This window comes from Epinephelus moara, chromosome 17, assembly GCF_006386435.1.
Source record: "Epinephelus moara isolate mb chromosome 17, YSFRI_EMoa_1.0, whole genome shotgun sequence".
NCBI classification, from domain to species: Eukaryota; Metazoa; Chordata; class Actinopteri; order Perciformes; family Serranidae; genus Epinephelus; species Epinephelus moara.
Window position 1 is genome coordinate 21,698,922 of NC_065522.1, and position 72,089 is coordinate 21,771,010.

General features: G+C 41.9%; 3 protein-coding genes across 6 annotated transcripts in view; all 3 read right to left on the reverse strand.

The window, feature by feature from the left end:
* actn3b (actinin alpha 3b) overlaps positions 1-23,198 on the reverse strand; it is a 51,532-nt gene extending 28,334 nt beyond the window's left edge. Inside the window, exon 1 of the mRNA XM_050067008.1 lies at positions 22,817-23,198. Within this exon, the coding sequence (XP_049922965.1) occupies positions 22,817-22,951 (135 nt within the window). The 5' untranslated portion in view covers positions 22,952-23,198. The remainder of the gene's footprint in view (positions 1-22,816) is intronic.
* Positions 23,199-29,948: 6,750 nt separating this feature from the next.
* Positions 29,949-39,602, reverse strand: rbm14b (RNA binding motif protein 14b). 4 transcript variants are annotated; one of them, XM_050066844.1, is made up of 4 exons: positions 39,449-39,602; positions 35,654-36,006; positions 34,249-35,290; positions 29,949-33,954 (listed from the first exon to the last, which is right to left on the reverse strand). In XM_050066844.1, the coding sequence occupies exons 2-4, from the start codon at positions 36,000-36,002 to the stop codon at positions 33,633-33,635; spliced, it is 1,713 nt and encodes a 570-aa protein (XP_049922801.1). In that variant the 5' UTR covers positions 36,003-36,006; positions 39,449-39,602; the 3' UTR covers positions 29,949-33,632. The 4 variants fall into 4 exon arrangements, with proteins under 4 accessions (XP_049922801.1, XP_049922798.1, XP_049922799.1 ...); XM_050066841.1 differs by having other exon boundaries at positions 34,249-35,311; XM_050066842.1 differs by having other exon boundaries at positions 34,249-35,311; positions 39,379-39,500.
* A 4,985-nt stretch (positions 39,603-44,587) lies between these two features.
* On the reverse strand, positions 44,588-59,000 carry LOC126403961 (copper chaperone for superoxide dismutase-like). The gene is made up of 8 exons (XM_050066851.1): positions 58,836-59,000; positions 58,494-58,566; positions 54,586-54,723; positions 51,527-51,701; positions 48,838-48,898; positions 48,390-48,467; positions 48,141-48,244; positions 44,588-46,003 (listed from the first exon to the last, which is right to left on the reverse strand). The coding sequence occupies exons 1-8, from the start codon at positions 58,968-58,970 to the stop codon at positions 45,844-45,846; spliced, it is 924 nt and encodes a 307-aa protein (XP_049922808.1). The 5' UTR covers positions 58,971-59,000; the 3' UTR covers positions 44,588-45,843.
* Between the last annotated feature and the right edge of the window lie 13,089 nt (positions 59,001-72,089).

A 72,089-nucleotide genomic window follows, 5' to 3' on the forward strand; every position in this document is an offset into this window, starting at 1 on the left:
GCCCAGGCCCTGGTGTAATTTGATGTAAGGGTCTGGAGAGGAGAAGAGGCCGCCTGTCCAACCAGCCGGGGTCCCAGCAGGTGCTTGTCTCCTTTGCCATGCATGACCAAATTTAGACAGGCTCCTAATCCAGCACACACAGGCCACAAGGCCGAGCCAGAGAGGAGACGAGAAGGTGGAGGAAGGAGGTAGGGAGCCGAAGGAGCAGTGGGGAGGAGGGTGGGGGCTAAATTAGGTAGAAGAGGGGGGAGGAGAAAAGACTGAAAAGTGAAGGGGGGGTAGAGGCTATATCGGGTTGCTATGGGACACCACGGGACAGCTGAGAAGGCAGGATTCCTGAGGTGAACTGTAAGCGTCCAAGACGGAGCGAGAGAGGAGAAGGAGGAAAAGAAGGGGAGGAAGGAATGGATTGAAGAATATGATGAAGTACAAAATAATAACTTGAGAAAGTGTGGGTAAGATGAGAGGGGTGAGGTCTCGCCGACATCAAAGGAGAGCTGTTAGAAACTAAACTGGTGGTAATTGAAATCGAGGATTCACTTAACCTAACAAAGCTGGAGATACAAACATAATCCAGAATTCATTAAATCCAATATGCTTAACGCCGCTCTGCGGGATAAAAAAAAAAAACAATTATCGTCCATACCTTGGAAAGCTATTATTTCTTGTCCTCTGCATGTAATACTCTATTATCTCATCCCTTGGGTTTGTTTTAATGCCTGTGGTGGTCTACAGAGTCCACCAGCATGAGGTCACCCTCCATCCCGGCATCACTCCCCCTCCCTCCTCTCCTCTCCTCTGTCTGTCCACACCTGTCGGTCTGGCCCAGCTCAGCTCGGCCAGGGCCTTTTTACAGGTCCTTCTTGTAAAATGAGGTCACGGTGGCCAAGCAGAATGCCTGTCATAACTACGCCCCCCCCCAAGGGGAATCAGGGCTGCTGACCCTCAATACAGCTGACACGCACATGTTCCCACACACACACACACACACACACACAACCCTCTTCCCATCTGAACACACTCGGAGCTCTTAATAATGTCGGCTAGCTCTGCTGTCCATCAAAGAGCTGATGCAACCACGACACTGCCTGGAGTTACCGCTGCCAGCCTCAGAGGGGAAGCCATGAGCAAGATACATGTTCTGAACAGACCTGTTCAATATCTGCACCTCACATTTCATCTCAGCAAAGCCTTGATGTAGTCTGGTTAGAGTAGAAACTAATAATACCTTAAAGGTGGGAGGAAGCAATATTCGGCGCTGGGGATTTTCTTCCTGAGGGCAAATGTTGCCGTGTGATCTGATTTTAAGAAACTTTTAGCTGTTTTTAACTTTTAGAATAAAAGTAAAAGAACAAATTGCATAAATTAATTTCTTGTACTTCTGGGGAAAATTCCAAGAAATGTGATAGCTTAAAAGGATAATTATCTTAGGGCATTTTCATATGATTGAAGAGTACGACTGTCACGTGTCTCCACTCTCCCACCGCTCAGCTTTCACATAAGTAATATTGTTCTGTACCTGAAAACACTTGCGTCATCTTCAGTGACATGTTTGTTGTGCCACAGTGTGAAAAAGAGCACCGAAAATGGACCAGCATTCCGCCAGAGCTGCGACTGCAGATTGAAGGCAGCAGCGAAGCCAGATTTGGGTATGTCTATGGCTTGCTGTGCAGCTGTCTGATATACAGGCATCAGTATTAAATTGAGAATGTCAGTACGTTTACATGCAGCTTGAGAAAATCCAATTCTTGGCTTAGTCAGACTGAAACCGGACTTTTAAATGCATGTACACAGCTTACCGACTGAAATTGGACTATCCGTAGCTCAACTAACACACCTAGATAATCCGATTGAAAATGGAACTATTGCTGCATGTACCCACTCAGTCCGTCTGGAGTCGGATTCGGCGTTCTGCGCATGCACCACTTTTTCTTTCGCAGGCTTTCACCCGGACGAAGAAGGAGATGACGTAACAGCAGTGCAAAACAAACAAGCACCATGGCGACTGAGAAGTAGAAGACGCACTTCTGGGCGGACGAGGTCCCTGATGTGTAAGCCCCCTTGAAATTGATTAGTAAGTAGTGATGGCAAAGCACAAGTTCACAATTTATATATATAAAAAAATCAGTGATTGGGCAAATTTGACGGAGCAAGTAAAATAAAATAATGGGAAAGATTTTATCGGTAAATCGAGGTGTAATTACTAAAAATTAAGCTTTTCTATTTTACTCAGTTGTTGTTTTGGAATCACAATTATTTACATTAATTATCTGGGAAAATACAAGAGAAAAAGTACTGTTAGATGAACAAGTAGCCATAAAACATAAACTATGATCACTACTAGACACATTTATAGTATTTCTTTCTGAATATGAATTTGTCTTATTTGGTGTCAGCTCTCTAAATAAGATTATTTTGTGTAGACACAGTTTAAATAAAAAAAAAAAACCTTTCATTATGAAGCAAAGACTAGAAGGCTCCTGGGATTACACTGTGTGTACCTGTGACATAACTCTCACCACAGTGTGCACACACATTATGGCCTCCTGCAGTTGACCATCCTGTCTCGCTGCTATGTTGCAGGTTATGTGCCCCCCGCCCTCTGTGGTGCCGGTCCAACACATTACACACACACTCTGTCAACACACACACCTCAGCTGTGGCTGACCTGATGATTAGCCCGAGTGGCTGTTACACTCCCGCTATGTCAAGGTGCTCTTTACACTTACAGAGCTCAGTTTCTCTAAGACCATCCTTTGAAGCAGATATAAAGCACTGGACTTTACATTTCTGCTAATTAGGTGGATAATTACATAAACCTGCAAGACGGTCTTAATTTACAACTAACCCTCTTTGCAGTTTTCCCTCACTGGCGTCCAGTCTATCGCCATGGAGGAGTGTGGAGATTTAATTACATAAGTAGCTGATTTCCCTAATTAGCACCTTCAAATCAGAGACGGACGGTCTAATTAGGGAAATATGCTGGTGTAGTGTTTGTCTGGAATGAAACCTTGCATACTGATCGGGCTTACAGGGAACAGTGCCTGCATGTATCCATCGTGTCTCTCTATAGCTTTGTGCTCAAGATGTGGTGCATTTTCTACCTTTAACACATGGCTACTGCAGTGAACTGTGGTGTGCTGCTGTTGTGGAAAATGATGCAGAGGACAATCAGAAAGCAATCAAGCTTTTAAGAAGGCTCGTTCTGAAGCACGAGGCACAAATGCACTTTTAAAAAATCTATTGTCATTCGTTTTACCCGAGTTCAGCATCTTAGAGGATCATCTTGTGAGCTCATGATGGACTAAGACAGGACACTTTTATTGCAGCTTTGAACATTACGCCCATAACCTCCTTCTTTCAAGTCCAGTTAGTCTAAATAAAAGTCCTGACGTGGTGCTTAAGATGCACCGTTTTATTCTCTTCAAATTGTTTTTTCCTTTTGTCCCTTTTTGTTTGAGCCTATACACTTATTTTTTAAGCAAATAATTTATTCATTTTAATATTTATAAGTAACAACAACACACATATATCTACATATAATAAAAAATCTGCTCCTCATTTATATTGTATCACTATAAACGAGCTGTATCACAGTACTAAAAAAGGTTTATGTCAACATACAGCCGGTATATATTCGGTATATGTGCCTTATCTCAATATAACACAGATATTTACGTCTCACTGCTGGTGTAAAAATAGTCTGCCTGCAAGGCTGACATGGTTGACTCCATTCACACCTGTCTACTACAGCCACCTTTGTCACACACCTGTTCAGAAGTCATGTCCCAGACTCTCACACAAACACATCCATGCATGCCACATAAACAAATCACAGCCCACTCGCATGCACTGACAGTGCACACCACAATAATAGCAGCACATAAAAACACTGTGCTCTTTTGTTTATAAGGTCACTGTGCTTGTGATGCACGAGGACAAACGCCATTTAAAAGTCCAGTATGTAGAAAGGGGGATGTATTGGCAGAAATAGTATATAATAAGTATGTTTTCTTTGGTGTATAATCACCTGAAAACAGGAATCTTTGTGTTTTAATAACCTTAGAATGAGACGTTTATATCTACATAGGGAGCAGGTCCTTGTCCATGGAGTCCACCATGTTGCACAGCCATGTTTCTACAGTAGCCCAGAACCGACAAATCAAAGACTGGCTCTAGATACGGCCATTTGCATTTTTGTTTCAGCCACTGTAGTTAGCAGCCCCTCTGCAACGAGCCAGAGAGCATTAAAAAAACACTGATTTTAAATATGAAGCTGTTTTATTCAGTGTTTCTACCAGAAAAATCACCGGGTTTGTTGTTTTTGAGAGGAAGAGACCTCTGCAGATAATTCGGCTCTTGGTAAAATCCTCCTGAACAATCTAGAGTGAAGATCCTAACCAGGAGTTCACACTTGGCACATGAAAGAAGTTTCAACTGGTCACCGACAGATGCCACTAAATCCTACACACTGCCCCTTTAACTTGGACCAATAAGACACACTAACACAGAAAAATTATTTTAAAGAGAGATCTGAAACTTTAGATTCAGTCTCCTACTTACCACAGATCATAAATGTGTAGCTGGGATCTCAAATAGTACAAATATATGCACATATGAAACTACAACACAACACTATACACACGAATGTCCAAAACCTAAAGAGTCACAGCTTTAAGCCAAAACCTGAGGCCACACTGGTAATAATAGTTCTTCAGTTCTGGACCAAGGCCACTTCAGTCCACCTGTGTGTCTGACAGTAATAAGTGTGTGCACAGAGAAGGAAATGTGCACCCTTCACCCACAACGAAAAAGAAACTGCGGCTCCTAATGTCAATAAACCACAGATTGGTCAGGAGTTATTAAAAACACAGACACAGAGCACAAAGGGCTCCAGCTCCCCTGTACCAATATGCCTGCTCATCTCTGATATTGGATTTTTCCCAATTCATCAAGTCTTTAATAGAAGCTGACACTCTTTTACAGCTTTAATGTTTCATAATGTTATTAGGTCTCAACTTGTCACTTCAAAAAGTTCCACAAATAAAAGTTATTAGGACATACTGTAGGTATCTCTACATGTAATGCAAGGCTCAAGACAATCCTCTACGGTCACCGGAAGACAGACTTCAAGTGTGATTTTTCGTTTCAAAATTCATTAAAATGCTGCAAAGTCTCCCACTCCTTAAGTGTCATTTACATTGTTGGCTGACTTCCCAGGCACTGTCAATGGCCACTCAAAGTCTCAGTAGGACTCTATGAACTGAACAAAGCCACCAGACAGTGTAAGAAATGTAACCGACTCTGTTGATCTGTCAGCACATAACAGAGTGGAGGAAAAGAGCATAATTTGCTCATCTGTCAAGGCTGATGGAGTGAAACTGCTCCACTGCTGAGCTGCTCACATCAGTAAAAACTCAAACATGTAAAAAATATATATATCTAACATCGGTCTATCTCAGGCTTTCACTCAAAAAGGGTGTCAATGATATCTAAACGTAGATGCCGGTAACGATTCGCATTAGAAAGGAAACACCTTCCAAAAACTGCTGACATTTTTACAGATTTGCAAAACTGTGACAGCACTTACGTAAGTCCTCAGCCATCACGCTTGTGACAGATTTGAACGCTGTAAAAACACATCAGCTCTAAGTGGACAAACACCAGTGGACTCCCATCAACACTTGTCATCTCAGTGCTAGAGTGACGAAAAAAAAACTGCAGGAAAGTTTGCTGTGTGTCTGACTTTTTTGCATGATTACAGTCTCAACTTGTCATGCGGACGGATGTTTGCGACGCAAATCGGCAGTGAAGGACAATGTGAAAACACAGTGTGGTGCTGAATTTAATGCCGTTAGCCAGAAAGAGCTGCAATGATTAGTCGATTAACTGATTGGTTGAACAAACTATTGATCGTTTCAGTCATTTCTCAAGCAAAAATGTCAAACATTTGCTGGTTCTAGCTTCTTAAATGTGAGAATTTGGTGGTTTCCCTTGTTATTTATGATCGTAAATGAAGACGCTTTAGGTTTTGGACAGTTGGTTGGACAAAAAAAAAAACAATCTGAAGGCATTATTTTGGGCTCTGGATAACTGATGAACATTTTCCACAATTTTAATCTTAATCATGAAAATATCTGCCAGATTAATCGATAATGAAAATAATCATTAGTTGCAGCCCTATGGACCATAACTGGCTGTTTTCTATGCACCTCAACAGTACAAAAGTAATGGCACATTTGAAATAAAAATATATGTACATATTTTAAAAACACAACTTGGCCTGGGTACAATTAAAGTCTTTAAAATCAGAGGTCATTCTGTAAAACAATTTTTCTACTTTACGAAAAAAAGAAAACTATTAAATATCAAATGTCTGGAAACAAAATAGTCTGAAACTGGCAACATAAAAATTTTAAAATCAGAAACCATCTGACCCGACATTCGACGGCAGCTTTCAGTGCTTGTATCACTCACATATCATGTTTGTTTATCTGACTGACTTCATGTCTGACATCACTTCATTGCGTCAGGGCTCTCTTGTAAACAACAATCACCCTGAATTCCTCCACCCAGTTTCAACAGCCGATGAAGTGACAGGACCATCGTGAAAGGGGAGAGGAGTTACAACACACAACAGGTGCAGGAGACATTTAGGAGCCCCCAGCCACCCACACTCTCTCTCCCCTTACTCCTCTTCTTTCCCTTGTGGCCTTTAAATACCCTCACCCCTCAAACGGACCCAGAGCCCTGAACTTGGGTGCCACAGGAGGATTTGAGACAATGACACAAGAGCCAAGAGTTGACCCCACCTCTAACAGGCCAACCTAAACTCTCCTGCCCCACTGACTTACCTCTAATCCCTTGTTACATCTCAACAACTATTAGGAATTGCTGCATGTAACTTGTGACAACTTCCTCTTACTGTATTCTCTAGAAATAGATTTGGTGATGTCACATCTGTTGGTGCAGATAATTTTACTGCTCATCTTCATTTTCAAATGAATAAACAGGCTAAATCTGTGGGCGTATACACCCAAATTGCTGATACATTATCTTGAGATTGTTAACAGAAGTACATTGTGGTTTTCTATATAAAGTTATGAGTCAACTAAGGTCAGTGGGTTCCAAACACTTAATCTTGTGTGAGATGATTACCAAAATGGGAAAGGCAATGTTTTCTCTAAAATTAGTGTTTTTTAAATAGGAAGAATACTGGATATGGTTACCTTTGTACTCCTAAAAAATTATTTAGATTAAACACGTAATCGAAGAAGGGAATATCATTTTTTTGTTACGAGTACTCGCAACTTATACCTACATTGCATACATGCTAATCGGGCTTTCCCATTTACCGTTTTAGGGCTTAAAGTAGTAATCAATCAGATTCATATGCGCAAATCAACCCCCCGAACCCAGCCAGACTACCGCATATTTGTATGTGGGACCGTATGTGGGACCGATTATACGTCCGCCCCCTCGCTAGTCAGCACCAGAAATATTAGTCGGTTAAACCTATTTTATTCATTTATTATTCATGCAGCCGCCTGCCACTAGTGGGGGCTACAGAGCCATCAGACAGCAGTCCCCCTCCCTGCGGTAATGCTTGAGTAGACTGGAGTTTTAAAACAGCATGGCGGGAAATTGGAGAGATGTCCTCTCGCCAAACCAGCGTGATTTGGCAGAACTTTGATCTAGACTATGAATTCAGCGGCAATTTATTTATTTCAGATGTTATTTTAGTGGTTAACTTTTGACTGAGTTGCCGTCATGTTCACACTCATACCGCACGCCGCAAGGTGTCTCGTACTTCAGCGGCATTTAAAATCTGACATGGTTGTTGAAGATGATTAAAGGCTTCAAAGGGCTCTTAAGGCACACAATATTTTTTGGGACAATGTTTCAAATACTTAATTATGCTAAATCTTGACTGTTTTCTGAGTCTTTTCCCTTTTTTAGACTAGTCAACTAGTCTTAATTAAACTTTTCATTTAGTCGACAGGGAAATTAGTCGCCAGAAATATCTCTAGGTGTGACAGAGAGAGGGAAGCGAAGCGGAACTTCTGCACGCAATATTTCTGTAAGTTATTAATAACCTGGACCGCTGTGGGGGATTGATTGTGGTGGATGAAAGTGTAGAAAGATTTTGGTGCAAAAACAAGCAAAGCAAAGCATCAAACTTAACTGACTGAGCCACATGAATGTTTCTATTTGGGTCAACACAGGGCATTAAAAAGACAATTGTTTTTCCTCTTATATAAGGAGGAGGAACCTTAGTGAAGGTGGAAGTAATAAAAAAGGAAATCATCACTTCTCCTCACTGAATATCAACAGTCAGGTCGTTTAGATAATATAAAAAGAAGCTTTCTCATTTCTAAATCTTAGTGAATATTCTTTGAACATCAGTTTCAAGTTACATTTCCAGCAGGTTAAACTGTAAGCGAATAAATCCCCAACATCAATTTATCAGCCCTCCTCTTCCACCTCTTCTCTATGAAGGATTAACAGGCTAATATCCCAGAGACTGCGCTGACAACAGGGCCACTGCCGGCCTCAAATGCAAGGCCCGAGTCCAAACCCATGGATTTATGTCAGTGTTTAGAGGATAAAAGGCCTAGGACACCTCTCCTAGTCAAAGCATGTGTGCGTGTGTGCATCAACCCTGTGCCAGATGCCAGTGAGATATACTGTAGGCACAGGGGATTTCAGCTGGTTAGGGAACAGGTGGAGCAGGTGGTGAAACACAACAGTCCTCCACCCACAAACAGTGAGAACAATGCTAATGTTTTTAAAGATTTAAGGATGAGTTTTGTACAAACAGAATGCAGTATTAGGCTCCATTCTGAAACGTATACACACAAAGCTGTGCTGTGTTTACACATCCAATATCCCTGTGCTGAAGTCACCCACAGCATTTTAATGGGAACAACTCTACGAAACATCCGATTTTGATTCATGGCACACAAGCAAGTCAGACAAACACAGGAAGGAGTGTCACTGTGCTCTAGGAAATAAGGTTATGACAAAAACAAAATGACTGGTGCCGCATGGATACACAGGTACTGTGCCTGACAATCCTGCACCACATTATCTACAACCCAGGTACTGCATTTATTTTCTGTCCGCGGCTGTACAACTCACAGGAACGGATGGCTAACCTGGTTCAGTCAATCACTTGTTTTGACACAACCATCTGTCTGCGTCGTCATATTAATTGCTTCTGCTCGGTGCGAGGAAACATTGTGTCCTGCTCTGCCCCATTATGCCGCCTCACATCGTGTTCCGCACCGTTCCAGGTTGCTGTGCTACCAGATTGAAGATGCCAGGCAGAAATGCAAGCCAAAAAATGAACAATGTGTGCTCCTCCAGCACTGTCTCCATGTGTGTGTCTGTGCCCGTGTGCAGGTGTTCGCTTGTCAGAATTGCCAGAAATGCTGACAGCAATCGAAGAGCAGGAACACTGTGGCACAGCTTTCAAATTTTTCAATTTAACGATGCTAAGAAGTGAGGGCTTCGGCAATTATGCAGAGAAAACAGTTACCCATTTTTCTGGTATCACAATGGATGAAGTGACATTTTGTTTCCTTTATGTGATGCAATTTCAGTTCACCAAGGATGTTGTGGAGCCCAATTTAGGGGCTGATGATTTAAAATTGTTTGGTAGTGTAAAGTTCACAGGAATATTATGTGTTCACAGTGAAACTACGCCACCTGGCTGGAGTACGTAAGATACAGTCAGTCAGCGAGACAGACAAAACTGCGTGTGTAATCCTTGGTTAATAAGTCGATGTTTGTCTGTTGCATATCTACACAACAGAAAAGTTACATAGGTGAAAAGGTTATTATTAAGACAAGCGGATGAATATGGCTCAGCTAAGTAGGGTTTGGACACACACAGCAGCTATCAGGGGGCGATATAGCACTCAACGATAAAGCTGAGCTAAGCTAACAAAGACTAGCATGGATGGTAGTCAGCACAATGCAGCAAACATGGCAGTAAACAGTGCTTCCCTAGAACTTTCTGATACCTAAACAGAGCCCAGCTTTGTCGGACCTTGCCGGAAGAAAAGGGATGCAAAGGATTGAAAATTATTACCGGAGATGCTAGGCTAAAAGTGCTATCTTTGCACGTAGCAGGACAACAAGTGCATGATGCTTACAACACAACAGCAGCACGATATTAAATATGTAGATACAAAGCAGAAGTTATCTGGATACTTAGAACTGTCACGAGAAAAAACATCTTGTACCAAAAAAGAGAAAAGAGAAAATCTGGAAAGTTTTAACAGCACACAAAGGATGTTAGTGAAGAACTGTGAGTTTGCAAATGTTGAGGGAGGGATTACGACGCACAGCAAACAAAGCTGTGCATCATCCAAGCTACACAGAAAGTGCTGAGGGAGCCTGAACTAAGATGAGCTTCTTGACCCAGGAAGAACACTTGAACTGTCTGAAATGCAAATGACTGGCATAGGAAGAATCACAACAGCTACAGTCAACACATTGGATTACAAGACTGCGGAGAAGCATCCAAACAACAGCAGATGGTCAGAGAAGTGACGGCCTGACGTCTGCTGCGGGAACTGTGGAGGTAAATATTCTCATGATGGCGAATGTCCTGCTGGAAGCAAACATTGCACAGCCTGTGGTAAACTAAACCATTTTGCAAGACTATGCAGTTCCAAATCCAAAGACATTAACACAAAATGACAGCATGGAGCCCAGAACAGCAAGCTGCATTACAGACACTGAACAAGAGTCTAACCAGTGACACCATGATGTCATAGTTCTACCCACGTACAGAGATATAAGTCATTGTGAATGCTAGCCCTGTTGGAATCAAAATGATGAAAATGGGGTGAAGTACATACTAGTTGGTCTCTCAGCAATGTGGAAAGGAGACAGAAAATGAAGCGTGAATTATGGGGGGCTGTAAGCATTTTCACCTGTACATTGTCTGGGCCTGTACTCGACCAAAGGAGATCTTATTTCACCGAACTTCAGGTACAACACTGCGCTGAGCACCTTCAGTTTTTACCTAGCTTGCCAATCCCAGGGGCGGGACAAAAACCACTTGATCGGCCGTCACATTCTACGACAACAATGGAAGATAAACTAACACTGCTGGCCACGTAGACCAGTGGGCCATCCTCTCTCCCTACATGCTTCAGCCCTCCCTTCATACGGAGTAAGGGCCACAGCAACGACTCTACATTGTGCCGACATTTTTATATATATTGCATATCATAGCAACCAGACTCAATCAAAGCATCTCAGCTGGTGCATTCTCAAGTGCTCCCAGCTAGGCCATTTTGAGAAGCGCATTTCATTGCTTGGGTGGACACAGAGCCTTATGAATTGTGCGACCAATGAGAATCTTGTCGGACAAGACCTACTGACCAAGCGACCTGAAGGTGTCAACCCTACAATGCTCTTCCCCTAACTCTATTTATGATCACGACGCACTAGAAATCAAAACCACCTGCCAGGACTGAGAGATAGGCACTGAGGCTTCAGCCCGACAACTTCAAGGTGGAATACAGAAAGGGAGCGGACATCCCAGCGGACCACCTGTCTCGTAACCCCATTGCGTCTCAGACGGTTGACAGCACACGTGCAACAAAAGCAGCAGAGGAGTATGTTAACTTCAACACAAATCTTGCAACAGTTACAGCCATGACACTCACTGACAGCAAAGCAGAGACGCTTAGAGACTTCAAGAGGTCAGTGCTCACGTTAGATAGAATACATGGCACAAAACTTACAAGTCATGATACGCTGACATATTTAAGCAGGTTAGACACGTTCAGACACTTTACTAGAGGGCACTAGAGTAGGAATTCCACTGTCCTACAATATAATGTTACAGCTAGCCCATGAAGGACACCAGAACATTGTCAAAACTAGAGCACTACTCCGAACCAAAGTTTGGTCTCAAGACATTGATCATTAAGCAGAAGCAGCAGTACGCATTTGCTGTCATGTCGGGCTAACAGATCCGTTGCACACACTGAGCCACTAAAAATGTTGGTTTTGCCAGAATTGCCTTGGCATAGTGTTCGTACAAACTTCTAAGGACCACCTCAGTACTGACTGGTCATGATGAATGCACCCTTGCCAGTTGTCAAGAGTGTTAAGTCAATGTCAGCTAACAGTGACTCCAATCATGGACAAAGTCTTGTCTTGTGACAACGGATAATAGTCCCACTCAACAGCAACCAGTTCTCCCAGTTCACACACTATCTAGGATACCATCACACCACTTTGGCTTCAAGCCAATGCTTCGGCTGAAAGATTCATGTGCACTGTTGGAAGCCCTTTGTGTGACTAAAACACAAGGAATTCCCTGAAAACAACAACTGAACATCTTCTTGGCGAGTACCGATTCACACCTCATCTGCCAAACTGTTGTTTCAACGCAAGGTGAACACAAAATTTCCTTCATTGACTCAGACCACAATTAACAGTTCAGACTGTGAAGAGAGAGGAAGGGACAGTAAAGATAAAGCCCAGATGAAAGCTCATAAACACTCTCATCCTCATACTACACAACACATTTTCACTATAGGCAACAATGTGTGTTATCATATGGCTGCACAATTACAAACAGAATGATATTTAAATAACAGAGTGCTGCTTTCACTTCAATGTTGTGCTACATTCCTGCTAATATACAAATCTTGGCATCAAAATAAGACCTAAAATAAAGTTTTCCTTCACCTGAATTCAGTGCTTCTCCTCAAAGCAAAATTTAAATATTTTGAGAGGCGTTTTTGAGAGATGGATGGATGCGTATCCACCGCTGTATTCTTTTTACAGCGGTCATGATAACGTGATGTGCGGTATCTTTTACAGTGGTCACAGCAGTGTGATTTGCTGTACAGCATTTTAGTCGTGGATGTCCGAGTCGACAAGAACGGGAATTTCGGGAGGTAATTCTTCTTGGCCTTCATGCATTCATCATACTGCAGATTGTGGTGTCTTTTTCGAGTGGTTTAACAAGTCTCATGCTTTCTTTACATATGATTCATTCTCTCCTAAATCCAGAATATTTCCAAAAAACAGATGAAGGTTAATAAAGGATGATTTTTGTATTGCCTGTCTGCAGTCGGAACATTAAGCAAAGTTTTTCACAGGCTGTCGCTGCAGGATGCACGACGTGCACTAAATGGCATGACAGCTCTTCTTGGGCGGAGCCTTACTGTTAGTTTAGGAAGCACTTGATTTAATATGCAGCAGAGTTTTCTATGAGTGCAGCATGCATTTTAAACGTCAATACAGTCTATCATGTTTATTTAATTGTGAAAAGACCAAATCATGATTGTGATTAATATTTGATTAATTGTGCTGCCCTACTTCATCATCAGCCCAAGCATAACAAGCTCACCACACGAAATAACAGATGGCCATACACTGTAATCAAAATCAAAGACTCCATGGTTACAGCAATCAGAAATGAGCACTTAAGTAGCTGCATGTCCATCAATAGGTTTGGAGCAAATAAACTAGGCTTGGCAAAGTAAGTATTTAGTCAGAAGTTGGCAGTATATGCTATGCTTTACATTCTACAGACATGCTAATAGCTCTGTACGGCTGAGCTACATGCTAACAGCAGCATGCTAGCATGCTCACAATGACAATGTTAACCTGCTGATGTTTAGCAGGTGAAATATTTACTGTGTTCAACACTTTAACATTTGACATTTGCTAGTTAGCAATAAACACTAAGTACAGTTAAGGATAATGAGAATGCCATTAGTTTTGCAGATATTTGGTCATAAACTAAAGTACTTAAGAAGTTTCACTTTTGACCTGATGGTGGTGCAAGATGAAAAGTCAAAGGTTATTAAAGTTATTACAATTTAACCTGAGGTGGGCAAGACTGTCTGTACCGGATTTCATGACAATGCATCCAACAGTTGTTGAGACATGTCACCATGTCACTCAAAACCATAAATAGCAAACTCATGGTGGCACCAGAGGATAAGTCAGGTTATTTATCCTCTGGGCCTGTACCAAATTTCATAGCAATCCCTTCAAAAGTTGCTGAGATTTTTCAGTCAAGACCAAAATGGTGGATCGACCAAAAGGCCGACAATCCAATCCCTAAAGCCACTCTGCTAGTATGGACAAAAATATGCCATCTTCAAGAAATAAAAACATGTATTGATGACAAAAAACATGAACATATTATTTTTGTAATTTCTAGTAAGCTGTTATGATGTCATGGAAAACTAACCAACAAGGTCAAAAGGAATCTGTCATGCCACTGTGACTTTCAATTTTCAGTGAGGTCGTATGTAATAACCCTGATTTTCTGCTTGCGCTGCACACACACAATCACACACAAAGCATTCTTATCTTTCATTGTTCACTCTAATACTGCCATCACCCTCTTTCTTGTTACACAAGTCAACGGATGAATTGACTGACTGCGTGATCGATGGCGGAGAATAAAGTTGAGTGTACAGGTTCACGGTTGACGGCAGCAGCATGCCGAGTCATTTAATGAGCTCTGGACTGCAGAGACTGACATGAGAGACATAAATTGGTGTAAGTGGTTGCGGAGGATTTATGACAGTGCGGCTGGCCTGAGGAGGAGGAGGAGGAGGAGGAGGAGGAGGAGGACGGGTCGGGGGGTAGCAGGGGGAGGAGGAGGAGGAGGTCTGTGTCTAATTTCAGAGGGCAAGTTCTTTCTCTGAAATAAGAGGCAAATCTGTCCAGGCTGATCTAGGGTCAGCTAATTCCATCTTAACAGGAACCTTGATCATGAGGATCTACTGTATGTGTGAAACTGATGTAAGGCTTTCTATAGTAACATGAAACCCAACTACATTTCCCAGCATTCATTCAGCCAAAAGAGCAAGTGAGTGCCGACCTTGGGATTCTACTTCTGCCTCTATTAGAAAACCACAAAAGGTTATCTAATGCTGACCTTACTACTCCAATTTAATGTTGCTATTTGTCCGTTGTGAAGCTGAAGTGACTCCAGATTGACCACATGTGACTGCTGCTGTACTGGACGCCTCATCATTCAGGAAGTCCTCATTTAGCTGCTGGCAAAAAGCTGTTAACACCTACAGCATGTCTGAGGCGACAGCTAATAAACATCTTCCCCTCTGCATGAAACCGCTCAAACTGTAACAATGGTGATATCGACTGTGCACAACCCAAACAGGACTGTGTTATGTTCAAATGCTCCTTTTAATATGGAGTTAGGTGGGATAAAGCCAGAGATTGTGGCATCCTGCTTGATATTTCAAATGGAGCAGCTTTTCCAGCCATTATAAAGTACATAATGATATCTTCATGACCTCAGTCCTATTATAAGAGACCTATCATCTCAGCAGACGTCCAACTGATGACTGTAACTTCTGCTACCACCTGCCTATAAATATCTCTTGCATGCAGCCAGCATTCAGACCCAACATTATGAGCTTTTTTTTTCTTCATAAAGACAGGTTCAGTTTGTCTCATTACTACAGGAAACCCAGGTCGACATAAATGCAGCATTTGAGTCTGGCACCATTAAAACCTGAGTTGACATTTTGTAGGTGTTCGGCTGCGTATCCTCTGTTTGTCATTCGTCACTGAGGTCACAGATTTGGCAGCTTGTGGCTTCCTCATAAACAAGTCTCCATTTTCCACAGCAGCACTAAGCCTAAAGAATGACTAAAACTGGGATGGGTACAGCATTGTATATTTTTTGACAACACAGACGGCTTTATTTTTTAGCTTTACAAACACAAAACTGCAACGGAAGTAACGCAGCTGTCAACCATGCAGTCTTCTCTAACTAATCTAACCTTTTATTCTATTTACAGACCCACAGGATTGCCCTGATCAGATCAAGATGGCTGCTCTCACAGCCCATCAATCGTCATTTCTACTTTCGCCCGCTGGATTCTGACACCGCAGTTGTATCGTGTGTCTGCTTTCGCCATTACAGCACTCCGCAAAAACTTGTCTGTCTTCAAACTGTGTCCCAATCCTCATAAGAACTCACCCACGAAAGTCAACGGTAACACACTTTCAAGCTCATAAAATACAGTGTATGAAGACTATGCTTCTTAAACACTCAAACACACACACACACTCCTCAGCCCTTCCTGCGGCCTCCCGAGGCTCCTGCGCCTGCACTAAAGCAGTTTATAGAAGCCTCCCTACATGGACACGGCTTCTGGAATAGCAACTGCTATTTGATCTGACTGCAAGTTCTCTCACCTCTCCACTTACGTTTAACCCTCGTACACCTTCTCCCCACATGTATCTGCAACACAGATACTGCGCTAATTAACGCCATTATTTTGACACAATTCACCTGGAATAAACTTAAGAGGACCGTGTTGTTTTACCGATGTCAAATTCATGCTAAACACTGTTGTTAGACTTTATGAAAGTGATCCATAAAAAGCAGGAGGAGGCAATGAGGACTCCATCCCTGCTCTTTGTCTTTGAGTTTAAGTTCCCTTGTCAAATGAAAACCAATTTTTCCCAATATTGTTTGCTCATTTTTTTGCATCCCAGAGCTCCTTGTAAGTCCTGCCTTTTTGTTTGTTTGTTTACAAATTTTAAATCAAATATTGAAATCAGGAAAATCACTTATTGTTTCTTTGTGGTTTCATTTTAGCCTCTCAAAGAAGTGTGCGCTCAGCCGGTCTGGTGAGTGAAAATATGCTGAGAGGTCCAGAGATCAGCTCAACAGGTTCCTGCGCTGGGATCACATGACCCTGACAGAGTGAATCATGGGAGAGAATCTAAGAAGACGCCCCCCCACCCCTCCATTAAAATTGCATCTTGGGATCACTGTAGCCAGGGCAGTGAGCACAGAAATCAGTGGAGCAGGTCTAATCGCGGTGAATTACAAATCAGTTCTCCAATTTCTTCACTAATGGTACAAATTAAGTCTGAGAGGAGGGATAGATGTCTCTGACCTGTCCCCCGCGCCCTTTAAAAACTCCTCTTTCATCAACTTGCATTAGAATTATGTGATTTAATCCTCTAAAAAGAGACCTGAGATCTTGATGAATACATCCTATCTCAGATAAGAGAGCAGCTTATATGCTACATTATTATGCAACAGCATGTCCCACTGTGAAGGGAACACATGGCAAATTCAGGTAACATGATTCTGCAGATAGATCCATGTGTAACTCAGGCACATTTTAAAAAACACACCACAGTGTTTGGTTAAGGACATCAGGGCAAGGACCTCCACGTTGCAAGAGAAAAGTTTCAATGTAGAGCTACAGAAATACGTATAACACTATTAGGCCTAAATGCCAAAATGTCTCGCACTTCAAAAGATGTGAAATCTCTACCTTGGACATGTAGCCATCATCCTGTAAGGAAAGACATGTTCACAAAGCTACCCTCGTTACAAATCACTCCGCGTGTACTCCCTGAAAGAGAGCCAGTGTTTTAGTATTGTCTCATGAAACACCAGGTAGTAGGTGGGGGATCAATGACCCCGTCTGGCTGCTGCACTACTGACTGAGTTGTTAAAGTGCAAAATGAGATTAGACAAGAATAGATTCGATTACGCAGCACCCTAAGATCTCTCCTCGCCCACACAGAGGGACATTACATTAGGTGGAGTGGATAAATATCCCATTACTGAATGTAACTTTATAACACTTGAATCTGACGGCGATCAGTCTTTTGGCCACTTCATTCATTTTGCACCCTGTGGAATAGAACAGAGTAGAATTAAATAGCGCTGATCTTTTCCTACCGATCAGGATGCATGAGGATTACTGTTACTGTACGGATTACTGCTGTTGGCATGATTATTCAATTTACATTATGCTTATTCTTCTTATATATAAAGAATTTTATTTAATCAAACTCTAGAAATCATTTTAATTGATGGGATGAACTTTTCACCATGTGATTTTTGACATATTCACTAAATATCACCACGTCAGTGTCAACGCCGCTCATTACAACATGGTTAAGTGCAAACCCGACTATGTATGACAATGGACAAAAACACTGGGTGACTATTTTTACACTTCCTTAGACAAACGTCAATTTGAACATACATGAAGACCATATTTTTCCTGTGTGTTTGTATTCACCACAAGGCTAATGAGTCAGTTGAGCCCGGTTGATAACCCTATGTAATGGGTATTTATAGGCTATTGCTAGCATAAGCTTCGCTAGGCAGCCAGTCATTCACTTCGTCAGTTAGCAGCTGAACGCTTTGACTATGTGAAACAGAGGATCAGAGGTGAACTTTGAGATTTTGTTTTCACTTTAACACATTATACAAGAAGAAAAAAGTAGCCAAACATCTATCAGCTATGGGCAAGAATCTGGCGATACGACATATATATCACAAATCGATATGCAAATCAAATCGACTGCAAGCAAGGCAATTTATAACGATTTTTTAAAATCTAATTTTAGGAGCTAGAGGTGCGCCCTTTATGACTCTGCCTTTTTCATAGGTCTCTGTTCTTTGTGGTTATGCCAGCAATATGTTGTCACATGGAGTGGAGGAGTCAAATGGCTGCAGATGGATTACAACACTGCTACCTAGCGAGAGGGGGTTTAAAGCAGGGCCGTCCAGAGAGATGGCTGGGCCCCTGAATGGGCCCTTTACTCATAATACATGCCCTCTCTTCTAGTATTAATCAGTTAATTTCTCACGTCATGTGGTCAAAAACATTTTTAGGAGAGGGGGTTTTCATTGTGAAACATACATTTTTTTTAAAGCAAGAATAAATATAATGTTTATTTTTGTAGTTTTAACAAATAATGGTGTGACGACCCTCTCTGCCCTGCCTGCCTTGTTGTGTTCTCCCTTGCAGGTAGCAGCGGGCGTGGCTGAGGGTAATCAGGGTGGTTATCGTTGCTTAAATTTAGGATGAACATGTTCTTTGCTGGCCTCCATGGGCCCCTCCGAGCAGCTGGGCCCCAGGAAGCTTTGCCCTCTCCCCCCTCTATGGGTGGCCCTGTTAAAATACAACACAAAACGAACCACTGCCACAAATCTTTGCTTGTCTATTATCAATTAAAAATTGATAGAGTTTTTGAGAAAACATTGTACTCTAGTGTAGTCATATCTCCTCCAACCCCTAATCAATTAGTATTCCTTTCTCTAACTATTAGCCATGTATTGAGAATCACACATGGTCTTGCAAGTGCAGTGAGAACTAATCTTTAAATAGCTATTGATCACCCTTAAAAAAGGTCACAACTTTTTGTAGATGTGTTCTAGTAAGATCTCTCCAAGCCACTGGCAGAGCATCTGAGTAAGTCAGACATCAATAAGTTTTGGGAGTTCATGGAAAAATCTACTTCTGGCCTGCTCGCTGGCTTAAACTGACAGTCCAGCCCTTCTTATTTCTAGGATTACAGCTGGTTTGAGGAAAGAATATCGCTTAGTTGGACAAGATGCGGCCCAATGTGAAACACTCTGTCCTTTCGTATCTCATTCCATCTGACACCGTTAGCTAGATGCAATATCTAACACGATTTTTGCCAACTCCTATTAAATAAAATTCCAGGTCCAAACCGAGCCATGAATCATTTCGCCAGCAATCTGCAAGAGCTGCTTCATGATAAATATAAACCAATGTGTCAGGATGTACAATTCAGACACGCACACAAGGACTCCACACACACACACAAGCACACACTATTTCTAATGTCCGGTATCAGATTCGGCATCACTGTGTGTTGACAAACACTTTACTACTGCGTCAAGTGGTGAGCAGCTTTTTCCACTGAAATTTCAAGGATAGACGGGAGAACAGGTGGCGCTAAGATTTCCTTTCATATGCATTACACTGCAAAATGATGCACTGGCTATATTTATGGGCTGATATCACCTCCTTAAGCTTGATTTTACATGCCGAGAAGAGCAATGGAGTACGATGACCTACTCCCTTGGGAGGTTGAGAGGCGACGACTAAAAAAGAGGGTCTTGCTTGGCCGTGCGAGGTTTTTCAAGGCCTATTATATCGCCTTACATTCAAAAGATTGACAGGTGCATAAGGCGAAAAAAGAGCGACTCTTCTCATGCATGAAAGACAGCAAAAATAAGAAAAATTAAATAAGAAAGACAATGTTCAAAGAGACATTTTAAAAATTGCAACAAGAGGAAGTGTTTGCCCTGGCTGGAGGAAAGACGGAAAGAAAGATAGAGATGAAGACAGGGGAGGGAGGGAAGTTGGAGCCGAGCAAGTTGAAAAGTATTTTTAGGAAGATGTTTATTTGTAGGTCTGTGAAACCAACCCGGGGTGTATATCTACCAGCCTTGCCATCTCTCTCCCTCTCTCTGTTACCATCTGTTGAGGTCTCTCAGCCTGTCACAGCGCTCTGGCTCTATAGGTGGGGGACATTTTGCACTGGCAGAGTTACTCTGCAGATTCACTGCAATAAAAAATGCTGTTGTTGAGCTGCTCTATGCTTTAATGCTTCACAATGGTGCAGATTAGGTGTTATTAGATTAGGTTAGATGTAATGAGATTGGATTAGATTAGGTTAGATGAGAGCAGAATATCCCTTTGGGGAAATTGTCTTGTGGCGCCAGGAGCACAAAAATAGAATACAGCAAAGAAAATAGCACATAAATTAGTATATATGCATGAATATATCTGCACACTTTTAAACTCTGAATATCAGCCTGTTTTTTTTGTTACTTAAAACATTTGACCAACTGACACCTTTTTGAAAAGAAGGATGTAAATTATAATAAATTACAGCAACATTTTGGGAGTTTAGAAAGCCAAACAGCTTCTTTACTTTACGTTTTTGTCTTTACTCGCTCATAAACTGTACAAAATATATATCAATATCTGCATCATCTGTCTAGTACCAACAACATTGGTGCAGTCATATAAAAGCATGTATATTGAAGTACAGTCTGGAAAACACTTTTTCGAAAGACTCTTCTATTCGACTGGAACAAAAAATTTTACAATAAAGATTTTTAACTTGGTTTCCAAGTGACTCTTATCCAGCCAACAAAGATGCTAACGAAACAGGAAGTTACTGTTTATACAGGTAAAATATAATTACTTAAAACTTAATTTATATTTTTGTATATTGAGGGAAGAACCAGAGTGACATAAGTGACATTTGACCAACTTTAAAGAGCAGCCTAAACAAAAAATGACCATACTTTGTCTTGACTTTGTTTCTTGGTTTTAATTTTTAATAATGAAACTTCAAAAAAATGGGGATGACAATACGCTTAATAAGAATTTATATCATATAATCAGTGTGTTCAGTGTTCAGTCTTTGAATGGGTTTATTATTCACAAATACCCTTTTGGCAGTTGAAATTACTCAGCAGGAGCTTTCATTTTATATATTTGCGACAAATTTCCATCCAAAATGTCCCTTTCATTCCTCTGGTTCACACATTTGCAAATTCTTGATTCAAATTTACTATACTATCTAAATTTCTATATTTTCATATATTTATTGCAAAAGTTGAGATGCCCTCTGTGTTTGGCTGACAATTGCAACCTTTATTTATATTTTGCTACAGCCTAAATACTTGTTCCAGCTAAAAAGAAGCGCCTTTAAAACGTTTTTAATTAATTAAAGTGCTGTCAAATCATCTGTTCATTTTATATTCATCTTTCCCCTGTGACCCGGATGTAATGTCAGCTAGCTAACGGTCAATGTAATGGCCTATAACGTTAAAATGATGTAGAAGAAGTGACGAGTTGTGGCAAAATATTTTCTGTACTACTTACCAAAGTGTTTGATGCTCAGAAAAGTTAAAAGTTACTGGTACTTAAAAACTACAATAAATTATCCACCGGAGGGCTATTTTCAGCTTGAGCTCCGAGGACCCTCTGGGAATGGTCATCCAAAATGGCGCCCGCGGCGAACTACCTCAAAGCTAACAAACCGGGGATAACAAATATCTTTCCACTTAACTAAAACATGGCGGCGACATGAGAGTATGTGTGTCAGGTGAACATTTACACGGATAATAAGACGGTATTAACCTTTGCTGGTGTTGTTTCTGTCCCTGTTTTGCGGCGGCGGACGTCACCTGTGTCAGTTGACTTTTAGCTCAGACGGCTAATTAAGCACACCTGTCACGCTCGTCCTCCACGAGGCAAGGCCAGCTGGTCGCCTAGGCAACGGCTAGGGTGGTTGACAGTTTCCGGCTAAAAAAAGTTTATTTTTACGATTTTTTTATATTTATTTTTCTATTTTTTTGTTGTATTCACAAACTAATTAACACATTAAATAAAGTATTGCTAAGCGGAAAAAATGCAGATATTTTGTGCACATAATTTACATATATAAATCACACATAATGTATTTATTTCAGCCTAAAATAGCTGGAAAACTGACATACCTTAAAATTACATATGTTTCTTTCTCCCTTGTGTTTGTTTTAAACTTGCCAGGTTCACTTTAATGTTTTTAAAACCCTGATAAACTCATGTACATTTTATAAGTTATGATTCATATTTAGGCGAAAGACTGGGGAGGGTGGTATTATATTTAGACAGTCTTCGCAAGGCAATCGGGGGTAACTGAAAGACAACACTGAGAAAGTTCCACGGCCTAAAATATCTGCCCACACAGCTTCCAGCAGGACTGAAGTGCCAGGTGCGAGGACAGCTCAGGCACAGATGCCCAGTTTCATGTTGGGCTGTTTTAGACTTCACACAGTTTAAGAGGGGGAGGCCAGTGACTCCGAAAACATGCCATTTGTCATGTTAAAATGCATTAAAGTCACTCATTAATACTGTGAGGGCATGGGTCAATCCGTGCGTAATTACGCACGGCGGCATAAGCGCAAGCTTCTGCTCAGAGCCTCCACATCCACACCTACCTTTCTCTGCTGCTTCTCCCAGGCAGGGTCCAGCAGCAGGTCCCTGTCCCAGTCCTCCTCTTGGGTCATGTACGCCTCTTCATGGTGGATCGTGTAGGAGTTGCTGTATTGAATTTGGGTTTCGACAGCTGTCATCGTGCCGCCTTTGTCAGGACTTCACGTCCCCCTCAGCTTATAGTAAGGAAAAAAAAGTAATCAGCAGTAGACGCCGCCGTGAGGGCAAGAACCACCTTGAGACGAGGGGTCTCGCTTTAGGGGGGAGAGATAGTTAGGGGCTGCAGAGACCAGACTCCACTGGTGCGAGGTGCCTGTGCGGAGGTGGTGCTCCCACTACCAGAAAACCCTGCTGGCCCGGTGCTCCTTTCCTGGTCAAAAGTGGCACACGTGACCGCACCCCAATAAGTATGGGAACCGACAGCTTGGGTATCAGGTTCTGACCCTAAAAAGGCGTAAAAGGCGGGGTAGTCTCCCGCAGGCAGAGTTAACACGCATGTTAGTGGCGAGGAGGGATGTCAATTACGCCCCTTGCGCCAGAGAGGTTTTTATGGCCTGTGCAATGCACCTGTTGCTGTTAGTGATCCTCAGTGGCAAACCCAGGCTTCTGTAGTTTCAGCCTACCTCTCCTAGAAGACAGGATCTGAGAACTAAAACTCAAATTCTACCCTTAAAAATGAGCTTGAACATTTTCAAGAGGTCCCCCTACACCCTCTGAATATAACCCCCCTAGCACTTGCTTAAAGGGTAACTTTAGTACTTTCAAACCTGTCCCCTAATTTCCCATGTTTTTAATGGACACAACAGGTTTCGCAATTTACGTCTACTAAAAGCGCTATGCCACTGACAGGCTCAGATTGTTACTACAGGTGTCTGACAACTTATGGAAAGGATCCCTACAGAGATAGACCTTTTTGTCAAAGAGTAAGATCCTTTTTGTTTAACCAGAGGCAGACCCAAAACCACCACTGCCAAACTCCATTTAAATAATCAACAATTTAAGCATGTATAGAGTCAGCATATTTGCACATCTAACTGGGTGAATTTTGAGTTTATTTCAACCAAACCAGAGTTGGTGATAGTTAGAACAGTGGAAAGACTAATAACAATGGCTTTTGTGAGTTTGGTTCTGCTTCTTCTGACTTTGAATGAAGTGTGTTTGATGATGATAAAATTACTGTTTATTTGAATGGAGTCTGGTGGGTTTGATGATAGCGATTTCAGGGCTATTTCTGATTAGACAAAAGGATTTTACTCTTTAACAAAAAGGTCTATATCTGCAGGGATCCTTTTCATAATGTTGTCAGACATGTATGATAACAATCTGAGCCTGTCAGTGGCAAAAACAAGCACTTATAGCAAACGTACATAGACGATGCTCGATTGCCCACAGGGATTACATTGCAGCCTGTTTCACCGCTGCAGCCAGCAGCAGTCTTGTCCAGTACTGGACCGATTTCAACAATTTTTGTTCTGTTTGTCACTTAGACACAAAAACAGGAAAATAGGGTCCAGATTGAAAAATACAGAAGGCCCCCTTTAAGTGCTGCAAAGACTGACTATAACTCACCATCTTGTTCCACAGGCTGCAGGTAAATGCATTCATTTATTCTGTTTATTTTATATCATAAACTGCACAATGTATTCAGTCTATCAAGAAATATTCATGACATTCTGTGTTGTCTTAGAACATAAAAACGATCAGAATAAAAGACATTCAGGCACTTTTATGAGAAAAAAAATGAATTTATTCATCAATTGCATGCAGACTGAAAAATGCCTCAGTACATTTTAAGAAATACAGATCAAAAGGTATATATTCATATATGCATACACAACCTTACAGTATAATTTGTGTTTATATAAGGATTTGTCATTCACAGTAAACATGTTGGCGCAAAGATTTCATCTAACATTCGTCAGCTAAAATCCCCCCCCTTCATCCCATTCGACTTTGTGCTGGAACAGATTCCTTGACATTAACAGATCAGATTACTAACCTCTCGAGGTGACACGCTATTCCATCACCCCTGATGTGTCTTTGGAAATTAGAATAATGTATATTATAATTAACCAGGCATTTAAATGTAACTACACTCAGCTTGGTCCATTAACCTACTTGAAGACGCTTAGCTACTGTGTGACTATTTGTGGTTACCATTAGGTTCATTACTGTGCTACTGAGCTGAGGGAATTGGATGGGGTGATCACTGTAAACATAATATGCGAGTTTTGAAAATGACATGGACCACGGAAAAATACTGACTGTGGGTGGACAAAACAACATGAACACCTGACAATGTAATGTGAGACAATACGCTGCAGCATCAAGAGCTGCAAATTCTGATACGAATTCTCAACAGAAATTAAACATAGTGAGCTTCTTCATGAATGCAGGGATGCTGTATTGAAGTGCATTAAATTCTGCAGGTGTTTAAGTTGTGTCAGTCCCCTGTAGATGAGGTAATGGCTCTTCTGCCAGCGTATTTAGCAGCAGTAGAGTCACATACCTGTAATTCACATCTGTGCTAGAAGAGCTAAAATAGTCAAGGTCACATTGGCTAAATTTACTAAATCTCAACTTGCAAACTCAAAAGGCAATATGGTCTATGGGGTTGTGCTCAAACCAAAGTGGAGTGTGTTCCAGGTGCACACACTTGCACATCTCAGCTGCAGGAGGACAGATGTAACCTGTGGGATCCCGTCAGAACAACACAATACAGAGAGGTGTGCACAATAAAGAGCATCTATAGTTCTTCAGCTGCCCAAACCGCAGGAGGCAGGCGGGAGAGTGGGTGAGGAAGTGGAAGTAGGGGAGGAGGCTGCAGCGAGCTGTGGCTGTCAGTACAGTGTGACTGTGAATTCAGAGCAGGGGGGTTTAAAGAGATGCGTGGCTGCATTCACCCAAGCACGGGAAGCCCAGACTCGCAAGCACCCGAAGAAGCCTGAAGTGAGGAGCTGGAGAGTAGGGAGGATGGGCTGGCTGGAGGGGAGAACAAAACTGGAGAACCACGGGCCCTGATCATGGAGGCCAGAAATAGGGTTGGCCATTTATCTACTCATTCTAAAGGGCCGTCCACACCAAGAACGATAACTATAACAATATATAAATATATTGTTTTAAATACCATTCCAACTCAAGTGGATGATGGAGTCCACCCCACACCTATGACAACAACGACAGTGGTGAATGACATTGTTGGGATTACTTCCAGAACAATTTGTTGAATGACAGAAACACTGACAGCCAATCATAATCCACCTTAAGTTATTGCTGACACATCTGAAGCGCACAGCACATGCTTGGCGCCACCATTTACAGAATGTTAAAGTTCATCCATGTGGATGCTCATATTGTTATCCTTACATGCATACATGCCCATACACATCAAACTAACATAAAGTGGCAAAGGCTGTTGCCTCTCATTGCCTGTCTCTTGGCCAAAAAGTTGCACTTGAACACACTGCAAAGACTACAGCTAACAGCCAACTGGCATGCAAGTTCTGTGCCAGCGTGAGAGGAAATACCTCTCCATACCATCAGGTGGCAGCAGTCTGTATACATCGTTCAAAAAGGAAAACCAGAAGGCCAACAGAATAGATTCAATATATTTGTTCGCCAGTTAGCACACTAACAGCACAACCCAACGTTCAAAGAACAAATGATATTTACTCTGAGCTGTCAAACAATAACACTAACAATAACAAACTGTTTCTGCTAAAGAGCTCAATGGCTAAACATGTAAGATTCTTTTGACCTCATACCCTCTTCAATTGTTTACTTTCCTCACCTCCGTTTCTCTTCTTGTGCACTGAGTTTAACTGCCAATCAGATAGATTTCACTAACAACCTGGCTCCGTCGGTTTCAATGCCAATTCCACATGCTGAGTTGGATGAAAAACAGCCCACAAGTGCCGACAAGTGCCAACAGCATGGGACACACTGCAAAAACTCGGGTGGCAGATGTTCACAGACGACCTGACATTGACTGACTATCAGCTTGGTGTGTCAGGGCCCTTACAGTTACCGTTATCCTGATCGCTCTTGGTGTGGACGACCCTTAACAATATTGTTCGCCACTGTCATTGTCGTTATAGTTGTGGTCATGGATGGGCTCATAAACGAGCCTACCAGGCTCAAGCCCAGGGGCCCAAGGTGTCAGGGACCCCCTTGGCCTCCACCTGCAAAATGTCACCCAAATTAACACATAGGTAAATAAAGACAAGTCTCTTCCCAACCACGAAAAGACGACACAAAAAAGACCACAAAGAGATACAAAGGAACTGCAACGACACACAGAGTAACTACAAAAAGGGGCGAAACAACTACAGAGATACATGAAACGACCAAATAGACACAAGAGTCCCTCAAAGACGCACATAGCGACGACAAAGAGACACAGAACCACAAAAAGATGCATAACAAAAGGAGACGCAAAACAACAAGGAATTAAAGAGGGACAAAAAGTCTGGCGTCTTGCTATGTAGGAGAAGAGGTGGGACCTTTTGCATATCTGTGCCCAGGGGTCCACTGTCTTAATATCTGCCCATGCTTGTGGTGTGGACTCCGTCATCCACTTGAATTAGAACAATTTCCAAAACTATATATTTACAGTTATAGTTCTTGGTGTGGATGGCCATTAATTCTAATAAAAACTGGCTTGGAGTTGGATTGTTTTTCCTGACTAGAATGGAAATATTGTCTATTTTCTTGGGCACATACAATGTCTGTAAATGCACAATTAGTTTTGGTGGAATTCTACACTTTAGCAAACAAAGATGAAGGGTATCCAAGAAATGGACACCTCAGAGTAAAGGCTGCATTATAAGGATACACTACGGACAATATAAGATGCCCAGTGTAAACAAGGACCTTTTCAGAATATGATTCTGGTCATTATATCTATCATAGCAATCAACTACAGGGTCCTCCAAGATCAGGAAGGTGAGGTTAGGGAGCAGCTTTGGACAGAGGATCCCTCCACTACCAACTCACCTTATACTCAACTCATCTATCCATCCCTCTCTTCCTCCTTTCGCCCCTTCCCTTTGTTTGTTAGGCAGACAGATGGTAACACCCTCTTTGTCTTTGACTCCATCCTGCAGCTGTCAGAGCAAATGCCGATCAACTGGTTTGACACACCGAAAGCCCGTGAGTGTGGGATCGTGTGTGAGGGTTAATGCTCTCTATCTCAGCATATGGACAATCTTAACAGGTAAGAACACATACAAGACAGTCAGAGCTCATATCCAGCCAGTCCAGCTGATCCCAGTATTAGAGGAACAGAGCTGCCGTACCAGAAAAGTCCTATAGGAACCCTGAGATTGAGAATCTACAGGTCAGACTGGCCTCATACCTAGACCTATCTTATAGGACGTTTCTGATTGGCACACAGGCTGCGAGGGACCCAAAGGCGAGAAAATTGTTTAGGTTACTTAAGATGTAATGGAGCTAGGTTCTTTTGGGGATCCCTTACACAGCCATGTGGCGCAAACCCAGCATTCAACAGTTTTAGCAAAGCGTCTTGTCCAACATTGAAGTCTCTCTGTGTCATGTTACTGAGTCCGGCGGGCGGGCCACCACACAAACACTGTCCATTGGCACGCCCAGGCCTCTATGGTAACAAAGGAGGGTGGGGATGTTGGGTCAGGTGGGTGGTTCTGGGAAGTTGAGTCCGAGCCAGAGCCACGAACCCAGATCCAAGGTGGCGACGGCGGTGGCGGCGGAAAAAAGCGCTGTGTGTGTGTGAACGGCGGAGAGGAGAGGCGCATAGGGACAGTAGGGTGGAGGGTGAGAAGGAGGAGGGTAAGGGTAGGGTGAAAGGAGGGAGGGAGAAGGGGTGAGGGCGGCGAATACGGCGGTGGAGAGGAGTTGACTAGCGGGCAGGGAAGGGGTAAGGGTTTGTCCGCATGTGCCAAGCCTCACCAATCTATAAGACACCACCCAAAAAGTTCTTCAGACATCCATGCTCCCATTCTGTTTAACACATACACTCCATCACACTTCCGTTTAATCACTAGCTCAGACACCAGCGGGACAGAGAGGGCAGTCGCATTGTGTGCTGATGCGAGACAGGACTGTCTTGTGGAAGGGGTCCTAGCCCCACCCCAACCCCACCCGCCACCCCCCACCGATGGCACTGCCATTGCAGCAGAGGAGGAGTTACGGAGCGGGGAAAGGGGAGGGGAAGTGGCGATGGCGGAGGAGAGGAAGGGGAGGAGTGTTTGGTCAAGGCACAGTCAAAGGAGGGGGCGGCAGGTGAGGGAGAGGAGAGGTCAGTGCTTTTGTTTTTTGTTGTTGTCGTTTTTCATTTACCTTGGTGGTGAGGAGAGAGAGAACAAGTTCCCACTGCGGTGGCGTCGCGCTAAAAGTCGTCCCCATGGCTCACGCCGCCACGCTCACGCACGGCTGCACGCTGGCCGTTCCAGGTGGCCCGGTGACCTAATTCAGTTGAGATAGTTAGTTCAGAGCTGGACTGTCGGGGGCCTTTTTTTTTTTTTTTTTTTTTTTTGCGGCAGAGTTACAGATTATCACACATGCAGGTTCTGAGAGTAGAGTGGACACAGAGACACACGGAGGGGGGAGAATTTGGTGCAGCAGGGGAGAGACCAGACCAGACGCACACCCATCAACCCCAGAAACAGGACTGCTCCACAGATCAAAATGCACCCAGGCCATTCTATCTGTGTGCCTCTCCCCAGCTCTCAACATGATGCCATAATGTGCGTACAATCAATTAAAAAGGGCCATGTCTTGATAGAATTAAATACTGAAGTGTATTTGGTCAAGTGCAAACCCCCTCATACAAATTTTGGTTTGCACCCAGTTTGAGAGGCTGGAGAGAGAAAGGAGCACCAACCCGCACTTACCCTGACCAAAGAGAGCAAAGCTGGGCCAGCATCTACACCTGTGTCCCCCTGGGTCCCCAGTCAAATGGGTCTGGTGGTCATTTTACACAAGAGAAACAGATAGTGGAGAAGAACAACATAAACAAGAAGGGGAAATGTCCAAACCCTTTGCTTTCTTTTTAACCACAGTAGTCAGCCAAACATTCTTTATTATAATAATGATTATAGTTTACATATTCTCAATAAAAAGCATGCTGATTTTTAATTCTTTTTTTTTTCTCTTTTCCTAAAAAAAAAAAAAAAAAGGCAAAATTAAAATACTTCTCTAAAAAATACGGTCTCAAACATGGCAAACAAGACATTTCGCAAACCACATAATTCTACAAAGGATGCAACTGGTATGTGTTCGTATATACAACACAGAGAGATTACACTGTGAGATGCAAAAGTCACTTAACCACTAAAAACCACAGGGGGAGAGGGGAGGAGGGAAACAGCGAGGCAGTAAGGTGATTTCAGAGGGTATGTCTGTGTGTGCATCAGACCGCTGTCAAATAGTAGTTGCAAAAAAATTCCCAAGTGATTGTTTGAAAGGTTCTGTACGTAACTTCTTACATGTATTAATCGTTTTTCAATTCCAATGGCTGACTGGATTTTAAGTTGAAAACAGACCTTCCCTGACTTTCTAGGTTGCCTTAACAGCATGTGGACTGACTTCTATGTAAGGGACCTTAGCCGAATTTTCCAGGAAAATCTAGAGGATGTGATGAACGTTAACCAAGAAATGCCTGTCTGGCAGAAAGCCCTTTGGGTAAACTTCTCCCAACAGCGTGCTGCATCTCTCTATAGCTTCGCTACAGCACTACAATAAGCAGCAGTAGCTAACGTATGCTTGGAAATGGCGTCCGCTTACGTCAACAAACGACGGGGACCCACCACAACACAGTCTACATGCTGTGTTTCTATATGTTTTTCAGGGGCAGCCTGTAGACGGACCTTCGCTTACCGCTTAGGTTTGTGCCGGCTGAATTCGAGTTGTCATAACCGCTGACTGAAGGTCGTGTCTGGAGCTGCCGTCCGCGTTCCTCTGAGTGAAATAATCTCAGAGTGGTGGGCAGTGAAGCGAAGAGACAGCAGGTTGTGCTAGCTAATTCTTGTCTTATTTGTAGTCTGATAAACAATTCCAACAAATTAAGTGCCCGCCAGTGATGAAAAAATCCCAGAGAACATACTGACATATTAAATGACACTGTAGTCTTAGCTGGCTAATGTTCGCTAACTTTGGTTTGCTTTCTAACGGGGATGAATTGCTAGCTAGCAAATGCAACAAAATATTGTACTGAGTGGACAACGTCAGCCAATTCATCCAGATTCCCGGGGTGGGTTTGCAAATTACTTTATCAGCCACAACTAAAGACAGATCCATGCAGAGTAGCTAAGTTACAGCTAGCTGGGTTGCCAATCGGCTAACCGTAACAAGTGACCGTTGATAAACCGAGATGGCCCACTAGCGGCAGTACTGAGTCTGTTCATTCCAATGGGATAAGTGAACGTGAGTACAGATAATGACCGTTTCCTTTGCCCAGTAATCACTGAAGTAAATACTGAACCCATTTTTCACAAGCCTAAACCCTTCTTAACGTTCTGACACTAAAATAGTGCTTTTTCAGACAGACATATCAGGAGAAAATGCGCCAGACATGCCTCTGTTTTAGTGACATACTCTTGCGAGATCAGGCAACAACTGACAGGTTCAAACCCTTGGTTGATATCAGACATTAAGCTAGCAGATAAAAACGACGAGTGGCAAAATTAGGGAAAGAGAGAGATGGTCCACATGGGGGACTGGAAGTGTGTAACATCTCGTACTATTGGCACAGCCAGTAGTGTGTTATCTTTTGTTACTGAGTATCTTTGGCTTAACATAAGCTAAGGTTAGCCGGCTAGCTGTTAAGCTACGCTGCCTGGATCTGCCAATGGTTGCTTTTGCAGTGTCAGCTGATGAAGTATTTTGCAAATGGCTAACAAGCTAGTTAGTATTATGGAGCCAATGGTCCAAATGAAATAGGGGAACATACAGATCGTAACACTACTCTAAGATGCCGGTTAATCATGGTCGATCTTTTGTGGCCGATGCAGGTGCTCGCTCGTGGCTATGGAGGACTGCAGTTCACTTCAAGCCTCAGATTGAGGTTACACTAAAAACAAGAATTTTTGAGAGTTACATACAGAACCTTAAAGTGACTGTAGAACTGAATGGGTGGAGTTTGCCATTCAGGACAAGCTTGTGAATGTCAAGGTACCTGTCCTTACAAGTTTTGTTATCCCGCTGCAGCGAACCCCACCTATACCGGATCCAACAACCAGATCAAAACAGACACTAAAATTTCTTTGCAATTACAATCTGAAGCAGGTCTGGTATTTGGAGAAAAAAAAGTAGGACAGTCGGGGCAACTGGAAGACACTTCCCCATCTCTCACTTCATTGGTGCTATCACTGTCGTTCCTGCTTTAAACCAGCGGCTAATTATGAACCTGTGAGGCTCAGTTTGTGGCTTTTTAAAAACCCTACGATAAGAAACTAATCTAATACAGGAGTGCAAGTCCACGAGAAAGCTTCACCGCTCGTAGCCTTCTGGATACAAAGCTCCGAAGGGCTCCTGTTACACCCCCCCCCCCCCCTTGAAATGATTAAAAAGCACTTAAAATGGGAGATCCCTCCACTTAATGCACTTCACTCAAAGCTTATAGGCACATTATTGAGCTTGTCACATTTCATGTTTCCTAATAGGATGCAGTGTAAAGATCCTTTGTAAACAGCTCGTTCAGTAGTCACACATGGGTTTATTTTTTATCCATTTACAACTCATTACACCCCAGGCTGACTTGTATCACATGTAAATACACTAAAACAAACAAAACACATACACTATTTTTAAAAAAGGCCTCTGGATATGTAGGAGGACTTCATACAGAGTATCTACAAAAGTCATTGTCACCGAAATCCGGCTCCTCCCTTCCTCAACTGCTGACCCTGTGCCTTTACGAGGAGCAGGAACTAAACTGCTGACTGGGTGAAAAGTGTGGAATAGAATAGACTCTACGCTGAAATTTACTGTCAGAGGTAGGCAGCTGTAGTTAGAGAGAGAATGAGAGGTGAGGCAGTGTCTTCCAGTGTTGAAGTTAGAGTACAGGTGGGGGAAAAGGGGTCAAGGAGAGATCCAAACATACATTACAGTACGTATTATGTGTGCTTTACGTTTTTTTTGTTTGTTTGTTTTCTGCAAAGCGCAGTCTAAGCTGCTGCGTTTGTGCGCTGCAAGGTCAGGAGCCCGCACATATCTCTCTCTTTCACACTTACTACATCCATTCAAGACAAACACCCCTCCCCCCACAAAAACCTTGGTTCTGTTGGACACAATGCAGTGCAGCCTGTACACAATATGTGATTATCTGACTTCCCATCTGGTTACATTACAAACTCTCCAACATAAGGCAAAAAAGGTTTCAAATTAGCTGCCCTAACTGATCATCTAGGCCTAAGGAGGATGGCTGATAAAAACCAATGTCTTTTATCGTAGGTTTGGCCGTAGAAAATCATAACTGGGTTGCGGAAATAAAGGCATATGAAACGACCGACTGGGTCGGTCTAATACTGGCACAAGTGTGAGACTGGCACGATAAAAAAGTAAAACTGAGTAGCACAAAGAATGCCCACATGACAGATGAGAGCCTCCCTTTCATGGCTGCACTGTGTGTGTGTGTGCAAACAGGACCAAGGTTATGCTGACCAAGTCCCTCGTAAAGCAGGTTAATAAACCAAATAGCCCCCCCCCCAGTTTCAAACCCCACCCACCAAACACACATTCACATACACACACATACAGCTGCTGTAAGGTGGTCAAGTTTGGGGTGGAAGAGGAGATGGGGTTCAGGGCAAAGAGGGAGGGGTAGGGGCAGAGAGTTGTGTGCGACTATCGGAAGGGGGGCTCAGGCGTGTGAAGGGAGAGTTCGGGGCGGCGGAGGATGGCCTCCTTGCGCGTGGGCGGCGGCAACGGCGGCTCATACACCCTTGGCGCAGCCATGGCAGCTGCCACTGCCGCAGCGGTGGGGACCACTGGCCTGAGGGCATCCAGCGCAGCGACTGACTGGGCGGACATCGCGGAGACTGTAGGGACTGCTGACACGGCTGGCACTCCTGGCATGCCAGGGATGGCTGTCACTGCGCTCGGTGGTGGGTAGGCATACTGGAACTGGGGGTACTGCTGCAGCTGCTGGTAGTACTCCGCATAGTACCTGAGAAAAGGGAGAAAGGAGGGGTGGTAGGAAGGGGAGGGTTTAAGTAGGGAGCGGGACGGGATGGGCGACACAGTGGGAGGAACAGGAGAGCGATAAAACGAGAAAGAAGCATGGAAAATGCAATAAAGCATTAATAAGTAATGAGAAATGTGAAGTGTGACTAAAAACTCATTCCTAGAGGTTAACAGTTGAAAAGTATAGTAGTCCAGAAACCGAAACTCAACTCCCTCTGGGAATGTTTCCATGGTGCTGCACAGCTGATGGTAAAAAGGTTTAAAGATCATGTCCTACCTGGCCATGGGGTCCTCTGCAGCCTCCACTGCCTCTTCTGCCGCTCGGCCAGCTGGTGTAGGGAGCAGGGGTCGGCGCGGCTTGGCTCTCTGGTACATGAACGGCTTCATCACTGGGTCTGGTAGCAGAGGTACTGACCTCCGAAGGGGACTCCGGTCCCTCTCAGACTTTACCACAGCTGCTGCTGCAGCTGCAGCCACCGTCTGCTGGTCAGCCACAACCTGCTGGCCCTGGGCAAAGTAATGTGCCTGTCTGGCTGCCTCAAAGATGGCTGTGGTAGGGTCCGCTGCTCCCATGGCGCTTATATGAGCATACGCTGGTGTGGCGGCACCATAAATTGCTGGAGATACAGTGTAGGCGGGGTTGACCGCAGCCGCTGCTGTTGGCATTTCTAACCCATGAGCAGCAGTCAGATAGACATGGGAGTTGGCCACAGTTGGGGTGTAAACTTGAGGTGAGTATGCAGCCGCGGCGGCAGCCGCAGCAGCAGCCGCAGGAGTTGCAGCCATCTGGCCGTAGATGTTGGGGGTCATTGAGCTGTACATTTGGGTGGCGCCTGATGTGAGAGCTGCCTGATTGGCCACCGTTCCATAAAGCTGGCTGGCAACATTGGCACCATACACCTGGCTGGCAAGGGCACCATAGACTGCTGGATTCACTGGGTTTCCATCAGTGCGTGTGCCTGTGGTGATCCCAGTGAGAGCAGCGTATGTGGGATCAAAGGTGGAGGTGTTGTAGACTGAATTGTGCACGCTTTGTTGGACCTGTAGCGGCAGGCCGGCGGCTGCAGCTGCAGCAGCAGCAAGGACTGCTGCCTGACTCTGGTACTGCTCCAGAGAAGGCTTCCCGACAGGACATTCTCCAGCATAGTGACCCTGCTTTCCACAGTTAACACAGGGGATTTTTCCTGTAGGTGCCTGCTTGCTGGGCTGGACTTTGGACAGCTCTACAGACAGGGGACGGCCCTTAAACGAGGTACCATGCAGGGCCTCGATGGCCTGGAGCGCGTCTTCCTTGTTTTCCATGTGGACAAAGGCATAGCCTGCGGAAGAGGAATGCCTGGCTGTCATTGAGCGCAGGGACAACAGTTAGGATCACAGTGGCATTGCCACGGCCACTTATTACTTCTACGAAAAGTGTGCCAAAAGAATCAAACTTGTCCATCTTTACAACAAGAACGTGGGAGTTTCTTGTTTTGCAAATAACTGGTGTATCATAACTTATCACATAGTCAGATTAAGTTATGCAAAAGAACTCAAATTCTCTCAGCAACTCAACATTTGGACTGTTAGTTACTTTCTTTACCTGCTCGAAACCATGACTTCTCATACACTAGCTCCACAACTTTACTAACAACATGCACAAGATTTAAAACAATTCAAATATTACTAGGGTTTTCACTCACCTTTGACTTTATCGCACTCAAGAACTTTTCCAAATGTTTGAAACAGCTGCTGTAGATCCTCGGTGGTGCACATCCCACTCAGATTACCCACAAACACCTTGGTGGAGTGCAACGGCCTTCCCCTCGACTCCTCCACCACCAAATTCCGTCCACGAAACTCCCGTCCATTGAGCTCCCGGATGGCGCGCTCGGCGGCACCCTCGCCCTGCAGGTGTACGAAGGCAAACTGTCGCAGCACGCTGCAGCTGACCACCTGGCCGTAGGGTTCGAAGATGGCTGACAGCTCCTCCTGGGTGGTGTCCAACGCCAGGTTGCCCACAAAGAGCTTCACTGTATGGCTCTTGTCCATGGCGCTGCAGAGGAACAGAGGAGTGATGTACTTGAGTGTGGTTAGAGATAAGAGAGGGGATTAACTGCACAGCACAACAATCAGCTGCCACAGATGTAACAACTACTGACGAGTGAGAACAAAGCCACACCTTTGACTCTACGGTAGTCTGATGAGGACAGGGAAGTACTGGAGAGCAATTATCTAAATACAGGGTGGACTGCAGCACACAGGGACATAGCTGACATCTGTGAGGAAGTGCTGCTGACTTTGAATTAAAAAAAAAACAAGACTTACAAGCTTCATTTCTCCAATAAGAAACTTCTGCATATTGTCCAGAAATAAGGCAAATAAAAGATTAACAATGTAGAGATTAAGCACACAGTGTAATCAACCAATGCTGCAGTTGCACTCTTGATAAAGAACCTGAGTGAGCAGCCAGATTAACATGCAAATATCACAAACTAAAAACCACAGACCTCACATTTGCCTGTGAGCTGGCCATTCAGATCAGATAAACTCAGACTGTGTCAAACAGAGCAGGAGAACGTGTGTCCATGAATAAGAGCTAAATCTTTTCAGTATATATGCGACAGAGCGAAGGCAGTTTGAAGGAGGACTTCATTAAAGAGCTCACCTTCACTTGAGAGGAGGCTGTAATTACCCTTATAGCTATGACTCACTCTGACACAGGAGACAGCCAGAGGAAAGGAGCATTTTCACACCAATACCTTCAGATAAGGACACTGCGCATCAATGCACATGGCATTTATATTGATGATCGTGATACAGAAAGGCCCCTCTGTGTTGGAAAAGCTGCCTGAGAGGGACAGTTCACCCCAGAAATACATATTCTTCCTCTTACCTGTAAAGCTATTTATCAGTCTAGATTGAGTATTAAAGATATCATCCGCAGAAATGTCTGCCTTCTCTCCAAAATAATGGAACTAGATGGCACTCAGCTTGTGGTGCTCACAGTGCCGAAAAATTACATTTAAAATCTCAACAGCAATGTCTCTTTCCAGAAATCATGACCCGGTTACTCAAGATAATCCACAGACCTTGTTGTGAGCAGTTTCATGTAGGAACTATTTTCTTTCTACCAAATTACAAAGTCCGAGGAACCTCAGGAACGTCAACCTCAAAATCCAAGATGGCTGCTCCTTGCATCAACCCTCATGAAAGCTGTAGTATTATACCCTTTATTAATGCATATTTGTGTCTCATCAAAACAGTCGTACACACATTACTGTCCAAAGTCTATCCGTGGACATGATGCTAGGGTGTCTGTGCGCGCAAAGTACAGCATAATGAATTGTTATCAACTGGTACTGCTAACACCATCTTGGTTTTCGGACTTGTTATACAGGAACGCAGTCAACCCAGGTGTGAGATCATTAAATTATTCCTAGCTCCGAACTCCAACTTCCAAGGTATATGGTACACAGCATAGCTAGCTCAGTGGTGCTAGGTGAGCTAGCAGTAGATGCACGCTTCCTTCTGCGTGGTGCTACGGTTGGTGGGTGCAGTTTGGTAGAGAGAAAGTAGTTCCTACATGAAACTGCTCACAACAAGGTCTGGGGATTATTTTAAGTTACTTGAGTCATGAGTGATGAATTTACTTAAGCCAAGTGCCATATAGTTTCATTAGGACCCTGACACGCCAAGCCAATAGTCAGCCATCTGCCAATTTCAGGGTGTAGGTCAAAGTCTACGCCAAAGTTTTTGCAGTGTGCACCGCACTGTTGGTACTAGTCCGACCTTATCTGCTTTTTTTGGGCCAATTCAGCATGTTGAATCGGCATCAGAGATGGCAAAGCCCTTTGGTGAATTGACAGTTCAGCTCAGTGCACGAAAAGAGACACTGAAGTGAGGAAAGTAAACAAATGGCTTAAGTCAGGTCAAGAGTGCCTGAGATTGAAACACTCTTGTTCTATGAGGTTAGATTACTTTTCTAGCCACTGAGCTCTTCAGCAGAATCGGTTCAAGATTGTTTGTGTTAATTGTTCACTAGCACATGGTAGATGTCATTTGTTCTTTCAGCATCAGGTTGTGTTGTTAATGTGCTAACTAGCTAACTAGTGACTAAGGGTGCTTTCACACCTACCCTGTTTGGTTCGGTTCAATCGAACTCAAGTTATTTGCCCCCTAAGTGTGGTTCGTTTGGGCAGGTGTGAACACAGCAATCGCACTCGGGTGACAAAATTAGTCCCTGATTCAGACCAAAGCAAGCAAACTCTAGGCCGAAAGCTCCCTTAAATTCGTCTTCTGGTTTCCCTTTTTTGAATGACGAATACAAACTATGTCTGCTGGTACAAAGTGTTTTTTCCGTTCACGCAGGCGCAGAGCATATGTGCGAGGCGGCAGTTGGCTCTCGTCTTTGCGGTGTGATAAAGACACTGATGACGTGAGGCGACGCAATAATCGGCATTCGTCACCACTAGTTCTTTGACGTCTGTTTGGTGTGTCTTGGCCTTTATATTCAAGAGACCTATATCTCCATTACTTAGCAGCTCACACCAAAACAATCTACACTGATAAACAGCGCTACAGGTAAGGACAAAATGTATTTTTGATTTCAGGGTGAACTTTCCCTTTAACTTTCCTCATTTACCTCCTAACTCCCTTCTGTATCTACAAGTCTAATAAGCGTGGAGTGTTGCCACAGGTTGGACGGCACCTTTTCCTCCTCCTGAACAACCTTTACAGCTGGCTGTAAATCAAAGGGCAAACTGGAACATGACACCAGAGAATGACACTTCTATTTTTTGGTTTAGGCTCCAGTCAGCTGCTCCTGACTGAACTGCACCTCCTGTGCTGCTGCTGCTGATAGGGAAAATAAGTGATCAGCTTCAGTGTTTTTACACCACATATGAGTGTACCCCTGTGTTGCATATGGCTGCTGCATGAACACTGGGTTCATGTGAGGCATAACAAGGGGGAAGCTGGTTTTCTGATGACGCAGCACGACGCTGAGTCAACACATTTCCACAGCTCGGGTGATTTTAAAAGCGCAGAAAAAGACGGAAAAGACACGAGTTAAGTTGTTCGCACAGCTTTAAACGTCTGTGTGAAGACGAAAATGAGAAAGGCGAGACAGGATGCTTGTTGGTTTGGCTCCGGTGTCCAAAGCAAACAAACCCAAACGCGCAAAACACGCGTGAGGAAAACATTAAAACACTTTTACTGTGAAATGCGCAACAATGTTAAACACACACTACAGCTGGCTCTAACAGGAGATCAATACAGTGTAACAACAGGCACATTTCCCCCGCACAGGAATGAATACAGTGTAACACCGAGTGTTTCCCGTGCAACAACACGGTGTAATAGTCTTTGTGGCTAAAACACACCCGTTAAAAACACATGAGCTTTAAGACGAATTGGATTTATTTACCTCCCATGCGGCTCAGATGAGAATAATACTGCAGAAAAAGACGATTAAATGAAAGGATCTACCATCTTACCTAGGCGGTGCTGTATTTCAAAATGGTAGCGCCTGCTTCCGTTTGCATGTCGGGCATTCTGCTGGAGAGGCTGCAGAGGGGGAGGGCTGCTGCTGCTGCTGCTGCTGGGGCTGCTGCAGCACCAGGAGGATGCTGAATCCTCACTAAAATGACTCACACACACACAAAGTACACAAAGCCAAGTACAAGCATGTTTCATTTGTCAGAGCCACAGAGAAGAATAAAGGTTGTCTCAAAGTCACGGTGGTTCTGCTCCTGAGGGACTGGGAACACAAGTGTGAGGGTGTGAGAGTTCAATTAAAGAGCTCATTATGGGCCATGAAAGAAATATGACATGTTTGCTGAACCACAGAGGACAGATCAAGTGTAAAACTATCTGCAGAAAATCAGCAGCATAAAAAACAAGTGTATTCACTGATTTATATCACTGTATGTTAAGTTTTGTATCAATGATCAGACATAAAAATAGTCTATTTAAAGGTCCAGTGTGTGGGATATAGAGGGATGTATTGGCAGAAATGGAAATATATTATAACAACTATGTCTTTGCATGTTTGCATTTTCTCTCCATGTCAGTGTGGGTTTTCTCCAGGTACTCCAGCTTCCTCCCACAGTCCAAAGACATGCAGGTTAATTGGTGACTCTAAATTGTCCGTAGGTGTGAATGTGAGTGTGAATGGTTGTCTGTCTCTATGTGTCAGCCCTGTGATAGCCTGGCGACCTGTCCAGGGTGTACCACGCCTCTCGCCCAATGTCAGCTGGGATAGGCTCTAGCACCCCCCATGACCTCCGATAGGATAAGCAGCTACGGAAAATTAATGTATCAATAAATGTCTTTGTAAGTGTATGATCACCTCAAAATGAGATTCATTATGTTTTCATTACCTTAGAATGAGCTGTTTATATCTGCATAGTAAGGGTGGGAATCACCAGAGTATCTATGATACGATATTATCACGATACTTAACTCACGATACAATATTATTGTAAATATGTTGCAATAGGCTGAGTATTGCTACAAAATATATTGCAATTTATTACCTTTTTTTATCTGTAAATTATGTCCCCAAAGGAAAACTCTGTCAACGTCTGTTTTATCTAGTAAGATAAAGTTTTAGGTCTGTTCATGTCACTTCAGCCATTTTTTTTTTGCAGCAGCAAAATGCATCTAGCGGACTGAAAAAGCAACTGATCATATTATTGTAGTATACCAACTAAAGTTAAATATATATTTATAATATAAATAATTTATATAATAACAAAAATTAATACTTGGCACTGTGTGACGATACGATAATGCCACACAAAAATATCGCGATACTATGCTGTAACGATCTTTTCAACCACCCCTATTGATAGGGAGCAAGTTTCTCGTTTACAAATATCGCAACGTTGACCCGCCATGTTTCTTTCTTTTTTCTTTTTTTTTAAAGATTATTTTTCTGGGCTTTTTGCCTTTAATTGACAGGACGGTGTGTGAAATGGGGAGACAGACAGAGAACGGGGACTGACTGTAGGGTCGCAGGCCAGACTTGAACCCGCGAGCACTGCAGCGAGGCAATGCCTCTGTACGTGGGGCGCCGGTACCATCCACCACGCCACCGACGCCCCAACCCGCCATGTTTCTACAGTAGCCCAGAAATGACAAACCGAACACTGGCTCTAGATAGGGCCATATGCGTGTTCACAACAGCCACCGTAGTTAGCAGCACCTCCGCAACGGGCTGAGCACTGTCAGAAAAACACAGGATTTTAACATGAAACTGCTTTATTCAGTGTTTTTACTGGTTTAAATCACCAGATCCATTTGTTTTGGAGAGGAAGAGACCTTTGCGGATAATTCTGCTCCCTTTAAAAACCTCCTGACTGTCTGGCTCTTAAGTTATCTGAGAAAAAACATGAGCACAAATTAGCAGGTGCTGGGCTAGTGGCCTGTCTCCAACATGCCAAACAGCATTGGAGAAACACAGATTTTTTATAATGTGAAACTGCTTTATTAAGTGTTTTTACCAGTTTAAATCATCGGCTACCTTTGTTTTGGAGAGGAAGAGATCTCTGCGAATAATTTGGCTCCTGACAAAAACCTCCTGGATGTCTGGATCTTTAGTTGTTGAAAACGTGTGCACACATTAGCAGATGCTAGGCTAGCGGATCGTCTCTTACATGCTAAACAGTGTCAGGGAAACATGGATTTATAACATGTTCAGTGTTTTTACCGGCTTAAATCACCGGGTCTGATTATTTTGGAGAGGAGGAGACCTAATTTGGCTAATGGTAAAAATTTCTTGAGAGTCTGGATAAAAAATAAATAAATAAATAAATAAAAAAAAGAAGTGAGCACACATTAGCAGGTGCTAAGCTAGCCGCCTATCTGCAACGTGCCAAACAGCATCAGAGAAACACTGAAGCGTAACGGGAAACTGTTTTATCCTGTGTTTTTACCTGTTTTAATCAGCAGGTCTGTTTGTTTTGGAGAGGAACATACCTCTACGGATAATTCAGCTCCTGGTAAAAACTTTATTAACAATTAACATTGAGGGAATCGTAACCAGGAGATGTTTCAGCTGGTGGCAATCTGAAGTCCTCACTGCTAGATGCCACTAAATCCTCCTATAAATCCTCCTAAATCTTAGAAGGGACAAGACAGTGCTTCCAGTAAACAAGGATATTTTTACTATTTCCTAACATTTTATAAATTATTAATACAAAGAAAAGAATCCACACATCAGGCGATAACATAAACAAACATTGGCTGAAGTTCAACATTCACATTTTGTTCACAGCCCTCAGACACAAATGGAAAAACGACTCCGGCTGAACTTTTAGGGGAAAATTCAATAAGCTTATTCGGGCATCCCCAGGACAAGACAGATGCTCAATTTGCAAAATCAATACAAACCTTGCTACATGATCTCATATGGCCAACATGGTGCACACACTGTCCCAATACTGATGTCCTCATCAAGAGGGAAAATATGTGTCAACAGACATGAATGAGTGTCAGCAGTTGGAAAATGTGTACATTATTATATAACACTTGAATCATCACGAGAGGACATCAGAGGATCTGAAGCAGAAAATTGTCAGTTTCCTGTACGGCTCTAAAGTTGGCTGTGACAGCGATGAAGGAACTGTACACTCGAGCGCCATGTTGGGGAAACAGCTGAGCACACAGTCCTTCAAGGAACCCCCCCGCTCAAACTTTAAACCCCCCTCGGCCTTTCACTCTGGATGGAATTCGACTCCCTCCTCCAAGCTCTTACGGATGTCTCTTACCCAGGTCACTCACACCACCTCATGGTCTTAAAATGAACACACTAAGGTAGGCACTGGTGTGGTGGTAGTTGATGAGGTGGGTGTATGACTAGGTAGATGGGTAGGTTACCAAGGAGGAAGTGGGTATACTCTTATATATTTCAATGGCGTACCATCAGTTCATGTTCACTAAAGCCCAGTTCAGACCAAAGGTTTGCGACGAGACGAGTTGAAACAGGCAACTACTTGCTATGTGCCGTTCTGAAACGCTCAATCGGTTCACATCAATGCAACTAGATGAGATGGCGTGTCATCTCTATGCAACAACTCTGTACTTCCGTTCTGATTTGCAGCTTTTCAGGCTTATTTTGTGGCTAAATATATTTTGTAGCTTCCTAAAATATGAATGAGGATAGTGATAGTGAGATACTGGCTACAGCTGCATTTGTAGTAGTGATGAAAGAGCGAAAAACATAAATAAAACGAGCATCAGATGGACTGTATTCATAGTAAATACGCCACAAAAATATAAATAATCAGCGCCAATTAATCAGTCAGTGATAATGTGTGTGGGCGGGTCATAAGCAAGCACCATGAGGACGGAAACAGAGGGCTTGGCGTGGACAGAGCACCTGCCTCAGCAAGCAAACATGCTGTCTGCGGTCATTTCGACTTGACCATCAGGCTTCAATACAAGTTGACTGGCCGTAGAAACAGGCGACGTGCCATACATTCTAATACCAGCTACTGGCGATTTGACCAGCTCAGTTGCAGGTGACATCATCAGCTGGCTTGAGTCGAGCTCAGATGGCCAGTTCACACCGCTGCAACTTTTCTCTGCAATGTTCTAAAACAGTTTAATCTCGTCGCGAATCTTTGGTCTGAAATGGGCTTAAAAGTGTTTGGTTTTGCCACTGACAGGATCAGATTATTATAGGTGTTTTAACAACATTACAGAACAGATCCCTACAGAGATACACCTTTTTACTACCAACAGAGAATACGTTTTTAAAAGGCAATGCAGTGCTTGTATCTAATCGGGAAATTTCACTTACAGAATATGAGAAACAACATCTTAGAGACTTAAAGTGAAATTTCGGTTTATTTCAACCCATCTCCTATCGTCCTAAATTTGTTTCAAGTGACTTGTGACATAGAAATAATAGTTCGCATGTGAGCTGTTAGCCTAGATACAGCCGGGGTGCATAGTAGCGTCAGGTCTGTTAAAACGTAAGTGAACGGGCATACCTTCAAGTGCAAAGTTAGTCCACTAAACAAGCTTTTTTCCACAAAGACCGCCTCAAATTGTTAGGATAAATGTCAGAGAACATATAGAAAACGACATGTAAACATGTTGTCTTACCTTAACCGTGTGCTGCCGTGTTTGTTTACCATCTAGCTCTGCTTTCCAAAGCGCGGCCGAAATATCGCGAGAACAAGCAGCGATCTCATACCGCCACATTTTGTTTTCACAATTAGGAAATGCACTCTTACAAACCAATTTACTTTGCCTAACTGATCTCCGACTTGTTGCCTGTAATCTCCGGTAATGCCCTCCACCCGGAGTAGTATCCAGCTGGGCTTTATCTAGAGCTGCTTGTTCTCGCGAGATTTCAGGCACGGTATGACGCTTTGGAAAGCAGAGCTAGATGGTAAACAAACATGGCACCACACCAGTAAGGTAAGACAACACGTTTACATGTCGTTTTCTATATGTTCTCTGACATTTATCCTAACAATATGAGGCGGTCTTTGTGGAAAAAAAGCTTGTTTAGTGGACTAACTTTGCACTTGAAGGTTGCCCGTTCACTTACGTTTTAACAGGTCTGACGCTACTATGCACCCCGGCTGTATCTAGGCTAACGGCTAACATGCTAACTATTATTTCTATGTCACTAGTCACTTGAAACAAATTTAGGACGATAGGAGGCAGGTTGAAATAAACCGAAATTTCCCTTTAACTTTTAACGTGTACTTGGTATGGGCACCTTGGGGCTACGAGCAGAGATGTATAAAATACAGGTGAAACAAAAAGCTCTACAAATTGTGGCCCATCCTGTTCATCTCCTATGTAAAGAATGCATAGAAATGCCCTTGGGAAGAGGCTATAGAGCTGCTGCAGAGACCTGCAAAAGTCTTTCACACCAAATTCAATGACTTTGCTAAATTTGTAACCACCATTCGCACTGGAACCATGTTTGTTACTGCTGTCTGTACTATGCATGTTGTGGTATTCATTGTGATCTTATTGTGATGTAAAGCCAAAGGCAAATCCCCATGTTTGTGGACTATAAAGATTAGAAATATTGTAATTATTATTTTTTGTGAAAAGTAAGATTCTTTTTGTTTAACCAGAAACAGCCCAAAATCACTATCGTTATTTAAATGGAGTCTGGTGGGTTTGGTGAATAGCGATTTTGGGGCTGTTTCTGGTTAAGCCATGTATCAGCCATGTATCAGCCATGTATCCCTTATTTTTAGCTATCAATTTTTCAATGAGACGTAATCTGTCTAGTTGGTTGACTGCAGCTGGTGGGCTTTTAGACAGTAAATATACTTTAATATAAGCATCACACCATTTTGTAATCCTATTTGTGTGTTGATTTTCCTCAAAAACTCAAAAATGTAAATATATATTTTCATCATTTACCCCCATTATTACTATAACTGATTTCTGAAAGCTTGCATAATTAACTTGGACACTTTAATACCGAACTGAAGCGCATTTATCTCAGTCAGTGCATCAATTTAGACTGTGATGAGACAGTTGTGTCAGAGGCGGCTGGTTAAACAAACATATAACAGTATTAACGGACATCTAGCTAATCAAAGGTGACTTTCACAAAGTCCCAGGCGGTTGTAATCTGCTTTAGTGCTTTTAAAATCCTCAGAGGACAGCAACCGCAGCTGCAAGAGGGTTTGATTTTATCACAGAGAGAAAAAACAACAACAGGAAAATAAGGCCATTTTTCTTTGGTCGTCTGTCCAGCTGTCTGGAAACATACTCCTCAGTGCTCTGTCTACCTCGCTTCGGCTCTGACCTTCTGTCAACAAAAGTCCTCTGCGTTTCTCGTAAATGTGCCCCTTTCGTTCAAACTGTCCAACACAGGTTACGCAGGTTACATATTTGGCTGGCGGTGTCAGAGGTGCGCTGCCGGCGTCTCTGTGCTGGCCTTGCTCCGACCTTTCCCCGCTATCGGCAAGTCTCTCTCCTCCCACAGCGTGACCCCATCACAGGCACAAATTTGTTTGGGGTTCTGGAAAAGACCTGCTGATCGGGCGATGATCCCACAAGCCAGTCTGTAGAGGATAAGACAAGAGACAGTGTTTGAAACAAATGAGAAAATCAGCTTCTTGTAACTGTTTTTGTGTCTAAAGCCCTGTTTCCACCAAACACTTTAGGTATGGCACCTTTGGAACCAGAAGTAACCCTTCAGACATGGTACCTAGACCCTAGTGTTTCCACCGAAACAGTACCCTAAAATGTGGGCGGGATTGTTGTCACTCACTGCTCCGTCTAGCACTCAGCGTGTTTCCTCCTTTATCAGTCTGCAGCTCGTTTATCGTCCACAGAACGAGGTTGCACGCCAACATTTTCAGAACAAAATAGAACAGGCTGCAGTGAGAGTCTCTCTCCATGGGATATTTAAAAATAGCAGGTTTGTGCATTTAGTCCTTCTCAGGCAAGCTCAGGGGTTTAGTGTTGTTGGAGCCCACAGGAACGACGCTCCACAATGGGTTTTTTTTTTCTCAGAGTGAGTATTAGAATATGTTCACATAACCTGGCCGAAATTAATATATGTAAACACTTGAAGATCCACTCATTACTAAAAGTGTATGTCATATAAAAACTAAAGTGATGGTAAAAGTTGTCACTGAGAGGCCATGTTTACACGAAAACGATTCACTGAAAACAGAATCGTTTTTCATTTTCATTTTGAAAAAAGTTCCGCGTTTAGACGAAGTTTTGATAACAATTGCCGTGCACACAGATCCGCAAAAATGACCAAAAACGCTGCAGTATACATGCCCAGATCCGCAAAAATGACCAAAAACGCTGCAGTATACATGCCAGGCCAGTAGTTGGTGGTGTGACGTTTGTCTGGAAGGACAACAAGGTGGAGTTGCTTCAGTAAATCTACACTATGAAGGGGAAGCGTTGATAAATTCAACAGGGTGAGCAGCACAAACAGAGCTTGGGAGTCCGCCATTGTTGTTGTGATGGTCGACTTTCTCGCGCATGCCTAGTGACTGGAACCATAATGCGCATGTGCGAAAAGTCTCCATTGTCAGAGGAGCTGCATATTGCAAGTTTACATGACAACGGAAACGGTGCTGTTTCCAAAACGCTGGTGTCGTGTAAACGATCGGCCAAAACGCAACTAAAGTTTACCGTTTTCAGTTGAAATCGTTGTCGTATAAACGGGACCTGAAATTTAAGGCGTGTTGATGGATTCATGTCATCAACTCATGCATTGAGCAACATTACAAGTTAACATTCCACCTTTAAAGTCGTCTGCAGTCGGCCCAGTGAAGTAAGTTACTTTTTTCTCAGACTCCAGCTGCTGCAGTTACAGTTTACTAATAAAACTCTCCACAGTATGAACAGTGGTTACATGAGCCTCAAAACCAGCCACAACTCAGCCCTGAGCAGAGTGACCGTCCTCTATTGACCAATCAGACTGCAGTGTTCACAGCTCCACCTTTTAGTACCAGATCTGTGTGCTAGGTACCCCAACAGAGGGGGGACCAAACATGGGGACGGTACAGAACGGTTCCATTGGTACCATCCATAACTTTTCACAGTGGAAACACCATCAGTAATTTATATTGCAGCAAAATGTATCTAGTGGACTGAAAAAGCAATTGATGTCATTATTGCAGTAGGCTGCCAAAAGTTTAATTTGTATTTCTAATATAATTTATATAGTAAAAAAATCCATACTTGGCATCTGTGTGATGATGTGATATTGCCACACAAAAAGATTCTGATACTATGCTTTATCGAATTTTCCCCCACCCTTAATGAGATCAACAGTTTTTGAAGTTGGCCCAGTACTGAGCTGGAGCGCTGCACCCATCACCCACGAAACAGGCTGCAATGTAAACACTCAGGGCATGTTCAAGTTAACATTTATTTAAGCAGCACTACTGAGAGGAGAGAGAGGCAATGCAGTAACAGAATCTTGATCCATATTTTATCAGCGCTGCCTAGTTTGACAGTTTGACTGCAGTATACAGGCAGTGACTGACATGACTGACATCCTCGGCTCTGACTGGTTGTTGCTGATGGCGCCTCAGTATTAGAAGCAGTAGGAAGAGGAGCGGGGACATGATTTCTTTCACAGACTATCTGTGTCATGTACTTCTTTCAGATATAGAAACAAATATGACAGTATAAGCTACCAACTGCAGCTTTTAATCACTGCTGACCCACCTCTCCCCAGAGTTCCCAGTCAGTTTGGAGAGAGGGTGACTGCCTCGACCCAGGTCGTCTTCGCCTGCATCCACCACCAGCGATCGGCCAATCACATCCCATACCTGCAGCGTGGGCAACACATCGATGAAGAAGAAATTAAAAGTTGGCTTTCTTTTGGGAATCAGATGTTGATATATGAAATCTTTGCTTCTTAAAACTACTCACCTGCCTTACTACTAGTGCTAAACATGTGTGTATGTGTGTTACCTTTAGCTGACCGTCCTCTTGTCGAAAAGACGCTCTGCCATCTGGTCCAGCCATGACATTCCCCAGATCACCTACATGCTGTACAACAAACACACAGTGAATAAATAACGCTGAGCCACACAGCGTGAAAGTCAGGATACACCACCTTAGACTTACAGCTCTGTCACACACACTTTATTGGAAATGTAGCACCTGAAGCAGAACTGCTCAAAATGGCTCCTGCGGGACACATTTGGCAATCTGAGAGAAGTGTCAGATCTTACATTTGGCTTGAGTTGAAATTTTTATTAAATCTCAGGAGGGATTTTGTCAGAATTCATTATTTACTGACGCCATTTACATCTAAACGGTCTGGCACGGATGATCTACAGCACAGAGCAGCCTCCAAAAAATATAAAAGTGAACGATTATATGGGAAGTTATTTTTGAGGAACAGATATGACCGTACCCTTTCTGAGTCTCCTGGACCACCGTGTTGTCTTCCAAAGGGGTTATAGTGCTCTCCACAGCTGGAAGAAGAAGAAGAGGAAATTAAATCTAATTAAACATCAATGAAAAAAGTTAGTTTATATTGCAATTTCGTACGACAGCAATATACGTTTAACTACGGATGCCACTGCTGTTCACTGTCCGCCACGAACAAAGCCAAGACACTAAAACCCTGGATGGATTTTAAAGATCAGGGTTTCCCACACTTTTTAACCGACGAATTGTCATTAGTTTTCTGCAATATTTTATCCCATTTCCATGCCTTCATTTAAGTAGTTTAAAATAGGTACATTATTAAACACTTCCCAGGCATTTAACAATAAGCAAACTGCTCGTGTTGATAAATTTACTCACTTGTTAGACATTCCCGCCGCTAACTACCTGCATATGCCAATAGACCAGCCAACTTTTATCTTAGTGAGGAGGTGTGGTTGACCCCATTTATAGGTGTGATACATTCTTTTAACAGGTGTGATTGGTTGTCAGAGACACACCCTTTGTGACACCGACTGTGAAAGTGATGTCATTATTAGTGTGATCGGTGATCACTCTGTTGATAAAAGGTTGAGACGGTTTTCCAAGTATCTTAGTGTTGTGATCATTTTATTTCTGGTGTTACAGTGTCATTGCATTAGGTGGGAAATGTGTGTGTATCCCTAATGACATCAACCACACAAAATATTCCTGCACGATCTTATCTGTAGCATTTCATTAACTCACTGTCATCCAAAGTTTGGAGAATATTTCTCCGACCTCTTTGTGTTTCCACCATTTTCTCCTCTGATTAAGAAACTCTTAAGGCTCTTAAAAGTCCTCCTCTTTACTCCGAACAGTGTTTCACCATAGGAGTTCTTTTAAGGTCTACGATGCTCTGTGAGTAACTTTTATCTTTACAAAGACCTGGTCTTAACTTTAAGAGGAAATTCTAAGAAATGTCACAATCTTATGAATACAGCCCCAGACCGGTACATATGGGTCCTTGGTAAAATGTCAAGGCCACGCCCCTTTTGGGGGTAGAAAACTGAAGATCCTTGTAATTTTTGACAAGTTTGTGTGCATTTATTATTATTAAACTAACATTTGTTTTATGGACATGTCTAATGATAAATTTTTGCTAATTTGTCTGAATCTGACCGTTCTTGATACGATAATAAAGGACAGTTGATTGGCGTCATGACCTTTCAGTCTTCCCTCGTTCAAGCAAATCAATGACTACACACTGGCCAGTAGTTAGTCAGTTTGGGTAAGCCTGTTAGAAGATATCGTGGGTTGCAGGCGGTCATCAATTGACATGCAGCATTTTGAGTAAGTTATTAATAACTTACAGAAACTTTGTGCAATAATCCAACTTCTACCTTCTCATCCCATCTTTCTACCTCTCTAACACAGCAAGCAGCTTTATCATTAGTGCTGCTGCGCTCTGGCTTTCCGTTATTTAGCTTTTGCCCACGATTGGCCAGTAACATTGTTACAGTCAGACCTTTTTTAAACCCAGAAAGATGCTGAAATACTCACTCACGCTTTCATTACCAGCCATTTAGACCACTGCAATTCCCTTTTCACCGGACTGCCCGAAAAGTCAATAAGAAAACTACAGTTAGTCCAAAATGCTGCAGCCAGAGTGTTGACCAAAACAAGGAAAATGGATCACAGTACCCCACTGCTGAAGTCACTACACTGCCTAAGCATCTCTCTGTCCACACTGAATCCGTTACATATGCATTTCTCTTATGTCATGTAAACACACCACTGTACCTATTAGCTGTGTGCTCATGAAAACAAACCATGTAGGTCATTGGCTGTATGCTGGAGATCATACTTGACACGTGACCACTTAAAAGATGGGTGAGTACTTTCTGTCTTCCTACATTTGTGCTTTTTATAACAGAAAACACATGTTTTATATCGTGATATTTACTGGAAATGGCACACAACACAGCCAACAGCAGGTGGGTTGTTATTAGTGATGGTCATTCCCAGAAACTTTCAGCTCTGGTTTGAGGTTTTGCGGGTTGGGTTCGGAGCACTGTCTAGCGCATTTGTTTGCGGGTTCAACAGGACGGATTGGCTCTGGTGATCTGGCCCGGATATTACTTGGCGATCATGATATAACTGGTGATTTAATTAAATATGTATATTTGATTCAATCACAAGGTATCGTTAGGTGTTGTTTGTAAAAAAACAACATATTCATACCAACTATTTGATCAAGGCTCAGCTGAGATTTAGTTGGGGCTGACAGTCTGATGCTCCTGTACTGTGTGATTAAACTGCAGCAGCCTCCCACTCAAGCAGCTATCCATCAGCAGTAACTGTCACCAGCATGATACGATTTACCGCACTGACAGTGGATATTCAGTTTCTTATGTACCTCAGATCTTACTGTGAAAGCAGGGTTGGAAATTAGCACCTGTCACCAGACAAATGCTATTAAAATATGCAAGTGGCTGCTAGATTTGCTTCACTTCACAGCCCAAAAAATGTACACCAGTATTCCAAACCTTTCCAAAACATTCTGTTAATTTCAAACCAGTTTCTCTAATTTTATAACTTCTCCAGGAATCTAATGACCATGGGATCCCTGAAAGATGCTCCAGTCTGCCCAAACACCCCTTATATTATCTGCTTTTATAAAGCAGCAGTCCTACCTGAGGCAGTCTCGTGTGAGGTCCCCCAGAGCGTGGACATGAAGGCCGTGGAGTCCGGGCTCCAACCCGTCAATTGTCCCATCAATCAAGCACCGCTCCTCAGACAGCTGCAGGAAACGCACCACCCCTTGAATCTTTCCTTCACCAGCCAGCATGGCCACTGCTAAACCCAGGTCTGTCATAAAAAAACAACAACCCACAGACATCCTCAACAACGTCTGTGTTTATGTTTGTGATCTTGTTGACACTCCCTCACATCTGGACATGTCGAGATGGTGTTCAGTTGTTGCTGCAGTTCAAATGTGGAATAAGAATGCATCACAAATGCGTCTCCAGTGACTGCCTCTGATCAGATTATGTTTCCCGGCTCATATTTGATTTTATCTGAGGGAAACTGTGACTTCAAATCCCTGTCTGATATCTTGTGCAGGGCAAATCAGCCATAACCAACTGTGTCTGAGAGGCTCTGTGCTAAACGTGTACTACAAAGTTAATCCTCAATGCTCAGGAGTGTATTTAAATTCATACTACACTATATATCAGCTCATTTATGATTAACTGTGACCACCTCAGTGTGATCACATCCCAGTGCAATCATACTTCTGGTTAGACCTCTGTACCTGTGATATGTTTATCCAGGATGTGTTATAGTGACGTGAACAGCACCAGTGTCTCAACAACTGAAGCTCTATTTAAGTTGAAAGTATATTTGCTCTGTAGAGAGATCAATGACAGCACCACTAACAAGTTTAGTAACTGACTTTTGTCCACCAGTTTACAATAAAAGCAAAATGACCATGACCATACGGCTGGGTATAAATACATCATACCTTAAAAGTATCAACTGAAATAACCCAGTACTGAGCAGTATTGAAACTTGTTTGGCACAGGGAAACGGAGATCTGTGTGGGTACATGAGACCCTAAGAAAAGAGGGTGGGTCATGGGGAGTACCTCCAGTTGGTCCAGGAGCTTCACATCCATGATGGCCGTTTCTAGGCATATTTTAGGATGACTCGGGAGCAGTTTGACAACCTGCTGTCTGTCGTCAGGACGTATAGCTCTGGGTATTCAGCAACCACTACCACCACCAATTTCTCGTCCATTTTACTAACTGTAAAATTGTTGTCATGACCACCACAGAAGGCCTGCCTCTCAAATCCTCAGATTGGACAATGGGAAAAAAGATGACGAAAAAAAGAGATGACGTGGGGCCTTCTTCTGCTCTGAAAAAAGAAATGAAAATGAAGTACTCTATCCTCCTGGGACCCGAACTTTTGTTTGGTATGCTAACTAACTATGCAACTAAACAATGTCCTCAAATGAGACGACAGTAAAGTCCCAATGTCCACTAACGAGACAATAGTAAAGTTCCCATGTCCTTTAACGAGCTGAATATTCCCGATGTCTTCAAGATGTCTTCAAATTAGCACTTCCTAGGTAACAGCGTCTTATCTTGATACTGTTGCTAAAACTGGTCAAATTTGTTGCCATATCAAACTACAAACATTATTAATCACAAATAAACAAGTTTCAACCATAAAATGTGATCAGGTCCTTGCCCACCTTTGTGTTGGGAACAGCTGCAGACTGACTTGGCAGAGATGGCTGCCATCTTGTTTTTACATGGATTAGTGTATTGTGCTCTCTATTCTATCACTAGATGGCACAAAAAGTGTCCACAAACGAGGACAACAGGTCTAAATTAAGCAGAATGAAGTAGACGGTCAAGTAATCCCAAAATGTGATGTCCTCATATGAGGACATGGGGTCTCAGGAGGATATTGGTGTCGGTATTAATTCAACGCGGTGCACAGAGAGGCAGTCAGAGCTACAGGCTACAGTGAGGCTAAAAACAGAGTTCAAATTACGTTTTTCCAAACAACTTTTTATGTCGGGGCTTCAGGACACTTGGATCACTACGGACGAGCAGTATGGAGATATTTTATGGTTTCAATTATGTGTTTTTGGACGTTTGAATCTGGGGCGCCGTAAGCCTCCATTAGGTGGAGTTGTGCTGCTACCCACTCTCCCCTGGGATCTCCGCAACTGTTGTGAGGCCACTAAAACTTCACCTGAGCCTCCATCGGCATATGGGTGAGTAGATAATGGCTGAATTTTCATTTTTGGGTGCACTATCCCTTTAAGGGTACAGCTTTGGGTACTGATAACGTATTTTTTTAAACAGTACCCAGCCCTGTGTAGCACTATGGAGCTGTTTTTGGATGACTGGGTCACTGTTTTGCTTAAGGTCCCACATGTACACACACCCATGCAGGTGACACAATACACCTGCACAGGTCCTGCCAATGGTCTCACACAATTCAACTGATCAGCAGTTGGAGGTAACCCATTAAGCTATGCTGCAAGGTGCCAACAAAGGTAAGGAAGAAGAAGAAGGCTGGTAAATACACTCTAAATACTCGATTTAAAATGCTTTAAAAAATTACTACGCAATTGTTTTATATATAAGGAAGGAAATGCACTAGACACGTTTGTTAGACCTCAAGGATACACAGTCAGTTTTGGGGAGCGACACCACATGGAAACACAACTTTAGTTTGTTTACAACAAAACCCCACAGGGCACCTTTAAGGCATTCAGGAATAATAACGAAAAGACTGTTTAAAAATTCATCCTCACACACACACACACACACACCAACGTTGTGTGTGTTTTCACATTTCACTTTACAAAAGAGGCCTGCACAGTCTTATAAAACAGTCTGCAACTGATTTAAATGAGTAAATATCTGATTTGAGAAAACAAAGACAAGACTCTTTATGTGTCTGAGAATTAATTTGCTGTGTGTAAATTAATTAGATTATAGTGCATATTAATGTAGGAATATACAGAACACATTTTCTTTATTTATTTATCTATCTAGTTATTTATAATATATTTTATAAAATCCATAAATTACCACAAGATTTTAAATCTGACTCGACTTTTGGTACTTGTACATTTTCAATACGTGATGCTACAGACACATTTTGGTCGGTACTTTAGAGTCTAGAGGTGTGATAACCAGCCTCTCTCCTGTCCTGTGGTTTCTCTCACCTTGCTCTGATCCTCCGATGCCTTTCAGCACGGCTCTGCGTCCGGTGCTCTCTATCAGAGCCTGAACCTCTGCAGTGGTCAGAGTCGACTCCACCAACACCTCCTCCTTACCCACATCGACACTGACAGACTGTACTCCTGCACACATGTGAACAGAGGTGCAAATTATCAATTGACAGACACAAAAACAGACCAGTAACACACATGCAGACAAAAATTAAATTCAATTGTATAACCAACTGAATACTCCTGTGTCATGTGTCCACTTTTCCATTATGTCACATCTATGAGCAGTTTCTGTGCTTATCTGTGTTTGTGAAATGGATATGGGACTCTTTAGGTCAATTTTTTAAACAATTTCTCACAAGATTCCTGAAAAAGGATGATGAAATTTGGTTCAAGTTGTAGGAGCAAAGAGAGACAATGTTCTGAGACTGGTATTTTAGTTGTATAAATTTTGTTTGCAGATTCCCAGAGGAATTTCCTTAAAAGAGCTGCTCCGTTTGACCTGAATAATTAATAATTAATAATTTCTTAAATAATGGAAACATTACTCTTTTATATGTCGTTTGGTACAGAAAGCTTGCCTGTAGACATATTGCACGCATTTTGCATTTTCAGCTGACCTGCACTCGCGTACAGTCTCTAGGTTACAAAATCTAAGCATTCAATAGTACTTAATTAATTGGAAGTGTACCAATTGAAAGTTGTCTCTATGTAGCCTATATGCCAGTCTTATTCTTATTCTTATTTTATTTTATCTTATCTTATCTTACTTTATTTTGTATTATTATTTTTTTATTTTTTTTATTTGTTTTGTTTTATTTTATTCTATTTTGTTTTATTCTATTTTAGTTTAGTTTATTTTATCTTATTTTATTTTGTTTTATTTTAATTTATCTTATTTTATTTCATTTCATCTATTTTATTTTATTTATTATATTTTATTTCATTTCATTTTAATTAATCTTATTTTATTTCTTTTCATTTTATTTATTTTATCTTATTTCATTTTGTTTTATTTTAATTTATCTTAATTTATTTCATTTGATTTTATCTATTTTATTTTATTTTGTTTATTTTATTTTATTTTAATTTATCTTATTTTATTTTATTTTATTTCATTTTATCTATTTTATTTTATTTTGTTTTATTTTATTTTATTCTATTATATTTATTTCTAAGCTTTTTTTTACTGTTTTTCTTCATGTCTCATTATTCTTTTAATTGTCAACTACTGATCTTAATTATTATTTGATTTAATTTTATGTTATTACTTTTTGAACGGTTTTATTTATTTACTTTTTATTCTTACAGGTCGGTTGTCGATCTTATTATTATTCAAACTGATTGATTATGATTATTTTAATTTTTATCTTGTGGCTGCAGCTCCATGGTAGCTCACACGTTGCGCAGCACATTGTGCTTCCACTCGGAATAAAACATGCTATATAAATCAAGTTTTGCTTTGCTTGCCTGCTGTAATTCCAGCCAAATTACATATTTATTTCTACAACACTTCCCAAGAAATTATTAGGGATCTGCAGACGTGTAAAAGCCTGTACATGTTACTTGATAATTTATGCATTTTAATAAGGGCTGCACAATATATCCAATATTTACCGTCAGCACAATACCAACATGTCCGACACAGGCATCACCAAGGGCTGCTTGAACTGCGATATATTGTATATTTACTGTGCCATTCATGCATACACTGCATCTCATGTTGAAACAGTGGCGTCAGGTGACTTTAGGCCGACTAGTTTTTAAAGTATCATGGGTTGTTGTTATCACACTGTCCATGATGTGTCTGTGTTTTTGTTCTGGTGCTCCACACAGATCTGACACCTGTCCGCCTGCACACCTGTTCTCATCCCCAGCATTTCATGGTAAAGACAAAGACAGCAGGGGCAGCAGGGAGGTCCCCAGAGACCACTGGGAGACATTACATGTGTTTTAAGCTTAATAAAATACAACCGCATTCACAAATATGTAGAATATTACTACAGACATTATAGTTATCTTTCAATGCAACGTCTACTGTGACTGCAGATGCTGTATTGACACGTTAGAGACGATGGTACACAATGGTAGACATTAAAACTGTATACTTCATTATTTGTTTATATATCACGAGTCATATCGTCATCACAGTATTCAACAAGTTATCTTATAAGGCATGTTTTCCTGATATTGTGCAGCCCTAAATTTACTGTATAACACTTAGAGTTTACTTGTAATGAAATGTACTATATAAATGAACTTGCCTTACTGAGTAACAAGACATGCTACTGTACACTGGAATGCATGAAGAAAGGGCAGCTATGAACGAGTGACTGATAAAAGCTGTCTGACATAATCTGCTGTGTCATGGTGCTCTATCTGTGTCAACTTGCACTGGTGCTCATACACTGACCGTTATTACACATAACAAATAACTTCCCACATTCAAAACCTTTGTTCATCTTTGTGATGATGTATTTTGCAGCTGATCCAAGAAGGTTTTCAAAAAGTTTATTTATCTTCGGAGGTAGAAGAATTTCAAATTTAGAACATCTGGAGATAGGTGGTTTTCACTGGACACAGTGAAGCAGTCAAAACAAATATTAATGGAGTAAAAAGTAAAGTAGGAAAGACGGGGGATGGTTGTGTCCCGGGGAAGTTATGACACTTTGAATTTCTCCAACCAGGAACAAACTACGAATCATCTGATCTGATGATGAAACAACATGTGAGAGTGCAAGAGAGGTGAAAAAACGCAGCACACACTAGAGTTAACTTCAGTGTTAACTTCACAAAAGGCAGCAGTTTCAACCTTGTTTTAATTTAATATCTAAATTTTGACATTTGAGGGACAAACGTGAAGTATACTGTGAATATACTTTTTGTGGTGAAATATTACAGTATGCAAACACTGGACAGTATGCTGGCAAAAATATCCTTCAATGGATAACCATGAGCAACAACAGATGGACACAATCAGACTGATTTTAAAACTCGGGTATGAAAGCATTTTGGCTATACGGTTGAAGGGAAAAGGGACCTGGACAAAAGCCACATTGTATGCAAGTAAATTACCCTAATTATGGATCACTACAAATCTGAATCGAAATTGAATCAAGAGGTGCCTGAAGATTCCCACCCCTGAGACGCACATAAATACACACACACCTACTAATTTTAACAAGTACTTTGAGTGCAGTATAAAAAGTTTTTGTCATAATCATTATTTCATAATGTTACAATTCGACAGAGGCTATGTCACAACAAACCTGGACTCACTCCCTGTGTTTGAGACTGAGTCATGCATTTTATGTTTGTGTAACAGACATAACAGCTACACCATTTGATAACAGACACATGTAACTAGTGTGTAACATTTTACATGCACCGGCGTAAGAGAGCTCAATGATACGGTCAGATATGTCAAAAATAGGGCTGCAACGATATACCAGTTTCCAGGTATACCATGATATAAAAGCGGACAGTTATCAAACCGTGTACATTGACTTATCTATAATATTGAAAAAAAAATGCAACTGGCTGGAGACTCCTCCTTTAATTTTAGTTATCTTCAATAATCCTCAATTTTCATTCTTTACGGGTCATTGGGATTGATAATGTTATAAATTCTGTAATACCGTGATACTTTCTGAGATGGTTATTGTACTGTGATTATCTCATACAGTTGCATCCATAGTCAAAAATGTTACAACTGTCCCCGGTCTCCCCTACAAGCACATTTATATTGTTCTTCTGTTCCGTACTTGAGTAAATGTACTTAGTTACCTGTCAGTTCCAGATGACAAGCAGCAGTTACTGTACAGGGAGGTGTTTCAGAGGGTGTTAACAAAGATAAATTAAGTTCTTTTACAGTCCTGGTGAACCTTTAACTGTTTTATTACCTGGTTGACCCTCCAGAGCAGCTCTTACTTTAACTGCGCAGCTCTCACATGTCATCTGCACCGCAAACTCCAGCTGTGGAGGACAAACAAAACACCTGTAGCTTATAACATATATGTATAACGTCACATCTGTAGCAGCAGCGGGTGAACTTAGCCCGTTATCTAACTGCGCAGCAACACTGGAGTCACTCACTGTAACTGTCACACAGCAGCAGCAGCAGCAGCAGCAGCTAAACAAGGCATGTTTTTGTTTTGCCGTTATTATTATTTTAATTACAGGTGAAATTGTATCGTGACGCAGCAAAACATGAGGCTAAAACATGACAAGAGTTTCTGTCAAACCTTGGTTGGTCCCGCAGAGTCCATGTTGTTTGCGTACGTCGCCGCCTGGGTGATGAAAACTGAGTTAAATAGATAACTTCCCAGTTTTCTAGAAACGGAAGCGAACCAGCTGTACCTGCTAACGGGCGCCGCCATGTTTGTGAGGACACAGTGACGTCGGCGCACGTTACCGCCGCCACGCGACGAGTACCTGCTACTGCAGCTATCGTCTGGTAGATTTCATATAAATCTGAGTGTGTTAAATCAGCCCCCTGTTTTTCTATATATATTTTTAAATACATTTTTTTAAATTTATTTAAATCTCATGTAAACATGTAAATAACAAGCTGATTGATTCTCCCTGTTTGTTTGTTATTTTTTCCCTTTTTTAAAATAAATTATTGGTCAGTTTTCAGTTTGTCACTGTTTTTTTTTGACAATTTCTATGATGTCTGACCTATAAATCACTGTTATCAATAAAGTTGGGGGGAAAAGCAACTGCATTTATCTGCTTTGTCTTTTGTAGAAGACTAATGCCTTTTCAGTATTGGTTTATTATTATTATTTTTATTTTTTTTCCATTATTCATTGTGTATTGATTGATTAAAATGCTATGAGTAAATAAAAAAAAAAATACATTAAAAAACTTATAATAAAGTATAAAGTAAAGTAGAAGTACAGAAGTATAATTACAATTTTTTGCAATCATTTATTCATTAATTCAGCCTTTATTTATAGTGAGGAGATAATTAAAACTCTTTTTATAATGACATCCAGTCAAACAGAAAAAGGAAAAAGAATAAACTACAAAAAGACACTGACTGAGAAAAGAAATGCCATTATAAATATTATTAAAAAAAACAAAAACATTAAAACTTTTCAATTGGGAAAATAATTTAATAAGTAATTTAGAATACTTAAAATGTAAAATAAAATATTGTTATATAAAAACTCCTACAATTTTGCCACAAAAGTAGATAATTTGATTGATTAAAAAATATATTAAATGTAAAATACAGTTACGATTACAAGCATAGTTTAGGAAGTTTAGGATTCAATTTCTAAAATGTCCAAAAGATATCAGTGAATTGAATTTAATAAGGAACTGTATTTTCTTCCAGGAGTCAGATGCATTATAGTTAAAAGCAGCTTTCCCAAGTTTGGACCTGTAACTTGTGAAACGTAAAGCAAGAGCCTGTCAGAATGACCCCTGTAAGGGTCACATTTTTATATATTAATTGTTGCATTTTAATAGTGTGGTTTGTAAAAGTGGTACCTATTTCATAAACTGTTGTTTAGGTTACCTCCAGTGCATCACACTTATTAGAATGATTATATGTTTTAAAGTATATGCAAGATTTTACTCTGCAAATACAGCTAATGAATAGAGAGAATAGAGAATTTTTTCAACTTTTCTTCTTCACCGTTTAAAGACAGAGGGACTTCCTTAACTTTAGATGTGGTTTTCACAAGGTGATGGGACAGAATTCTTCTTTTGTTTTTTAAATCAATACGTAGTCTTTCAAATCAATCTGCACACACACTGCAACAATAACATCACTCTGACAAGTGACAACAGCTAATACAGCAGCAGTCATTCAGTCATGTTAATCATGACAGATCGCTGGCAGGTGATATGGATAAATCTTAAATCATAGTGTCATGGAGGGGCTGTAGCAGAAGAAGAAGAGCAGCTGCACCAGTTGGAAGGTCGGTGGCTCGACGCCTGGCCCCTGCAGCCTACATGTCAAAGTGTCCTTGGGCAAGATGCTGAACCCCCAGGTGCCCCCGATGGCTGTGCCATTGTTGTGTGAGTGTGTGTGAATGTTTATTTCATGAGCAGGTGACCTTGTATGGTGGCCTCAGCCATCGGTTTATGAATATGTGTGTGAATGGTGCCTGTACTGTAAAGTGCTTTGAGTGGTTGCAAGAAAAGCCCTATATAAGTGCAGCCTATTTACCCTATGTATTTTGTTATTATGATACTATATATAAATATAATATATATAAATATATAATAATATATATAATAATATATAATATACATATTTTATATTGTGATAAAGTGCAAAAAAACAACCCAGATATAAATGTATATTGTGACCAATCCAGTAAATGACATAAAGCACTTCATGAACTTGACACAAAAATCACAATATTGCTACACAGCAGTCCTGCTCATTGATATCAGAGACTATAAAATGATGGCCGTAGCTATGTAGCTGATGTTACCCAATGGTAAGTGGACTCCTGTTTTAAAGTCTCGAGTTCTGCATCTTTGCCGTCGCCATCTTGGATTTTTGGATCCAGATGTGACCATATTTGGACATGTAGGTGGAGCTGTAGAGGAGTGAGGGGTGGATCTGACCCACAGATTAAAGTGACCGCTCGTATACAGCCTGTCACTCAAAGACACCTGCCCTTAATTATGTGCAATTTTAAGCCTTAACAAAATGTAAATGGGTGAGTTCTATAAAAATTCACCTCGTGTACAGTTATCACAAATGTTGAAATTAACTATAGAGAGCAAAACTGTTTTTGCGCCAGGTTGTAAATATGTTCATTTCTGCTCTAAAGATGGGTATTCATTGAGGATTCAATCCTTCTGGAGCTGCCCTCAAGTGGCCATTAGTAGAACTGCAGTTTTTGGCACTAAGGGCACATTATGCTCGACACTTGATATGCATACATACAACAGACTGTATATAATGATAGACACGTTTCCACTTACAAAACTGTACAACAACTGTACAAACTTAATGGCAAAATATCCCGGATACAGCTGCTGCCATCCTGCGCTGGTGGAGCTAGAGTCTGCAAAGTAGCGATCTTCTCCACTGTGTCATGTTCCCACCCAAACACCCGTTTGAACAATCGTGACCAGCACCACTGATCACAAGCACACCGATTGGCACACACAGCTGTCAGTCATAATGTTAAACCGCCTTTTTATAGCACCAAACAAATCTAACTTTTAGAAAAAATGAACACTTGAACATACATCAGCGTGATAAGAACTACTTAATGCGACAGACGCTATCTTTGGGAAACCTTTATTTGACGTGTACTTTGAGTTTTTAGTTTGGCTCATGTCCCATCCACTAACATTGAGGAGGTGGGCTTTATGACTGATCCCCCTGAGACCCGAACATTTGTTTGGTATGCATTTTTAATTTCTCCTAGCTATTTGGGAGTAAGATCTGATAAGAATAAAAACTAAACATTGTAGACGATAACTAAGTCCCAATGTCCTCAAATGAGTACTTCCTAATTAACAACGTCTTAGTTTGTTCCTGTTGCTAAAATTTGTCAAATTTGTTGCCATATTAAACTACAAACATTATCAATCATAAATAAACAAGTTTCAACCATAAAGTGTGATCAGGTTTTGGATCTTGTCCACTTCTGTGTCAGGATCAGCTGCAGACTGACTTGGCAGAGAATGGCAGCCATCTTGTTTTTACATTAATTAGTGTGTTGTGCTCTTACTGCCACTAGATGGCACAAAAAAGTGTCCACGATTGAGGACAACGGGTCTAAGTTAAGTAGAATCAGGAAATCAAAAATTGGATGTCCATATATGAAGATACAGGGTCTCAGGAGACTATACTACAGCCAGCCAAAAGGGGGTGAACAAGATGTTTGGGCTTCACTTTTGGGGAGCAGGTCATTTTGTCCATCTTTAATACAGTCTATGATATTGACAGGGACGGCGCCTTCTGTACATACTTTGTGTTCATTTTGTTGTATTTGTGCACGTTTTATGAAAGCCTACAGATACAAGAGCAACTGGAAATCATGGGGGCAGTGTAGCATAGCCCAAGCGAGATACGACCATAGGACACGATGAAGACATTTTAAAAAATGGCAAAACCAAACCATATAATATACCATCCATCCATCCATTTTCATCTGCTTATCTGGGGCCAAGTCGCGAGGCAGCAGAGTTAGCAAAGTACCCCAGACGTCACTGCAACGCTTTCCAGCTCCTCCTGGGGGACCCAAAGGCGTTCCCAGGCCAGATGAGATATGTAATCCCTCCAGCATGTTCTTGGGACGCCTCCTGAGGCACCCAGGAGGCGTCCTGATCAGATGCCCAAACCACCTCAATTGACCCCTTTCAACGCGAAGAAGCAGCAGCTCTACTCCGAGCTCCCTCCAGATGTCCGAGCTCCTTACCTAGCCACCCCACTGAGGAAACTCATTTCCGCCACTTGTATCAGCGATCTCATTCTTGCGGTCACTATCCAGAGCTCATGACCATAGGTGAGTGTTGGGACGTAGATGGACCAGTAAATCAAAAGCTTTGCCTTCTGGCTCAGCTCCCTTTTCACCACGATGGTCCGGCGCAGCGCCCGCATCACTGCAGAAGACCCCCTGAAGGAAACTAATATAGTGAAGAGAATTATCCGTCTATATGTCGCAATGTATTTAATGGCCTCAGAGACCGCCACCATCTACAATGCTACCACAGCTACCGTCGCCATGTTTTGTTTTTCAGAAACTTTTGACTCTGCCCTCTGGCGCCATCAGGTGGCTGTATCTGTGCCAGCATAAAGGATGCACGGAAGTATGTGGGCAGTGACGTTAACAATGTTGAAGTGAATATATCTATTTTCATACATAGAGGGAGTATAAATGAGCCTGAACGACTTCATTTTGATTTGCAAAATCTCTGACGGCTGATTTTCATATAGTGAAATGAACAGAAACCAGTGGCCGCCTTCAGGTTGGGAAAAATTCACTCAAGTCAGAAAATGGTCATTAGTAATATAAAATAGGCTCATAAATGGGCTAAATTATTCAAAGCTCTCAGATGATGATGAGACAAACTGCAGGTGTATGTGCAAATAGGAGTGGGGCAGAAACAGCATGTGATGTTATCAGGGTCAGAGGAAGAGGAAGAGGAGGGGGTTATGTGGACGCAGAAGATTGTATTGTATGGATAAACCTAAACCGTCATGAAGGTTGCAGGCAGTAATGGTGATTGCTTCCTGCCGTATGTGGTGGTGGCCTCCGATTCAATTTCATAATGTGTATAGATTATTGTTACAAAGTCGATCTGCAGATTAAAGCTCTGCGTTTGAGACCACCACTAAGCTGATGACTGATTCTCAGAGGAGTCCGCTGTGTGTGTGTGTGTGTGTGTGTGTGTGTATGTGTGTGTTATCTATACAACCCTATCATACCTCTTCTCATCTTCTTTGATAGTGGAGATAAGCCACAGGAGGTAGCAGATGACCGTGTTGTGGCGTGTAAAAAGAAATCTGGGTCGCAAGTCTAAAATAAAAGCTTCTAGAATCAAACCTGCTCCAACTAAATTTGGGATGATAAGTATAGAGAGTGACACATATTCACCACTGTGCACGTGCGCCCGTCTACCATGGGTGTTGATCCAGAAACGCGTCCATCGTTACCTCAAAACAACACCGAGAGGCCGGTGTTTTACACAGGAGAAAGCCGAGTGGCAGCTTGGCTCGAACACAGCTCCTTCTGTTTGTGGTGGCTCATTGGCTTTGACCTTTGACCCCGTGCTCAGTAATATGACCACGGGCTTTAAGAGGGCTGAGCCAGTGTGCACCAGGCTCAAAGCACTGCTGTGTGTGTGCTGAGCAGTCCTTTTCTCCCTGTCTCACACACACACACACGCATACGCACACATCGCCCACACAGCAGCAGTTAATTTATTTGGTACATGGGAAACTGTCTAAAACCTTTGCCCTTATGTTGATCCTCGGCGCTGAGCTCCCCGTTCAAAGGAGTGCACGGAAAGCTGCGGTGACACCTGAGCCCAAGGGAGGGGGGATTTCATTAACACGCACACATACTGTATATACATCCAGAAACACACACACACACACACGCACAAGAGAGACCACAGAGCTGGAAAGCAGAGTGAAACCTAATCACTACCTGAACATTGTCTCGAGCAGATTCAGAACGACAGGAAAGAACAGGGAAAAGAGGAGAAAGCAGGGATGGAGGGAGCAAAGAGAGGAAGAAGAGGTATGAGGGAAAAGAAAGAAGTTGACAAAGAGAAGTGTGTGTGTGTTCGGAGGGCAGTGTGCAGCAGCGCTGACAGGAAGTGTTGACAGCCCTGTTTGGAACAGTGGAGGTTTTATCTGTACTAAATGAGGCACTCTCCCCACCCCCACCCCCACCCCATTAGCACTGACCTGGAGTCTGTTATATTTCTCTTATTAAAAACTTCAAGAAGGTGAAACAGCTCTTGTTTCGGTGTCCAGTGCAAGGAAGCAAGACAAGCAAAACTTTATTTTTAGAGCGCGGGGGGAAGATACAATGTCCTTCACACAGAAGCAAAGAGGAGTGAAATGCAAACACTGTGCGCTAAACAAGCAAACAAAGTTAATGAAAAGCTCATGAGAAAGGGAATGTTTTCCGTCAGATGCTTTAAGACAGTGTTAATGTTGGAGGAATTCATTGTGACTGAGTATACAAGCAGCTATAGGACTGTAAAAACAAACCCTCACCATCGTTTAACCCCCGGTGTAACCACAGATGACCTATAGAAGAGGTTCATAATGGATAAGCAGGTCAGTGATGCAGGTCATGTGGTGCTCTGTGGACTTTGTAAGCAATTAGTAAACTAGAATTACCGCCATACGGTTGTTCATTATGATGTCACAGTAAAGTTGACCCTTGACATTTTGGATATGTAATGCCGTCCCTTCATCATGTTGTCCTGTTAGACATTTGTGTAAACCTTTGTCATAATTAGTGGAAGAATTCTTGAGTTCTCAACCACCTAATTCTAATCAGTTAATCCTGGAGTCCAAGAGGATGTTTGTGCCAAACCTGAGGCCTTTTTGAGATATTGCGTTCATGAGAATGTGACGAATACAAGGTCACAGTGAATATGAATTTAGACCACCGAAATCTAATGAGTTCATCATTGAGTCCAAATGGATGCTTGTGCCAAATTTGAAAAAAAAAATACTTAAAGGTGTTCTTGAGATATTGTGTTCATGATAATGACACAGACAAGATCACAATGATTTTGACCTATGACCACAAAAATCTAATCAATTCATCCTGGAGTCCAAGTGGACGCTTGTGCCAAATTTTAGGAAACTACCCCCAGGCCTTCTTGAGATATTGCATTGATGAGAATGAATGGTCACAGTGATTTTGACCTTTGACCACCAAAATCAAATCAGTTTATCACTGAGTCTGAGTGGATGTTTGTACCAAATTGAAAAAAAATCCTCAGGGTACTCTTGAGATATTGTGTTCAAGAGAATGAGACAGACATGGTCACAGTGATTTTGAGCTTTAATGTATTACCATCAAAATCTAAACGGTTCATCCTGGAGTCCAAGTGAAAGTTTGTGACAAACTTGAGGAAATTCCCTCCAGGCCTTCTTGAGATATCACGTTCATGAGAATGAGATGAATGCAAGGTCACAGAGACATTGACCTTTGACCACCAAAATCTAATCAGTTTATCGTTAAATCCGAGTGGGTGTTTGTGTCAAATTTGTAAAAAAAAAAAAGAAAAAAGAAATCTTTCAGGGTGTTCTTGAGATATTGTGCTCATGAGAGTGAGACAGACAAGGTCACAGTGATATTGACCTTTGATGTATTAATAATAACAATAATAATAATAATAATAATAATAATAATAATAACTTTAATTTATATAGCGCCCTTCAAAAAACCCAAGGTCACTTTACAATACATAGTATTACCACCAAAATTTAATCAGTTCATCCTGGAGTCCAAGTGGAAGTTTGTGCCAAAGTTGAGGAAATTCCCTCAAGGCATTCTTGAAAATGAGACAGATGGACAACCTGAAAACACAAGGCCTAAAGGCAGTTTTTGATGCGAGTTGCCAAGTAATAGAGATAACGGCCGTAGAGATGTCTGCCTTCTCTCCAATATAATGGAAAAAATACATTTGAAAAACTCAACATCAATGTCTCTTTTCAGAAATCATGACCCGGTTATTCAATCAAGACAATCAGACCTTGTTGTGAGCAGTTTCATGTAGGAACTATTTTCTTTCTACCAAACTACACCTGCCAACTGTATCACTGCACAGAAGGAAGTGTGCATCTACTGCTAGCTCACCTAGCAGCACTGAGCTAGCTAACACACAGCATGTTGTGCACAGATATAAATAGACTACAGGTGGGCCTTGAGATTTTGGCATGCCCCTTGGTGTGCCTTGGGCCCAAACTGTTTGAAAACCACTGGTTTAGAAAAGGGGAGGTTACATTAGGGTGGGGTGCAGGGTTGCCAACTTTGGTCAGAGGGCTGGAGTGAGATTTTAGCTTGTGACATAATATCTGCTTGTGCGTGCATGGTCACGAACATACGTGGACACGCCGGCACGTTTTTTTTTTACCTTAAAAGAGTTAATATGCACATGTGGCAAACAGAAGAAATTAATCATAATTATATTCATATCTATAGGCCTAAGCCCCACATACGTCCACAGACGTATATTTGTTTTAAGGCGCAGATCAAGGTCGATTTCATCAATCTATGGTAGTATAGTCATCTGTCATCATTATTTGTTTTAGTTGAGTCATTGTTAGCTAAGCATTTAATTTAACGTGTGTATCTGACTTTGTAACAGATGATGATATCTCATTTGGGAGTTGTATAACATGCTAACCCAGCACGTAAGATTGATTGATTTATTGTTTATTGTACAGAGAAAATCATCCATTCACCCGTCCTCCAACCGTTCTCCTCCTTCATCAAATGTTAAATGGCTCTTGGATCCTAGAGCTAGAGGCTCTGTGGTCCAGTTAACCTTGTACACTCTAATGAAGCAGTATATAGTCCTATTTTCAATGCCATTAATGTTCACATTTCAGGCTCTCGCATGCATCTCTTCTCCACTATCCAAGTGCCATCTTGTTCCATTATATTGGAGTGAACATAGACATCTTTAAGGCTGATATCTCCAACACTCTGCAACTCACACCAAAACAATCTAGACTGATATATAGCACTACAGGTAAGAGAAAAAAATGTGTTTTGATTTTTGGGTGAACTATCCCTTTAATTATCAATGTGCAGTGACTTTACCAACCCACATAAGAGCGTTTGATCCATCATGAAGGTCAAAACATTAAAGCACCAAAGTTTCTTTTTCAAGAATATCCCGAAAAGTTAAAGTAGTCTATGAAATAAAATGAAATTTAATAAAAGTGGGACCCAGCAGATGGCAGAGGGCAATAAAATTCAGTGACAGAAATAGTTATAAACACATAGTGTGCTCTGATGTTCAGTGTGCCTCACAACCCCACAAGTGCAAAGTGTTTATAGCTTGGCTGATCCCAATGGGAATCAAACCATTTACCCTGGCCACGCTTTACCGGCGACACCGTCCACAACCTCATGACGCTGAATTATTCAGCTCCTCCGCAGAGGGGCGGTGGGGCCTGTTAGTGGTGTGAGGGACCCCGCAGAGGTCAGAGTAATGTCACAGCCCAGCCAGAGTGCTCTCCACGTCTGATGATTGCACCCTGACAGCTCGAATGGAAGATGAAGCCAAGCGTGTCCGGGGGACGGCGTCTCGCAACGGAGCCCCCTCGCAGTCTGCAGGCGTACAGGGAGCAGGGGCCATGTTTGTAAAAATGCATGGTCTGTGACTTTGTCCTGGTTTCACTTCTTTTCAAACTTTAGACAAAATACAGAGGACAGGTCTGTAACATTCATCCACTGGAGAAAAAAAGATGAGACATTTACTTTGGCTTTTGCTATATAGAAGAGAAATTGAAGGTATTTTACCTGTCACAGAGCACAAGAAGCTTTTAAATCAAAATCCAGAGTGTAAGCTAAGATCAAGAGAAAGCAAAATGGTCATAAATACCTGTACGAAGTAATGAAACTCCTCTCGCAGAGAGCTCATAAAAGTAAATATGCCTCAGGATAAGACACATGACTGAAAGTAACCATGACAAATACAGCTGATTATGTTTGTGCAGTCACTTCTACACTTTCCCTCGTATCATTTCTGCCGGATTCCTGTGTGGATGAAGTCAATAAAAGTACTTATGGGGAGTTGTGGTTGTGGATCTTAAAAGGTAACTTAGGCATTTTTCAACCTGGACCCTAATTTCCCATGTTTTTCTGTCTGAGTGACTAATGGAAACAACATTTTTTGAAAATAGAGAAAGGCAGTCAGCGGCAACGAGACAATCACGGTACCGTCAATCTACGTCCACTAAAAGTGCTTGTTTTTGCCACTCAAATTGTTTTGTAAGTCTCTGACAACATTATGGAAATGATCCCTACAGAGATAGACCTTTTTGTTAATAAGTAAGATCCTTTTTGTTTAACAAGAAACAGCCCCAAAATGGCCATTACCAACCTCACCAGACTCCATTTAAATAAAGTAATTTAAGTGTGTATAGATCCAGCATGTTTCTACATCTAACTGGGTGAATTAAGGGTTTATTTCAACCAAACCAGAGTGGGTGATTGTTGGAACAGTCGCAAGATGAGCCAAGGTGTGTTTTCTAAGTTTTATTTTGTTTCTGTCGACTTTAAATGAAGTGTGTTTAATGATGATGAAATAACTGTTTATATAAATGAGTCTGAGTCTGGTGGGTTTGGCAGTGACGGTTTCAGGGCTGTTTCTGGTTAAAGAAACAGGATCTTGCTCTTTCACAAAAGGTCTATCTCTGTAGGGATCCTTACCATAATGTTGTCAGACACTTGAAATAAAAATCTGAGCCTGTCAGTGGCAAAAACAAAGTTCCTCTTTAACATATTTCTATACTGGTTTTCAAGTGTAGGGAGTGACTTACTAAAGGGATACTTCACGAATTTTCAACCAGCTTTGTATCAAAACAATGTGGTATGTGTAAATGAACTGTGGTAACCTTCTCTTCATCTAACCAGTGTCCTGACATCCCCCTCCAGCGAAATGCTGGATGACAAGTTTTGCACCATTTGTGTCATCCGGCAGAGTTTCACTGGCTTTCCTGGGATGTCACAGACTGTACTTCCATGTTTTCGTATTGCCTGCCACCCATGCCACCACCACCATGGACGGAGTATGGAAGCAGGTCAAGAGACAGACCGGCCTCTCTCTTTCTCAAACTTAGACCAAAATCTGATGAAATGGTAAAACTAGGCAGTGCTAACTAACTGAATATAAATCAAGATTAGTTTACTGCACTGCTGATTTATTGCCTAAAATGTTTCTAGAAACAAATTTCAGTGCTGTGTTTGGCTGTATTAGCGAGAGTTTGTGAACAGTAAGTGGGTGCTATACTGCCTCCTGCACAGTGAAAATGGAAGCTGAAAAAACTAAACCAAGATTCTGTCAGTGAGTTGTCTATCTCTCACCTCAAATGTTTTAAGTTGCAGTTTAACTGTAATAGGAGACTGTGTGTTGCCAGCTTGCCGCCATTGTGTCAAACAGAGAAGTTCACAATATGTCTCCTACCACTGGAAGGGTCTATTGGTCCGATGCAGCGCAGTGCCGGAGTGGAGGAAAACTAAAAGTAATACAGCAAAAACAAATCTTGGTGGAGTCAGTGAAGGTGACGCAGCAGCCCGCCTCAGAGTTTCTCATTTCCCGAGTGCAGAGAGAGGAGAAGCTTGTCGAAAACTCTTCTATCTTGCGTATTTGTATACTTTGCCAGATATCTAATACTATATTGTTCTAAAAACTGGGCCCAGTGAGTGACCCTGACCTGGGGAACCACTGGTTGTTCTGGTTGTTACTGGTTGTGAACGTTAAATTGTGGTTACTGTAATTTGAAGCACAAGAATTTTCTTTAAGATACATAGTTCTATTGAATTGAATTGAGTGTAGCACCAATTTCAAAAGTATTTGCATCTTTCTACTGCACAGACAGCCTAGTTTTAAGATTGGACCATCTTTCCAGCAGTGAAATATTTCTTTAAGAGCTGTCTTTAAGACAACAGTAAACACATTACATTGACAAGATAAAATCTCCATTCATTTTTCAATGAAATCAATCACAGGCCATAAAAAAAACCATGACAGGAAACAAAAGAATCCATCCAATCAATTAGAAAATAGCTCCTTAAAACAAATATTGTCAATTCAGCACAGTGGTGTCATGCATTATTGCTGACCCACAAAGAAGCTAAAAACAATGAATTATAATGCCACTGGGGCGTTGAACAAACTCTACAGCTCATCACAGAGAGGATCAATAGGAAGAAGAGACAGCATTGCCTAATCAGAGCCTCCTGTTCCTCCCTAGAATAATGACCCATATGGAGGAGGCAATATGCTGCGGAGTGGCTACCAAACACAATACCTCATTTAATCATTACACCCCAGAGTCCAGATCATTACTCAAACAATCTGTCTGTCGTGATCCAGCAAGGATCCGGAGCCTCGTTGGAAAAAAAACATCCAGCAATTATAGAGAGGCACAAATATAACATCAAAAAGTCGTGGGATTTAATGGGAGGTAAAAGCCAGAAAGCACAATAAGGTCACCAGCTATAAATTGTCTTTTAAGTAGGCTACCAGTGACTCATTATAAGTCTCTACTGGAAGTGAAAAACTAAAAAAAAGAAAACTATGATGATAGAACAACCATGAAGTACAATGAAGTCTTTTAAAACTTGCTATAGAGTCGCAGTTACTCGCCATGAAGCACTTTATGAAGAAAGTCATACAAAAGAGTTCAACTTAATCTATGTAGTACAGTCAATATAAATGTAGATGAGTTTCTAATATGACAGAATATTCTAGGAGAAGTAAAATACAGTGGATTTAGCTCACGTGAACACACACAGCTTCAGCTCCAATTTCATGAGACTGTGTGCAGGCATTATAAAATTAACAAGCGCCCAACATAAATGGACCTTTTCAGAAGTATATTCTGCCTTTTATGTGCATAGCATGCAGTAAAAGACTTACTGGAAATAAGGAGAATGAGACAGAGGATGACTTGCAACAAAGATCTTCAGCCCGGCTTGGATCAGTGCAGCGGCGATGGTGTCTCAAACCCCTAAGCTAACAGGATACAGCAGAGACATTAAAGGGGCACTTGAGCAAATTGGCATTGTAGTTGCATAACATTGGAGGACTCACAGGAAACATATTTTTAAGGAGAATATTCAGAAATCAGCAGGAAATGTTGAGATATCCTGACTTTTTGTTCCTAGTATTGGTCAAGCTCCAGAAAACACTGGATCCTACATTTCACATAATGCAACATTGAAGCATCTTTCAAGGGTTATTTTCTCAGCGTTTATAAAGCTCCTCCAGGATCACATATTAATATTTAACTTTTTTCACCAGAC

Bases quoted from the DNA above. Each gene is read 5' to 3' on its own strand.
- rbm14b (XM_050066841.1), bottom strand. From the start codon at position 36,002: ATGGACAAGAGCCATACAGTGAAGCTCTTTGTGGGCAACCTGGCGTTG. The intron at 35,312-35,653 runs GTGAGTGAAAAC...GCTCAATGACAG, and splicing joins TGAGTGCGATAAAGTCAAAG to CCAGGCATTCCTCTTCCGCA. The intron at 33,955-34,248 runs GTAGGACATGAT...CCCTTTTCTCAG, and splicing joins GCAGAGGACCCCATGGCCAG to GTACTATGCGGAGTACTACC.
- LOC126403961 (XM_050066851.1), bottom strand. From the start codon at position 58,970: ATGGCGGCGCCCGTTAGCAGGTACAGCTGGTTCGCTTCCGTTTCTAGA. The intron at 51,702-54,585 runs GTGAGAGAAACC...TTTTTATGACAG, and splicing joins CATCGGAGGATCAGAGCAAG to ACCTGGGTTTAGCAGTGGCC. The intron at 48,468-48,837 runs GTACGGTCATAT...TTTGTTGTACAG, and splicing joins GTCCAGGAGACTCAGAAAGG to CATGTAGGTGATCTGGGGAA.